The sequence below is a fragment of the Panthera tigris genome, chromosome E1 (assembly GCF_018350195.1).
Source record: "Panthera tigris isolate Pti1 chromosome E1, P.tigris_Pti1_mat1.1, whole genome shotgun sequence".
NCBI classification, from domain to species: domain Eukaryota; kingdom Metazoa; phylum Chordata; class Mammalia; order Carnivora; family Felidae; genus Panthera; species Panthera tigris.
Genome location: NC_056673.1, coordinates 56,197,021 through 56,260,141, shown reverse-complemented (window position 1 = coordinate 56,260,141; position 63,121 = coordinate 56,197,021). Strand labels below are relative to the sequence as shown.

Here is a 63,121-nt window from a genome sequence, read left to right as displayed (position 1 = left end):
GGATCACCTTCCCCGTGTCTGTTTGGGGATCCCACCGACGTGTGCATATCCTTAGGAACGCCACGCTCTCTTGAGCTCTGATCTCGTCTCCTCACCCGGACAAGACCACTGCGGTCCGCTTGGTTTCCCCTCCCCCTGCCACAGGCGGGGAACAGGCAGATGCTGAGACAGTCCTGGGGTCACCAGCCTGTGTGCTGCCTGTTGTCAAGCATCTGTTTCTTCTGCTTGGCCCAATTTCCTGATTGTCTGTGGCAGGAATTCTTCATTTCTGCATCCACAGTGCCTGGCACACAGGCGCTCCATAAACGTTTGCCGAGTGGGCGGATCACTGCCAGCATCTCCAAAGACAGTCCATTATAGTCTCTTTTGATCGGGAGAGTCTGGAGGGCCCCCAGAGGTCAAGCGGTCCATCGCCTTCATTTTACCAGACGGTTCTTTCTCTGAGGGTGGTCATCAGTCCTTTACATCCTGGCACCAGCCCACTTGGGTTCGACTCAGCACATGCCTGGTAAATGGGGAGACTGAGGTCCGGAGAAGGAAAGGTCATGTGACCAGGCAGTGGCTGAGCGGGCGCGACTGGGCTCCCTCGGCCAGGATCTTTCTGTCGTCCTCACTGGCAGGTCGGGCACTGTCCCCCTTCATCGCTGGCACCTACCACGAGGTGTGTATGTTGCAGGCTCCCGGTACGTGCTTGTTAAATAGATGGCCAAGGAACACGTTAAATAATATCTTTTAATGCATCGTTCAGCCGGCTTCTGCATATGGCAATAAACGCGTGTGGGCGCGCACATGCGCTCACACAGACCCACGCCTGGCCATTCCTATCCAGGTTCAGAGGTCATAGTCGGTCAGTAAATCTTTTTTGTTTTCATTTTCTCAGCCACCCTCTAATCTTAAGCCCCACTAGGGGGCATATGTACCGCACAGAGAGGGTCTGCAGTCCTTAGGTACAAGGACTTGTTTCCAGCTTAAGTCCCCGGGGGATCCCACTCCACGACGCCTCCTCCCTGAAGCCCCACACCCTCCCCCTGTAAAAACAAACAAGGCCTTCCTTCTCAGCCTCCTCCCTCTCCAGCTGGGCCGCTGCCACCTTCCTCTCCCACCCCCAGGGCTCTGCCCCCGCCCCACCCCCAGGGGTTGAAGGCAACAACAGAGCTTGAGTGATGACCTCAAATGTCTGTCATCCCTGTGAGCGGCCACGGCTTCCTCCCTGCAGGGGGTGACAGATCCCCCAGGATCTAGCCTTTGGGTGGGGGGTGGGGTGGGGTGGGGCAGAGCCTGGTTCAGCCTCGAATGATGCATCAGGAGTAGCCCTGGTAATCCCATCCCCCCCCTCCCCGTCCACCTGCAATGGCATCCCTGGGGTGGGGCCACAGCTACCATTCCCGGTGCCCTGGTTGTCCTCAAGCCCAGACTCAGTCCTCCGCGCTCCAACACCTTCACGGGCTTTGGCATCACATTGCCCGGGCAGGTGTCCTGGCTTCACTACTAGCTGTGAGTGACCTTGAGCAAGCTCTGTGAACTTCACTTTCCTTACTGGGTGAATGATAAAACGGTTCCTGCCTCATCAATGAGACAATGCATGTAAATAAAGCACCTGGTACACTGCCTAGCACATAATAAGTGTTTGAGACACATTAACGTTATTGATAATATTATTAGGATCATTATCATATTACCGTAAACCTTGGCCATTTTCCTTCTTTTCGGGCTCGCAAAGAAGCATTACTTCCCACTGTCGCAAGGCCTTGGGCTTCTGCCTAACAGTGAGGTCCTATAGAGGGTCCCTGGGAACCGCCAGGACCCTGCTCTCGTGCCTGGTGCCTGCCTCAGATCGGGAGCCACGCCCACCTAGTCTTGGGCCAGGGCCCCTTGGGCGCCCTGGCCCAGGACCACCCTGCCCGCATCCACACAACCACACGTTTGGGATGGGCGAGGTACTCCCCATGGTCACGTCCGCACCCTAAGGTGACACAGGACAGCGGCGGCTGCTATGTCTGCTTCCCTTGCTCCCCCCCCCGCCCCCCCCCCCCACCTCATTAGCTCTCTGGTCATGTTCCAGTCTCCGGGAGAGACTGGCAACTACCCTGAGTCTCAGCCACAGAAGCAGCAGACAGCAGCACCTTCCTGCTCCCAGCTGCTGCCCTCGGCCACCCTGCAGCTCAGAGCAGTCTTTTCCCTGTCACTCAGGCTCCAACCAGCAGAGAGATTAGCATACAGACAGAGGACAGAGAGGCATCAGGGCAATCACCTCCTGTCTTCTCTGGGAACAGAGATGCATTCGGAAAGTGGAACCAGTTGGAGGGGAGGTGTCCAGGCCAGGACTCCCACTGGAGGCTGGGACGGGGTTCTAGGCCCCCAGAGACAACAGTGATGCTCCCTCATACAGCCTGACTGAGTGCTGGGAGCTGGGTCTTACCAGGTGCCCCTGTGCTGTGCTCTTTTTCAAATATATGTATATTTTTTTCAAATATATGTATATTTTAATGTTTATGTGTTTTTGAGAGAGAGAGAGAGACAGAGCATGGGTGGGGGAGGGGCAGAGAGAGAGGGAGACAGAGAATCCGAAGCAGGCTCCAGGCTCCGAGCCGTCCGCACAGAGCCCGATGCGGGGCTCGAACCCACGGACCGGACCGTGAGATCATGACCTGAGCCAAAGTCGGCCGCTCAACCGACTCAGCCACTCAGGCACCCCTCCTCTGACTTTTTCAGAATTACCCATCACCCCACTGCTGTGATTGCAGAGAGACGGGCAGGAAGGGCCACGGAGTGAGGAAGGCGGCGAAGGACTAGCTATTCGGAACCTACTGTGGTTGCGACCTTGCCTGTTCAGTAGGCGACAGGTCACAAACGCTGTCACCCCGGCTCAGATACATTGAACGCCGACTGTGTGTGCTAAGCACTCTCTCCGCGTTATCTAATTTAACCCTTACAACAGTAGCTTCCCTGTTACCTTCCTATGAGAAACCCCAGGCGGGGCTGTTCAGGAACCCACCCAAGGCCACAGAGGCGGGAAGTGATGGGGGGAGGCGAGATTCAAACCCGGCTCTCTGACTCCAGCCTCCCCGCTCTTAGATCCTGCATTGTTATTTCATGGTGGCCAGCGCCCTGGACCAGGGGTGCCTCGGCTCTGTCTCTCTGGTCGCCCTTAATCCCCTCCTTCCTATTATGGTCAGTCTACCGAGCACCCCCCCCCCCCCAAGTGCTTCCCTGTCCCCATTCCCAAGCAGCAGCTCTTTGCAAGAAAACGGGATGGGGAGAAGGACTCGGCCTTTTGGGGACATCTCGGGTCCACCCCTGCAGCGGGAGGGAGATAGTGGGCTGAGAAAGGAGCGCCTCAGGCCCGGGCAGCCTTCTGTAGAGACGCTCTCGGCTGAGGGTGGCAACTTCCTGCAGCAGGAACGCAAATGTGCTGGTTGTGCACAGCGCCCAGGGGTGGGAGAGGCCCCGGGAATAAGAGGCGAGCGTGGGCTGGGTGTGTGGGGAAGGTGTAAACACAATCTGCTCCCACCAGAGCCAGCCTGCTCCGTACGGGAGAGCACCCCCCCCCCGCCCCGAACCAGCCCACACAGCGCCCCAGCTGCCAGGGTCCCCCGGCAGCCGCCGAGGCCAGGCGAGAACACATTCCCCACCCCCGGCACCCCTTCCCCTGGCTTTCCCTCCCCTCTCCTGGGACAGAAGCCTGCAGGGGCCTCCATCCCCTGAGCAGGTTCCTAGAAGAGTGCTGCGAAGGGGTGTCGCTCCGTGGATGTGTGTCTGGGCCGCGAGCCAGCCCCTGTCCAGCCAGGGTGACCTTGGCCTGACAATTCCTCAGACTAGTGGAAGGAGACAGGGCAACTTGAAAGTGGCAGGGAGCAGAGGCGAGGCTGCAGTGACAGGAACGTGGCGAGCGAGCAGAGCACAGGACGAGCTCAAAGGTAGGATCGGGGAGCGCAGGCTGGGTCCCCGGAGCAGTGCCCCCCCCCCCCGCCCCCGCCACCGTGGCCCTCAGCCTGACAGTCCTGTCACCGGGGAAGGTGAGGCCTCGCGGGAGAAAGACAGGCTGACGGGAGCTGAGACAGGTGGTCACGAACTCCTGGGCCCGTGTCAGGTGGGCGGTGGGGCTCTGTCTCCTTCCAGCACAGAGCTCCTTTCCCTGGTGTGACCCTTCCCCTGACTCCGCCCTGCCCTACTTCTAGAGGCTTCCACTGCCAGGTTCCCCGCCTTACCAGCGGCCCCTCCCCCCTGGTTTCAGCGTGGGTCCCCTCTGTCTGCATCATCTCCCCTCTCCTTCCCTCAGAGGTGGAGTCAGGGCCGCAGAGGGACGGCTGTCTAGAGAATTCCCCAGCTGCTGCCTCCAGAAGGCAGGGCCCGGGGCCGGCCAGGCTGAGACTTCCCTGGTGGGCAGTGGGGGCTGGATGGGAGGGGGAGGGGGCACGTGTGGGCGGGCGCAGGGGTGGGGGGGTGGCTTTGGAAGATGAATGGCTTCCAGACAGTCGGGAGCAGTTGCCTGCGGGGTCTGCGCCTGGATCTCAGGGAGCAGAAGCGGAAATTTGCTTTTATCTCTGCTCTGGATCGGGCAGGACTGCGAAGAGAGAAATGAGAAGAGCATCTAGGGGCAAAGGAGGCCGCCGGCACTGAGCAGTCAGCAGACTGAACACAAACAAGGGTCACGCTCTCCCCCCTTCCCACTTGCCACTGGCCCTTTGGAACACGCGCACGCGTGCACACACGCGCATAGAAACCCACACTCGGGGGACAAGCTGAGGGATGCCTGCTCGCAGCTGCAGGCAGACATGTCACAGATCCAACTGGCATTTCTTCCTGATAATCTCAGCCGAGCAGCGAGTGACAGGGGGTGAGCTCTAGGGACCGGGGAGAGGCAAGTGCCACAGGGAAGTGAGCGCCCCCGCGGCAAACTGAGATCACACGGCCTGGGACCACAAGCTTTGGGGGGAATGCCCGAGAACCCCTTCTCTCCCAGAGTGGCTGCCTGGGCCCTGGGGGGTAAGAGCGTGGGCTTAAAGCCTCCATCTGAGGCTGTGGGAGGGGGGTGTCCCCCAGTTGGGTGTCCCCCCCCCACCTGGCTAGATGACCCTGGACAAATTCATTCACCTGTGTTTCCTCGTTGCCAAAATGTGGATAATAACATGCCCGGTCTCCTCAGGTCATTGCAAGGATTAAATTCGTGAACGTGGGGCACCTGGGTGGCTCAGTCGTTAAGCGGCCGACTTCAGCTCGGGTCATGATCTTGTGGTTCACGGGTTCAAGCCCCGTGTCGGGCTCCGTGCTGACAGCCCGGAGCCTGGAGCCTGCTTTGGATTCTGTGTCTCCTTCTCTCTTTGCCCCTCCCCCGCTCATACTCTGTCTCTCTCTCTCTCCCTCTCAAAAATAAACGTTAAAAAAATTTTTTTTTTAATTCGTGAGTGAGAAACCCTTCCATAGTGAACATGAGCCATCAGCAACCCCTCGGTTCCGGGGCTCCTCATTCCCGACCTGTGCCTCCCCAAGCCTGGGCTGCTGGGGTTGCCCCAGAGTTGACCCAGCAGACCCCACCAAGTCCCTCTCCGGACCTCAGAGGAAGGGAGCCCATCCCAGAGCAATAAACGTCTCTGCCCCTCCTGCCTGCCCCAGCCAGGCCTTGCCTCGGGAGCCCCACGACCAGGGCCTGGGGCGAAGAGAGGATAGGCAGGTCCAGGGGCAGAAAGGGAGGGGTCTACATTCTCCATTGCTGCTTTTTCTCATTCTCCTTCTTGCTGCTGCTGCTGCTTCCAAAGCACCCTTTGTGGGGAAGGGGGCAAACCAGGACTTGAACTGAAACAGAAGACCAGGCCAGATGAGCACTTCCTCCCATGCCAAGGCAAGAGCTTGTGTCAATGCAGAATGGATATTCCAGAACACCACCTCTCCCTTACAAGTCCTCTGGCACTACCCTCAGGCCCCCAGCATGACCACCACCTCATCCCCAAGCCTAGAAAATGCTGTCAGGATCACACGTCATCCCCCGAAAACTAACCCTTGCCCCGTGGCCTGGACCACAACGGGCTCAAGGTAGGAGTGGATGGGAGCCCAGCCCCCTTATTCTCAACCTCCGTCGATGACCACAGAGCTGAAGGTGGCCTGCTCTGCTCCCACACGGCCAGGCCTTGCAGAATCTTCCTTCCTTGTCCCCAGCCCAGCCTTCTACCCTCCAGGGCTCACAGCCCTGCCCTACCTGCCTCTGCCAGCTGATCGCAGTCCCCGGGGCCGAGCTCTGCCTGAAGAGATGAGGACTTACTTCAGAGGCTCTTTCTCCCTAAACAGAAAAGCACAGTAGTCAGAAGATTGAAGGGGATGGCCTTCCCGTGTTTCTGGACTTCCTCTTCCTCCCAGCCCATGCCTAGCGATTCACCCCACTACCAAGGGGGTAGGAGTGGCCAGGAAAGCAGCTGGAATTGGAGAGCAGAAATTTCAACCCATGTGCCGCCCAGGCCAGACCTTCAGAGCAGCCACTATAAGCAGGAGGGGTTAGATGTTGGGCCGATTTTTCCAATGAACTGAGTCCTGAGGAGTTAACAGGCAACTACTCCCTTCCGGCCAGACCAGACTGGGCCAGGCCGGGCCAGATGGTCCAGATTCGGCTCTGTTTCTCCTGACAGGGGGTCCAGGCCCATTTGCCGCAAGGGACATAGACCTGCCTGAATTCAGGGACCTGTCAATCCCCATCAGCCCCAAATCAGATGGATGACCTTGAGCGAGCAATTTACACGCCACGTCCCTCAGTTTCCTCCACATTAACGGAGAGGTAGAAACACCTGTCTTGGGGCGCCTGGGTGGCTCAGTAGGTTAAGTATCCAACTCTTGATTTTGGCTCAGGTCATGATCTCACGATTCGTGGTTCAAGTCCCGCTTCGGGCTCTGCGCTGACAGCGCGGACCTGACCTGCTTGGGATTCTCTCTCTCTCCCTCTCTTTCTGCCCCTCCCCAGCTTGTGTGTGCGCTCTCTCTCTCTCTCTCAAAATAAATTAATAAATTAATGAAAGGAAGGAAGAAAAGAAAGAAAGAAAGAAAGAAAGAAAGAAAGAAAGAAAGAAAGAAAGGAAAGAAAGAAAGAAAAAGAAAGGACTTGTCTTGCCAACCCTCTGGGACTGTTGAAATTTCCAAGCGAGTTAATACACGAGAGACCTCTGGGGAAGGAAAAAAAGCACCAACCAAGTGTCACGTAACAAGAGAACAGCCAGCATTTATTAAGCAGCCGTGCCAAGTGCTTTACGATTATCTTAATTTCAACCTCACAAACCCCTTCACACACCATTCTCTTACTAATCCCAGTTTATACGCCAATAAAAAGATCACGTAACTTTCCCGGAGTCCCTCAGTCAGCAAGAGTGGAGTCAGGACTTGAACTCTGTGCACCTGCAGACCCAAACTCAACAGGGAGGACCAGTCACGTGAGAGCCTCCTCTGTGTGAGGCCCGGTGTCCGTCATTTTGCAGCCGTCCTCCCGTTTCACCGGTACGAGTACTTGGGCACTATTGTGACCATCTCAGCTAGCCTAGATGTCAAGGAAGGGCATCACAGGAATGCCTGCTTCCGGTACGTGCCCAGAGCTTTCCCAGTGGGCCTGCTGACATTCAGAGCCTGGGGGAGTCCCAGCACCAAGGAGGAATTAGGGGCCACACACGGAGAGAGACTCATATTCTCATGGCTCGCCAGTCCCTGCACGTCTAAGGGGTGCTGCAGGCAGGTCCCCGGAAAGAGACACGGGGGCGCGTCAGCAGGCAGGCATGCTGACCGGCACAGCCACCTGAGTCCTGTGGGGAGACTCCTTCCTGCCAAGGGCCCTGGAGCCCAAGCACATCATGCTCTTTGTTTCACTAGGGGTGAGAGGCGGCTGGTCGACCTTTTGCAAGAAAGAATGTCACTTCACACAGGACTCCCACACTAGCCGGAGGTCCCCAGGCACGAAAGAACATGCGAAACAGTATGTTCTTAATAAAGATTTGTTGCTTTTTCAGTGTTGTTGGTTTGTTTTTTTGTTTTCTTATTTTTTGATGGGCGTAGGAGCCCCTGTCATCAAAGGACACTGGTCACCCAGGGAAGGAAAAACCCAGAAGTTCCCAAAACTTCACCCCTTGTAAAGGCCACATGGTTTCAGCCGAGGGAAGAGTTAACTTCCTGGCCACTGGAGACAGCGTCCTGCCCGCAGGGGCTGCCCAGCCAATGGCGCTCAGTGCCGATGACGTCATGCTCTTCCTGCGCCTTCTATTGGGGACTGGACAGCGAATCCCGCTAGAGGTTCAGGCAGAGGAGTCGCTGAGGCTGAGCGGGGGCAGCAGGAGAGGGGGAAGGGAAAGCGAGCGAAGCAACGCAGGGCTGCCTCTGCCCCATCCCTGTCTCCAGTCCCCCTGCGCCTGCCGCTAGGAGGGACCCTGGGGACCAGCCCACACTCGGACAAACAGGCAGAGCAGCTGTGGTCCAGAGGAGAGGCTGGGGGCTCCCAAGGCCAACTGGAGAAAACAGACGTTGAGTCTGCCCACCAGGCACACAGGGAACAGGGTGGCTGGGGCGAGGGGCCAGCATACAGCGTGCGCGGGCACACACTCGTGGTCCTCCCCAGGCTCGGACGGGGGCAGGGAGAGCGGTAGCTTCTTTAGACGCACCTCCCTCCTCCACCCCACGTTCTCTGCTGCCTTACCTGCCTGAGGACTGGAGGTCTGCGTCCACGTTGCTGCCCACGACCGCCCCATCGAGTCCGCTGGGCTCTCTGTGGGTGGGAGAAACAGGCGGGAAGGGCTGTGGGCAGTGCCCAGACCCAGACCCCCTCTCCCACGGGACCCAGCCACGCTGGGCTGTGGCACTGGGGGCTTCGGCCAGAGTCTCTGAAGGGCCGCAAACTCCCCCGCTGCTCTGAGGGGAAGCCCCTCAGGGATTCCCGGCAAATCCCCCCCCCCCCCCAGCCTCCCTGGAGGTCCAGGCAGCCTCTGCCCGCCTTTGGCTGGGCTCTCGCCGCACCCAGTGGATTCTCCCCACCACCACCCGAGCCCATGGCCCAGTCGGTCTCTCACGGTTGGACCCGGTTGGCGAACCGGCGGCGCCAGAGCATGGCCAAGGTGCTGAGCAGGAAGAGGGTGGTGCACATGGCTCAGCCGCCCCATCCCCTCCCAGACGGGGTCTGCAGAAGAAGGCCGAAACGGCCCCGCCAGCTCCCACAAGCACTGCTGGGTCTGTCCCGAGGTTCCTGCTGGTGATGGATTAGGAGGCTCAAGCTGATTAGTGGGGTCAGCGGACCCGACCTTGTGCAGACTGATTAACCTCGCTGGGCCCAGGCTGTCCCCGACCGTGGCAGGGTAAATTCACCTGTCTGTTCGGGATGTGGATGGGATGTAGATGTGACTAGGGCCTGGGTCTGGCCCTCAAGGGGCTTCTCGTCTAGACACACGCACCAGCAGGCGAGGTGAATGACCACAGTAGAGTGACTTAGGTGAACGAAGGCAACTGCAGGGGGTTGTAAGCGGCAGGGAAGAGGAGCTGGGGGCATCTGAATTTGCAGGTGCTCAAGGAAGGTTGGGCCCCCAGTCGGAAGACTGCCAGCGCTGGAGACCTGAAAGCACAAAGCATATTCCAGCAACCGGAAGTTGACGGGCAGTGGAACCATGATGTCTCGCGGAGGCTTCGGGAGGGGAGGAAGGGAGGAGAATGTTAGATGATGAAGCCAGGAAGACAAGGGAGGCCAGAGAGTGAAGAAGGGCCGGCTACGTGACTCGGTTGTCCCCTCTGGGCAATCCTCTCCAGATGTCACTGATGACATACCCTCTTCCGTAAAGACCGAGTTCACGTGGGCACTCCTGAGATAGGTAGTCGCATCCGGTTAAAAATTATATACCATAGTTCTGTGCAAACACACTCCTGCCCCGTAAACACAGATAAAACTTGTAAAGGATGAGATAAAACCAAACAGAAAGACGATTTCTCCTCCTTCCTTTCCACGTCCCAGTGGAAACTCCTGGGCAGCCACTTGGAAGGGCATGGCACTGCTCTGGGTGTCCGATCAGAGGGGTTCAGTGAGGTGGCCCAGGGCGGTGTGCTCAGTATTGGCCCAGGCAGCATGTGGAGCAGACATGCTCTGAACATCCCCCCTCCTCCATCCCTCACCAAGTCCTCCAGAAGAAGGCACTAGATCTTCCTTCCCTCAACTGAGATGGAGGCAGTGTCAGGGGGTCTCCTGCCCAGGATGCCAGGGAGGGACCTCAACCCTGAGCTCCAGGGAGGGCCCAAGCTGGGGCTGCACGTGGGCTCTCTACTTCCAAACGTGATTTTTTTTTTTTTTTTTTTTAGTTTTTAATGTTTATTTTTGAGAGAAAGAGAAACAGACAGACAGACAGTGAGAGAGCTGGGAAGGGGCAGAGAGAGAGAGAGGGAGACACAGAATCCGAAGCAGGCTCCAGGCTCTGAGCTGTCTGCACAGAGCCCGATGCGGGGCTGGAACTCACGAACAGCGAGATCATGACCTGAGCCAAAGTCAGCCACCCAGGTGCCCCCAAGATTTTTTTTAACACATTTTTTAAATGCTTATTTATTTTTAAGAGACAGAGAGAGAGAGACAGAGTGCAAGTGAGGGAGGGGCGAGAAACAGGGAGACACAGAATCTGAAGCAGGCTCCAGGCTCCGAGCCGTCAGCACAGAGCCCGACGCGGGGCTCGAACCCATGGAATGAGAGATCACGACCTGAGCTGAAGTCGGCCGCTCAACCGACTGAGCCACCCCGGTGCCCCATGATTTTTAAGATACATTACCCAAAGCCACGGTCTTCTGATACTTGCCCTGGGACACAAAGTCTTGAGAAGGGCAGAGTCTCCAGGCGCTAGGGGAACCAGGCATCAGGCTTGGTCTGGGAGTCAGAGGGGGGACCTGGCTGTCCCAGGTCCAACAGTTGCCTGCAGGGTGGGGACCCTTTGGCTATCTGAGGCCCAGCCCCCACCTCTGGTCCAGTGGCGCTCACACCTCTCTGAGCAGGGCCGGCAGGACAAGAATTTGTCCACTCCACTCCCAGAACCCCTTCCTAATCGGAGCCTTGGTAGCTGAGATGTCTCCAGCGGCCTGGGCCTCCCCAAGATTTCTTGACACCTTTCTCCCAGGACCTCTTTGCCCGGCCGGCTGCCTCTTCTTCGGACTTTCCTCCATCAGGGCCTGAATTCTGGGCAGCACGTGTGGTTTTTTTTTGTGTGTGTGTGTGTGTGTGTGTGTGTGTGTGTGTGTGTGTGTTTTGCCTGCCCGTGTCATTAATAAGCCACCCAGGGACTTTTTTCCGACGCCTTGGACGCCTTGTGCACGTACCGAGGGGGAGGGGGTGCTGGCCGGAAGGAAAGGGGGCCGCAGGCCTCTGGCGCTGAAGTTGGACAGCCGGCCCCCATCCCCGCGGCGGTGGATTCCAATAAGGGATTGGAGCAGGGAGGCGACCCCAGTCCTAAACCCTCCAGGCCTGGGGGGTCCGCAGCTCTGGGGGTGGCGCCGATGCCCCCAGCGGCTGGCTCGGGGGAGGCCGGGAGTGAGCGTGGGCTCAGCTGGGATCCCGGCGCCGCCGGAGGGGCTGCGTCCGCCCCCTCGGGCGGGAGGGCGGGCGGCCACGCCGCAAATGCCTGGGAGTGTTTGACTTTGAGTCAGTTCCTCGCCGCGTGAAGGGTGCACACACGCACACGGCCCGACACCGCCCGCAGCGTGAGCGGGGACACCGTGCCCACCCCCGCCCCCCCCCCCCCGCCCACCCCCGTCGACCCGCCCCCCGCACCAGCCTGGGGCGCACTCCTGTGCGGCCCGCGCAGCCCGGCGCCGCGTGACCGCCCCCTCCCCCCGAGGCCCCCCTGCGCTCCCACCACACCTACGCCCCAGCCCCGCCCGGCGGTCAAGGTCCGCGGTGGCCCGGCGGGCGCCAGCCGCGTCGCCCCCACCCCGCCCAGCCTTCACCTTGCCGGAATTGGCTCACCGACGCGGGGTTGGGGGTTTGGAGCGGCTTTATTTTTTTTAACATTTTTCCAGCAGACCACATCCCCGCCCCCCGCTCGCGGTCCCCCGCCCCCCGCACATATACCCTGCACACACACACACACACACACACACACACACACACCCGGCGCGCACAGACAGACACGCTCCCTCCCTCCGGCGCGCTCTACCCCTCGCTCGCCAGCCCGCCCGCCGCGCACGCAGCCGGCCCCGGCTCCCCGCGCCCGGCGCCCCGCGCCCCGCCGCCGCCGAGCGAAGCCGGGCTGGGCTTGGAGCTGCTCATGGAGAAAGTGCCGGGCGAGATGGAGATTGAGCGCAGGGAGCGGAGCGAGGAGCTGTCCGAGGCGGAGAGGAAGGCGGTGCAGGCTACGTGGGCCCGGCTCTATGCCAACTGCGAGGACGTGGGGGTGGCCATCCTGGTGAGGTAGGTGTCACTCCGGCCCCGGCCGAGCCCGAGTCCGGGGGAGGGCGGGCGGCAGCGGCTCCAGGCAGGGGCGGGTTCGGCCCCGGGTCCGAGCTCCTGAGCTCCTCCGGCGCCACCTCTCCGGCTGAAATTGGGGCCGGGCCTGCCCGGGTGCAGGCAGTGTGGGGCTTCCCCGGGGTGGGCGAAGCCCTGGCCGAGCCCGTCCTGGCTCTGGGCGAGGGGCTAGGAACTAAGAGGCAGACACAGAAGGAGGACGCCTCTGTCCCCCTCCTCTCCCGGGGCCTCAGAACTCCTGGCCGTGCCTTCCTCACCAGCGACCCCAGCCACCCAACCCAGCTGTCACAGGCACACGTTTCACCCACCCTGCGTCGGGGGCTCCCCATTTTAGAGGCAGGAACACTGAGGCTCAGCCTAGAAGGCGGGCAAAGAGGAGCAGACCCCTCTCTCCAGCGCAGCCCCTTTCCGTGTTCAAAACCTCCTGGAAGGACAGAGCCAAGGGCCAGAGTATAGAGGTCAGAAGGAGTAGGTCACAGGGGGGTCCAGTTTTCCCAGCCGGCCCCTTCCTGCCCCTAGGGGCTGGGAGGGCAGCGAGCTCCCAGGTGAGGCACAGGTGAGTGGAGAAGCAAGCAGTCCCTAGGGTACCGTCCCTGCTGAGCTCGGTGGAGGGAAAGGAAGAAGCTTCAGGAGTCAAGGCTCCACCCTGAAACCACCCCTTGGGGAGGAAAGGCCATGTGTCTTGGGCTCAGAGGTTATCCAGGTACCACATGCCCCTGAAGTCTCACTTATTTACACATCTACAGGCCCCGTAAACACATACCGTTCCTCTATAGTTAATGTCCCCAGCCCCCACAAGCTAGTGACTGACTCTAGCTGCAGATTGATGCTCTCTTCCCACACGCGCTGGTCCCCGGGGCGGGGGGGGGGGGGGGCAGACCCGCAACTCACCCTCAACCCCCCTGTCAGCAGCAGAGGGAAGCTGCCTGATCTCCAGCAGAGTAGGGCAGTCTTACTATTTGGAGATAGGGTGAACCCTTGCTTGTGAAAAGAAGAGTGGAAATGCATGCCTGTCTCCCAGTCCTGGCCCGGCTTTGGCTCCTGTGCCTCCCCGACTCTCTCTCCCTTCTGCCTCCCCCAGGCCTGGGACCTGCCCAGCTCCATATTGATATGCCCTGATTCCAACTTGGAACCAGATTTTGGAGAAAAAAGAGCAAGAAGCACTCTTGAGTGGCCTCTTCTTTGGGGGAGGATTCTAGAGGAAGGGATATGGGTATGTGGGCAGCTCCGAGGCCCAGAAACACAGGGGGGGATGGCGGGGAGACCAAGAGGGGGTTTCAGATCCCGAAGCCATCAGACATTCTCAGGCGCCGACCTGCACGTGGGAGCACCCACACAAGCACACTGTGGGTCGTGGAGTCACAGATGTGCCAGACTGCATCCCTGGAGGGTGGCTCTTAGCCATGTATGCTGGCACACGCCAGCCCACCAGGCCTCAGGATGCACCCGGTGAGCACATGGGTCACCCGGAAGAAAGGAGGTGGAGTCCACGGGACCCTGGAGATTTTCTGTCCAGATACCTTGCCCTTTGCCAGGGAGGACGTGGAGGGGACGTGTCCAAGATCCAGCTCCTGGGGTACCGCCCAACTTCCCCAGGAATGGGGGGGGGGGATGCAGAAGAGGGAACTGACCACTAAGGCCAGGGCTGTTTCTGGAGAGGCTGATGTCTTGGCAAGATTTCCTTTCTCTCTGTGCCCCTGCAGTTCCCCATTCCCGACTCTTAGGGAGGCTGGGTTTGGGCTGGGGGAGGGGGGCATTTACCAATGGACTCAGTGCTCAGTGAGAGGCCCACAATTAATCTGAGAAGGCCCGAGATAGCAGTTAGGTCTCGTCTGCTGGTCAGCCCAGGCCACGCTTCACCTGACCCCACCTCTGTGCTGACTGGAGCCCAGCTCCTCCCTGCCAGCCTCCCTCCTCCAAGCCTCACCAGCCTTCCTCTCCTGGGTCTCTTCCTGCTCTCTGCCCCATGACCTGCCAGTTGGGGGAGGGCTGGGTTAAAGGGGCTATAAGGGATAAGCTTCTCAGGTGTCCCAAAGGCCCCTCCCCAGTTTGTCACGCCCCCCTCCCCAACTTTACTCACGTCCACAGGGACAGGCCCCAGTGAGAGCCTGAGAAACTGGTCTGACCCATTCATCTCAGGTCCTCCCTCCCCACTGGGCTAAGGCCAGCCGCACCCCCACGCCCTCTCCCCTCCCCCTGCCCCAGGAGTGCGCAGCCACGAAGCCCGTGGAGTGGCAGTGGCCGTGGCGAAGCAGTCTTGGAGTCTGAGCCAGACCCCGCACCTGCAGTGCGACCGCCCAAGCTCTAGAAAGTCTCCCCTCCCAGCTCTAGAAAGTCTCCCCTCCCGGTTGTAACTCTGCCGCCTTCCCCCTCGCACTCAGACAAGCCTATTTCAGGCTCTACTGGAAACCCAGATGCCTCTGGGAGCTGAGAAACTCCCCAAGGCTGACTGGGAGGGTCGAGAGTACACGTGGAAGGGTGGAGGGGCCGGGGAGAGAAGCCCGGATGAAGGAGCAGAGCACACGACCCCTAGACTCCCCTGGTCCAGCGCGGGCCGCTCCCTGGGACTGTCACTTCTCAGGGGCCACAACCTGGCCCTGGGTGTTGAGGCAGGAGACCCATTGGGTTCCAGGCCACCATCTCCCTGGCACAGCCGCCTCCCCGAAGGCAGGATGGGGAAGCCGTCGAGGCAGGGACCGTCTGGGCTCCTTCCTGGCCCTGCTACCCACTTTGCTGGGCAATCTTGGGCACAGATTCCTAAAACAGAATGCGGCGATAAAGGCGGTGGCAACCTCAGGAGCGTTTTGCAGGATTAATGAGACAATCTAGTAAGTGCTCAGTGAGTATCCCCTGCTATTTCCTCCTCAGTGAAATGGATACAATGCCTGCTTGGTCGAGGCAATTAAATGAAATAACAGGCTGGGACGTTTTGCATATTGTTACACGCGCCGCCGGGCGAACAGCGATCATTATTTTTATTGCGATGTGAAACGCCCGAAGTCTAAGATACTCATTTAAGTCCAGATTGGGCTGTTTACATTTGTCCTTCATTACAGGGCCTCTCCAGAAAAATCCAGTGTATTTTCAGCCTCATTGCCTCATTTGGCCCCCACCAGAATATCTGTGAAGTATCGAGCCAGAGGATCTCCTCTCCCGCGTTTGCGGACAGGAGGTTGTGAAGTAGTTTGCCCAAGGTCACCCTGGGTCTCCACATGGACTGTGTCCCCGTCACTCCCCCCCGCCAGCAGCCGCTTTGTCGCCTGGAGGGATGGCCTGGGCCAGATGCCTTTCTTCCTGCATCTGTTCTGGGCTCTTTGGCCAAAGGGCTGATTTGGCAAATTATCGGCTTTCTCTGATCGCAAAGGGGGGAGATACCCCAGGGGTGTGAAACAACCTGACAAAACAGGCCCAAGACATTCCATCCCGTTGTGGGAAGTTCCGATGGAGCCTGTGTGTGACCTCCCACCACAGTCAGCTCTCCAGTATCATCCTGCAGGCCACAGGGCCCTGGGCCCTGAGGTGATGGGTCAGAGGGTGTGTGAGAGTTGGGTTGTGGGACCCAATCCAACAGGCAGAAAGGAAAAGAGTCCATAAAAGGTGTCAGGGAACCCCTAATGGCCTTGAGGGGAAAGCAGTAGCCCCCGGGCACAGCCTGGGCACTCTGGGAAGGCAAGTCTGACCAGAGGAAGAGTAAGGAAGACATTCCACCGTGTGGACAGAAAGGCTGGCACGCTCAAGGAATGTTTTACCAGCAGTACGTGGGCTGGAGGAAGATGGCTTGAGTTGGGACGGTTTAATCGCAAATTAAAGGACTGGAATCCCGGATTAAGGACATTGACTCTGGCTGGTAGACAATGGGGAGCCGGTGAATGTTTTTGAGCAGGAGAGCGACCTAATGAAAGTGATGTTTGACCTAATGAAGTGTGTTAGACAATTTCAGATAAGCTGGGGAGGGGAGGAGAGAGCTAGAAAGACCTGGGGTCTGCCCCCAAGACGCGCGCAGGCGGGAGGACTGGGTCTCATTGCTTCTCTCCGTTGACCGGGTGACCTGAGCTAAGTCACTTGGGCTGTGCTTTGTTCACAGAGAAAGCCCTACCTTTATCGTGATAAAGGCTGGCATTTGCTGTGCTGAGGGCTCCCCACGCGGTCTCTCCGTGCAGCCTCATAACAAGCTAGGAACAACGATGCCCATCGCACGGATGAGGAAACTGAGACCCAGAAAAGTGAAGTCACTTGCCCCGGGGTCGCACTGGCCCGAGATCCCAGAACTAGAGCTCCTAGTGTCTCTGCTGTGACTGGAGCAGGCGTCGAAGGGCGCGTAGGGTCTAGAAAGGAGGCCAGAGCGAGGAAGGCAGAGGCCTGAGAGACAGAGCCGACGGTCTGTGCAAGTCTGGCCGACAGAAATGGCCAGGACCTGGGTGGGGGGCTGCATGTAAGCCTGCTCGGCCAGACGGAGGGCCTGTGTCCGAGAGACAGCACCCGTGGTGGCGAAACGATGACTGGTCCTGCCTCTCCTACCCCGCACCCCCTGTATCCTGGCCACCTCGGGGTGGGGCCGGGCTGCCCCACCTTCAGCGATCACCCACCTCCTGCCAGGTTCTTCGTGAACTTCCCGTCCGCCAAGCAGTACTTCAGCCAGTTCAAGCACATGACCGAGCCCCTGGAAATGGAGCGGAGCCCCCAGCTGCGGAAACACGCCTGCCGGGTCATGGGGGCCCTCAACACCGTCGTGGAGAACCTACATGACCCCGAGAAGGTATCCTCTGTGCTCGCCCTTGTGGGCAAAGCCCACGCCCTCAAGCACAAGGTGGAGCCCGTGTACTTCAAGGTACGTGGCTGGGTGGGTGCGGCCACTCTAACCACCCACCTTGCTTTGCTCTGGGAACGCTCGGGGAGGGGGCAGCAGAGGTGACCACTGGGCAGCCCAGCTTCTTCCCCTGGGGTGGCTGTGACAGCGAGGGGCAGCAGGATCGGAGGGCAGCCGGGGCTGGGTCTCGAAGGTGTCTGGTCCCCAAAGCTGCCAGGCTGCTGTGTCGGGAGTAATGCCCTCGGCCAGACACTGGGTAGAAGGGGTGCTGCGGGCCCTGGGAAGCTTCGGGGAGCAAGACGCCCAGGCATCTACTTCCCGCTCCTCCCTCTGCCCCCAGATCCTCTCCGGGGTAATTCTGGAAGTGATCGCCGAGGAATTTGCCAATGACTTCCCACCAGAGACGCAGAGAGCCTGGGCCAAGCTGCGTGGCCTCATCTACAGCCATGTGACCGCTGCCTACAAGGAAGTGGGCTGGGTACAGCAGGTCCCCAACGCCACCACGTGAGGAGGGGTGAGGGTGGGCCGGGCAGCCTCCCTGCTGTGTTCTCCCCCGCCCCCTGACCTCCCATCTCTCCTGGGGCACTGGAGCTGACTGCTGGGGCGGGAACCCTTCCGGGAGGCTGGGTCTGGGGTCTGGCACCCTTAAGAACAGGCACGATGGGAAAGGCACGGGCCGGCTTGAGCCCAGGGCGCCTGCTCGAGGCTACTCAGAGCAGTGAGCCTCAGACAAGTCCTCCTCCAGGAGAGCCATCCTGCTGCCTAGAACCAGAGAGCACCCAGAGGGCCCAACACCAATGCGGCCCAAGGCAGAGAGGGAGGGTCTAGCAGCAGCTAGAGGTTCCTAGCAGGAAGGCTGGCTCATCGAGCCCAGAGGCAGCCCAGGCCAGCTCCTGCAACTTCCTCCCTAGGTACCAACCACGTGGGGGCTGTTTTTCATCTAAGGCTGACCAGTGCTCCCCGCTGCCTCTGCCTCAACAGGGCTGGAGCCAGAGAATCACAAGGACGTGTGCACACACGTGCACGTGCCCAGGCCCACGAGGGGCCTGCGTGGGTATCACCACCACGCACACCATGGGGTGGGAGCGGGGGGGGGGGGGGTGTGTGTTTATTTCTAGGCTGGCCCTGGAGGCCGGGTTCCCAGTTCTGGGGATGGGCTCGAGGAGGGTGGCCAGCCTCAGTGACTCCAGCCGAGTCAGAGCACGAGGGGAGGGCTGGCCCCTAGACATGGTGGCTGGGAACACTCCGGCCTGCCTGGGCCCCCAAGGGGCAAGGCGGCTCTGGGAGCTCCACGGAGGGGCGGAGGAGGCAGAGCTCGAGTAGGGAAGAGGGAGAGGAGCGTGGGCGGGAATGGGAAGCAGGGGTCAGCCAGCAGCTCAGGACACGCGTTGTAGAGAAACATTCCCAGCAGTTTCCCATAGAAAAGGCGCGTCTCCTCCCCAGGCTCCAAGCTGGCCCACGGAACCTCCTAGACCTCCTGCTCGCAGGCCTCCGGGCCCAGCTCTGGGGGAGGTCCCTGGAGGGCAACCTTGGGAGGCCAGGCCTCCTGACTTTCCTGCCGCTGACCACACTGGCCCCAGCGTGCTCCTGCTCCCTTCCCCCCACATCGGCACCACCCGGGGAGGGAGGGGAGCTCGGGGAGCTCGGGGAGCTCGGGAACTTCTGGCTACAGCCAGGCAGCAACTCCAGATGTGCACAGCTGGGCCCTGGGGATCTGCCCCAGATCCCCAGGGTGGACGGGAAGCAGGCAAGAGACCTTTACCTGCCAGAGGGGGTGCTGGCAGAGCCTAGAGAGCTGCCGGAAGCAGACAGAGGGGCCAGGGAGGGTCAGTTGGGGGGAAGGGGGTTGCCCTCCCACGCCTCTCCCCGGCCTGGCTTCTTCGCTGCTGCCGGAGATGAGTTTGTTTACAGCCAGGAGACAAGACTTCCTGCTTCTAGAGAAAAGGGCTTTTTTTACAGGGGCCTAGAGGGACCGGAGGGGGAGAAGGAGAGAGAGCTGGCCAGTGCACGCCCCAGTGAATCAGAAACACATGGACAGCGTTTCCCGACACGAAGCCCTGTCCCCTCCCCTGTCTTGCCCCAGCTGGACCCCTGGGACTTCCATCTCGCCAAACCCCAAACACGAAGAAACCAGCAGAATCTCAGTCTGCCCATTTCTGCTCCTCGCAGAGTGAGCCGCGAAGGGCTACAGGGGCCCCGCCCCCATCTAGACTTAGGCATCTCGAATTTAGGTCACTCCCCACCCCCACCCCCGCCAGACATGAAGGCGATTGTCCCCTCGTCCCTTTGCACACTCTCCCCCCCCCACCCCCCCCCGACCCGGGTCTCCTGAGGGCGGGGGTGTGGGCCCCCAGAAGGCCTGTCTCCCTGGGCCCGGGGCCTACACACCCAACCTACTGCTAAGGTTCAAATGGGTTGAGACAGTGGGAGGCAGTTACACAGCAGGGTCTTAGCAGGGTTTCCATCCAGTCACTCTCATCAGGGAAGCGGTGGTGGGCCAGCACAGGGGCTTTTCGGGCAGAGAATGCCTTTGTGTGGCAGGAAGGGTACCCAGCTGGGTCAACCAGAGTGAAGGCACAGGTCTCAGAATTCATAGAAAAAGAGCTGATGTTGGAAGGGTTCTTTGCAGCGTGTGAAACACGTTCACACAGTTGATGTTACTTCAGATGTGATTCGCATGGTGGAGAGAAAGATCTGGGGGCCGGGGGCGGGGGGCGGGGGGACCTGACTTGTCTGAGGCCACACAGCAGGTTCCTAGCAGAACTGGGGTCTAGTGGGTTGCCTCCAAGCTGCAGTGTGATGGGTCTCTTGGAAGATACTGTCCTGCCTTGCCATCCCCTGATCCCTCCCCGCTGCCCCCCTCCCGGCGTCCCTTGGTCCCACTCCATGCCCCTCCCCCCATAACCTCTCACTTCATCTGCTATCTCATTCACAGCCCTCCGGCCACGCTGCCCTCTTCGGGGCCATAGGACCCCCCCTCTCTCCTCCCCCCTCCCAGGCAGCACCCTGAGCCGAAGGCCGAGTTCTGAAGACCCTCCTTGGGTGCCAAGGAAGCTGGAGGAATCCCTGACTCGTCTTCCCAGAAAGAGGCAGCCTCTGCTGTGGCCACGGTCCCCACCGGAGCCGCCAGGAGGTGGCGCTGGCTGCCTGGATGCTGACCCCAGCTCAGTGGCCTGTGGGGATGGGGTACCCTTCCTCCTCGAAGAGTTGGGCCCACCCTTCTTAGCTTTTCTACTCTCTGTCAGAGACCCAGCTGAGCAGCTGGCAGGAGTCCGGGGCAGGTCCGAGTCTCTCCGGGAATAAACCAGCCCCGTTTCTGTCTGCCCGGCCAGCATGCAGGTCCCGTGTCACCTATCTAGAGCATCACACACACACATCTACAATATATACAGATATATTCTATATACGATCTATATATAAAATATATATATATATATATATACATACATATCTATACTGTGTATCTGCGGGGCCCAGGGGCCCAGAGGCACTTGGGAAGCTTGGGTTCTGCCCATCTGCGTGTGGGGCAGGGAGGGGTCCTTGTCATGCTTCTGGGCAGAGGACAGAGTGTTGTGGCAGAGATGGGGGGTCCCGTGTCGGAGAGAATCTAGGCCTGTGGGCACGGTTGGGGTGACCCGAGGGCCTGGGTGGGAGGGTTGGGGTGACCCAGCTTTGCCAGCCAAGTCCAGCCCATTCTCTGACCAGCTCCCCACATTCCTGCTTCCCACTTCTAGGTTAAAAAGATTTGGCTTCCCCCTGCCCCCCCACCCCCAAAGGATGTGGCTCCCTGACTTGCTCCAGCCCATATGGGCAAGGGCCAGCAGAGGGGCCAGCGTGTGGGACAGGATGCCTGCCCTGGGGGAGGGGCCGTGGTAAAGAAGCCTCGAATGCCAGCCCCATCTGCCTTTGCTGCTCAGGATCCCAGCAGAAGCAGGGGCTCTATGCTACTGTCAGAGATGACAGGCCAGATGTCCCCATCCCGGGGCTCTGCGGGCCTCGGGCCTTCCCTCCCCACCTCCCCCCACCCTGGCTGCTGACTGGCAGTTGGTCCTGCCCACCCATCTGGGTCAGAGATGCGGGGGACCCCCCCCCATGTGTGTCCCTTGGTCGTGTACCATCCTCAAGGGTGTCTGGCTGCTGTGGCTGCTGTGCCTGTGTCCCCTCCCGTCCCTCCTCCTGCAGCCATGCGTCAACTGTCTGCCCTTTTGTAGTTTCTGATGTTTGTAACCAGTCCCAGCCGTGTCATTAAACAGACTCGCTCTTCCCGCGTCTGTGCTGCTCATTCTGTCTTTTCCTGCCAGCTGTCCCTGGCCTCTGCCTCCCCTCCTCAGTTCAGGGCTCAGGGCTTTTCTTGGGAGCCACCCAAGGGCCCGCTCTCCTGTACCTCAGCCTAGGCTGGCCGGGGCCCCTCTGAGTTGGGGCTCACCACGGGAGTGGACGCCCCGACCCGTTTCATCAGGAGCACAGAGCTGGAGACTGGAAGCTGGGCTTTGGGGCTTGTGTCGGGGGGCGGGAGTGGTGAGGGAGCCAGCAAGGGTGTTTGTGCTTGTTTTAAATTTTTTGTAACGTTTGTCTATTTTTGAGAGACAGAGTGTGAGCGGGGGAGGGGCAGAGAGACAGGGAGACAGAATCCGAAGCAGGCTCCAGGCTCCGAGCTGTCAGCACGGAGCCCGACGCGGGGCTCAAACCCACGAGCCGCGATGTCATGACCTGAGCCAAAGTCGGATGCTCAACTGACGGGGCCGCCCAGGTGCCCCTGTGCTTGTTTTCAAAAGTCAAGGGGCTTTTAATCTTTGGTTCTGGAACTCTCCTCCCTAAGGAGGATAGAATGAGTGAGGGAGGAATCGGGGAGAGACTTTCAGGAAGAAGGGCCCCTGCTGGTCTCATGGGCCAGTGAGAGAGCCAAGGATCGGGCCCCCACTTGTCAGACCCGAGCACCCAGCCTCCCACGAGGGGAGAGCAAAGTGTTCTCCAGTTCCCTGCGGAAGGCCAACCCTCCGGAGTTTGAGAAAGGAAGTCTGTTAGTACCAACCTGACACCCCTAGCCCTTTCCCTGCGCTCTCCGCACCCACCCCTCCCCAAGCTTTGTATCCTGCATCCCACAGCCTCAGGCTGACCCGCCCAGCCCCCACACACAATGGAAGCAACAGCCAGAGCATCAGCTCCCCAAGGAGGGGCGGGGAGGTCACCACCCCTGGGTGGGCTGCAGGAGAAGCAGGAAGCAGCCTCCGCCCCTTGGGAGGACTCCTGGCTGCCTGGGAAGATTCAGCTGACAGGAAAAGTCTTATCTCCCAGACCATGAACTCCTTGAATGCAGGCTATGCCTTCAATCTCTTGGGCCTGGGACAGCAGAAGTGCTCAGTAGAAATCCAGAGACTAAATGAATTCCACTCATAGAAAGCAAGACCCGTACACGGGGACAAGAGTGAGCTGTGTGCATGAGACGTAAGTGCCGGGTGGAGAGGACGTCAATGGGGCAAGGCCTTTCCAGGGAGGCTGTGTCCCCGGGATGGAGCGCTGGACTCCCGGGGCCAGCCTGTTTCCTAATGCTGTGTGACTTTGGGCAAGCCGTTTCGCCTTTCTGGGCTGCGTGGTCACCTCTAACTTAAGATAGGAGTGAGGGGAGCCTGGGTGGCTCCGTCGGTTGAGCGTCTGACTCTTGATTTCGGCTCGGGTCATGATCTCATGGTTCGTGAGTTCGAGCCCCACGTTGGGCTCCGCGCTGACAGTGCAGAGCCGGCTTGGGATCCCCTCTCTCTCCCTCTCTGCCCTTCCCCTGCCCATGTTCTCTCCCTCTCTCTCAAAATGAATAAATAAAAAATAAAATAAGTGAACAAGGTAGGTACCAGGAGGAAGAGGACAGAAGCCAGCCACGGCACTGGGGACGTAAGAGCTGCTCGAGGCAGGGTGACCTGACTGTCAGGCCATCGGAAGCAGCAAATGGAAGGAGGCGAGAGGGCGGACTGGCCAAGATGGGTCTTGAGAGAGGAGGGGCGGAGATGGAAAGAGGAAGGCAGTGAATGAAGGAGGAAACTCTCAGGAAGCAGGACAAAGGACAGCGAGGTGGCCTGAAGGACCCTAAGGAGCTCAGGCTGAGCCAGAGCCAGGGTTGGGGGCTGCAGGGCTGCGAGAGGAAAAGGGGCATCTGCGGGCGGGGCGGGGGAGAGCCTCTGGGAGGAAAGACACCCCTTCCTTCACTTCACTTAGTGAAGGGGCCTCCGAACCCAGCAAAACTGGAATCATTCTGGAATGTGGCCCTTGAGAAAGTTTATCTCGGCTCCCCACCACCTAGAGAGGGGGCGCAGGCAGTGAGCGACCCCCCCCAGACCTGGGCTAGAGATGCTGCTGGACAGGGGTGGGAAGTGGGGAGTGGGGTGGGGGAGGGACAAGTCCAACTTACCGCCAACTGGGCAGAGCCCAGGTGTCCCCGGTGGGCCGTCCCCAGAGTAGGGGAGCAATGTCTGGGCTTTCGTGCTCTACACTCAGGGATAGCCTTGTCGCTGAAGAGCTAAGCAACTGGGCCAGCTCCCCCTGGCGCTCTCGGGCTGTGAGTGATGGGGTGTCAGGAACGGGGGTGCCCAGACTCCGGCTCCTTCCCCGCCAACCAGTCCTGGCCGCGCGGCCCCACAGCGCCCCCTGCTGGCCGACTGGTGAGACCTTCACCAGAGGCCGAGCACTGTGGGCCGGCGACCTTCCCTTTCCTACTTCCCTTTCTCTGTGGGCCCGCCTTCCTCCCTCGCTTTAACGGACATCATCTGAGGCAAAAAGGAAAAATGTGAGCCCTCCCACCTATATATGAAAATATCCTCCCGTAGTTTGAACCAAGCGGTAAAAGTTAAATGCTCTATTAAAAAAAAGCAGACTAGGGGCGCCTGAGAATGTGTGAACCCCGAAATAATTTCAGACCAGCGAGGACAATAGTCTTGGGGGTAGGAGGGAGTGCCTATAGACGGGCCTCATCTGTTCTCCTCCAACAGCCTCGGAGATACTCCTCATGACCCTATTTTAAGGCCCAAGGACTGGGTTCAGTTAACAGCTTGCTCACAGTCACAGAGCAGGAACTCCAGACTGACCCCAAAGTCCGAGCCCCTCAACAGCTCAGCAGAGAGAAGCAGAGTGAAGCACACAGAACAGAGCAAGAAGCCGTCCCCCCTCGCCTGGACTCCTGGCCTGAGCCCGTGGCCTGGCCTGCTCACCACTCTGCTGCTTTCATAGTCTGTCTCCACCTAGCAGCTGGGCAATGCTTTCTCGAATCTTTTTGGCCCCAGCTCAGACCTACCAAAGGCCTCCAGGTCCTGGACAGCCCTCTGGGGTCTAGAAGGCCCTATAGAAGCAACAGCTAATAATGGGGGAGGTTATGGAAGTCGATAAAGGAGCTGGGGTCTGAGACTTTGGGGAGAAGCGAAAAGGCCCCACAGAGCTTCAGGGAGAGAAGTGACAGTGAGCGTTCACAGACCTGAGGTTCTGAGTTTCTCTTTCCCGAACTGAGATCTGGGCCGATGGTAGGAGTCCCCATGTTCCCAGCTCGGGAGGAGTGGTGGGACCCAGACTCTGGTAAAGACTTTGGGAGCCCGAGGGACCAAAGCTTTTCAGAACAGCTTTCGTGCTTCTCAGGACAGAGTGTGGGTGGCACCATTTCGGACGGGCGCCAGGAGATACGCACCGGTCCACATTTGCCCTGCCTTACTGTGCAACCGTGGGCAAATCTGTCCTGTGCTAAGCCCCAGTGATGGCAGCCCCAGACGAAGGGCCAGGTGACCACTGCAGTCCACGGGCTCTTGAACTCTTCCCTTTTCTGCTGAGCCCAGAGTCTCCCCTGAGAGTTACTTCAGGGGGCCCCAGGGAACTGAAAGCCGTAGAGGTGACTAGTAGCCCCCCTGAGAACAGAGAGGGTCTGGGCACCGGGCCACAGTGAGGGTTCCGGGAAGGCAAGGACCAGGCCCCAGGAGGAAGAAGAATGCAGAACAAGGATTTCTTTTCTTTTTTTCTTCCTCCTTCTCTAACTATTTTTCTTTTTCAATTACATAAATATACATTTATATATTCTCATTGTAAAAGAGTCTAGAAATACCTATGAATTTTTGAAATTTTATTAAAAAAATTTTAAAATGTCTTTATTTATTTCTGAGAGAGACAGAGAGACAGAGTGTGAGCGGGATGGGGGGGGGGGATGGCCAGAGAGAGGGAGACACAGAATCCGAAGCAGGCTCTAGGCTCTGAGCTGTCAGCACAGAGCCTGATGTGGGGTTCGAACCCATGAACCGTGAGATCATGACTTGAGCCGAAGTCGGAAACTCATTGGACTGAGCCACCCAGGCGCCCCCAAATTTTATTTTAGAGAGAAAGCATGCCCTTGTGTGCATGAAAGTGGGGGAGAAGGAGAGGGGGAGAAAGACAGAGAGAGAGAGAGAGAGAGAGAGAGAGAGAGAATCTTAAGCAGATTCCATGCTCAGCACAGAGCCCAATGCAGGGAACCCCGATGGGGGGTTCCATCCCACGACCATGGGATCATGACCCGAGCTGAAATCAAGTCTGTGAATTTAAAGTAAAATAGAACAGTCTCTCTCCAGGGACTCTATAGAGTATAAGCTGCCCGAGAACAGCCCCCACTTGCCAGCTGCAAAGCCTTGAGCAGGCGACTTGAATTTATGGTGTCTCAGTTACTCATCTGTATAATGGGCTGTTGGAGGATGGAATGAATTCACCCATATACAGAAAGCATTTGCACCGTGCCTGGTGCTCATGGGGCATCTTGAATAATTTATGTAAATGGGGCCACAAGGAACGATGGGGGACACATATATGGCATGTCTCCTCTGCTCACGTGCACAGCACATCGTCCCATTGGTTAGCACTTACAAAACACAAGTTCAAAGACAAAAGTAGCGACAGACTACAGGGCATTAAATCTAGCACAGAGCCCTTCTGAGCACAGGGCCCTGTGCTGCTGTCCGGGTCACATGCCCATGAGGCTGGCCCTGCCTCTCTGGACAACAGCCATTGCCAATGAACTTGGAAATGGATCCTCCCTTAGCCAGGCGTTGAGCTGTCCACAGGCCCAGCTAACACTTCAATTATAGTCTCTCAAGATACCCTGGATTCCTGGGCCACAGAAACTGTGAGAGAATAGTGTGTGTTGTTTTAAGCGGGTAACTCGTTAGTGTAGCCATAACTAAGGAATACCCCTGGCATTCTTCTGAAAAGTGGATCTTTCCTTCCTCCAAAGTAGGGCTATTTGGTTACTTTAAAACACAATTCCTGCTGAAAAGGCAGGAGAGATGCTTGAGATTTTCCCTTTATTGACCTTTTTTTAGAAAAAAAAAATTTTTTTTTAACGTTTATTTATTTTTGAGACAGAGAGAGACAGAGCATGAATGGGGGGAGGGTCAGAGAGAGAGAGACACACAGAATCTGAAGCAGGCTCCAGGCTCTGAGCTGTCAGCACTGAGCCCGACGCAGGGCTTGAACTCACGGACCGCGAGATCATGACCTGAGCAGAAGTCAGACGCTCAACCGACTGAGCCACCCAGGCGCCTCTGACCTTTTTTTTTTAAAGTAAGCTCTACATCCAACATGGGGCTCGAACTCATAACCCCATGGTCAAGAGTCACATGCTCTTCCCCGACTGAGCCAGCCAGATGCCCCCTGCCCCCCATCAGCTTTCAGAGTAAGGTATTGGTTTAATAAATGCCTCTCCGGGGGGTCCTAAGAGCTTCTCTGGATTTCTCCTGTTCACATTTCTCAAGAACACTGACTTTTTGTGATTCTAGTGTATTTCCATCACCTGTACTCATTTTTCGTTTTGATACTCAGATTGTGTCAGTTTGGCCAGTGGGAGTCCCTTCCAGCGGGTTAGTATGTCCTTTTGACATGATGCCATTAATCTCTGAAAGCTTCCTTGCTTTCTGTCACAAACAAGATGCCTTGAGCTCCCCATGCCCTTTCCCTGCCCCAGACCCGGAGCCAGCCATTTTTCCAGGGAGCCCTGGTTCCTTCAGTGGTGCCTTCCATTTAGGTACTGAGATCCGGATGCTACGAGTGTCTGTAGTTTTTTTTTTTTTTTTTTTTAATATGTATATTTTTAACGTTTATTTATTTTTGAGACAGAGAGAGGCAGAGCATGAACGGGGGAGGGGCAGAGAGAGAGGGAGACACAGAATCGGAAGCAGGCTCCAGGCTCTGGGCCATCATCAGCCCAGAGCCCGACGCGGGGCTCGAACTCACGGACCGTGAGATCGTGACCTGAGCTGAAGTCGGACGCTTAACCGACTGAGCCACCCAGGCGCCCCGAGTCTCTGTAGTTTTAATTGGCATTTCCCCCCAGTTACTAGTGGGCTTGGGCATCGGGTATATTCACTGGCTGTTTTTACATATTCTTCTTTGAATTATCTGTTCATATCTTTTATCCAATTTTCCTCTTGTTTTGTTTAAGATTTTATCTTACTTTTTATAATTTTATTTTATTTTTTTTTTATGTTTATTTTTGAGAGAGAGAGAGACAGAGCATGAGCAGGAGAGGGGCAGAGAGAGGGGGAGACACAGAATCCCAAGCAGGCTCCAGGCTCTGAGCTGTCGGCACAGAGCCTGATGCGGGTCTCGAACTCACAAACCGTGAGATCATGACCTGAGCCGAAGTCGGACACTTAACCCACTGAGCCACCCAGGCGCCCCTTAAGGTTTTATTTTTAACAGGTGCCTGGGTGGCTCAGTCGGTTGGGCATCCGACTCTTGATTTTGGCTCAGATCATGATCCCAGGGCCATGGGATCAAGCCCTGCCTCGCTCTCCCCAATGGGAGCCTCCTTGGGATTCTCTCTCTCTCTCTCCCTCTGCCCTTTCCCCTCCCCCTTCCCGCTTGTGTGCATGCTCTCTCTCTCTCTTTCTCTCATTCTCTCTGAAAAAAAAAAAAATTTATTTTTAAGTAATCTCTACTCCTAACGTGGGGCTCAAACTCACAACCCCAAGGTCAAGAGTCACATGCTCCCCAGACAGACAGCCAGGCTGGCCAGGTGCCTCTCTTATCTTGTAATTTTAAAATTGATTTGTGGGCCCTCTTGTTTAGCTTCTAGATATTGATCCTTGATCAGTTACATTCACTGGAAGTACTTTCTCCCATTTGCTTGGCTTTCAACCTTGTCGAGGGCATCTTTTATGGCACAAAAGTCTATAGCTTCTGTGTTATCAGATCTGTCGATCTTTTTGCTTATGGCTTCTAGGTGGAGTCTCTAGGGTAGTGTGTCTTCCTAGGGAGGCCTCAGCACCTTAAGGTTAGCTAAACTGCCTAATGTAACACATCAAACAGCTAGTGAGTGGTGAGTTGGGTAGACTGGAGTATTTGCCACCAAAGCCAGCATCCCCCCACCCCGCCCCCACCACCCTCCCAGGGTGACTGCAGCCTCCAAGGTTGAGGGAAGAAAAGATACGGCAGTGATCTGGGGTCTGCAGGGTGAGCCCAGCCAGGATGTGGGAGGTAATGTGGATTCTGCAATAACATTCCAAGTCCATTCCCAAAGGCCAGTCAGAATGACCAAGCTTTGGCTGAGATTAGGATGCCCCAGAGGAGGGCTGATAAAGGGTTGAAGACAGCATGTGCAGGGAGCAGGCTGCTGGGAGGGAGGTAGAGATTTCAAGGTCACCGTGGGGGAGGAGACGGCACCAGGAAGAGGCAGAGCTGGAAAGCATCTCTGGGGCCCAGGAGTCTAACCACATCAGCCTCTGGACACTGGACGCCCCAGCGTTTCACGTGGGTGGCAGGCAGCTCTTAGGGTACCTGGGGTCTTGTAGGTCAGGAACACCCAGAGAGAGAGAGGGTCACTGGTGCCCCTTTCTGGGCAGGATGTTCTGAAAGGAGAGCAGGACGGCAGAGAGGAGTTATAGAGGCTTTGGCATCTTAGCCTGTGGACTTAACGCCTGTAGAATTTAGGTGCGGCTGCCAGGTTTTCTGATGAGAAAGCAGGTAGAAGGGAGCATGGATGAATCATGGCTTCCCTGGGTTTCCTGGACCAGGTGGGGTTCCTTGGCGCAGCACCCCCGGTCACCACTAGGTGGCAACTCTGCACCATCAATACCAGCTGCCAGGGCATGACACCCCACCTGAGCTGACTCTTTCTTGACTTTGCCCCCTAGAGGGGGTGGGGGTGGGGGTGGGGGTACATCCCCCAGCATAAATGGAGAGGACCACTGGGGTCCTGGGCTAGCCAAATTCTGGACAGAGGGGATGTTTTCTCATCCCTCTTCTCCACTCAGGTCCCCTGGCCCCCTTTCCCTATACCTTTGACCTGGACCATTGCAGTAGCCTCTTCACGAGCCTTGCTACCTTTGCCAAACCTGCGTATCCTAAACACAGCCAGAACGACCCTTCTGACATATGGGTACGGTCCACGATGGCTGGAAAGAGCATGGGCCTTGGGGACAGTACCCAGCTCTATACTCCACCAGCTGTGTGGCCTTGGGCACAGCCCTAAACCTCTCTGAACCTTGACAAGAAAATCAGCATCTCTTCATTCAATAGAACCTCATTATGTATTCTAGGTTTCCTTTAATCTCAGCTAACAAAGAGAGCCCCTAATATTTTACGCCCCTGGACAAATACAAAGACATCCTTCCAAGGTATGTTATCAGAACCTTTTTGGCTTTGCTAACTCATGACTTCAGGGTCACTTTGCCCTTTTCTTCTGAGGGTCACACTGTCTCATCTTCGTGATCTGAATGTCGTTAAGTGATAGGGTTTTGGAGAGATGGGGGTTCAGAGCCAACGGCCAAGAAAGAATTTTTGAGACGTCTTCGGTGCAAAAAGGTGATTTCATTAAGGCACGGGGGTAGGACCCTGGGGCAGGATGAGCTGCCTTATAAGTGCGAGGGGTGACCATTTATATACTATGGAGTTGGGGGGAGATAAAGTCAATAAGGCACTGACAGTAGGGGGTTCCCGTAGAAATGTTATACTTTGTATTTGCCTCAAGTATTTACCAGTGGGCTGCAGGTTAAAAGGAAATTGAATTTTACCTGCCATTTCCTTCTGGCCTTTGTTCCCCGCATCACTATGGAGGGGAGGGCGATGTGGGGGCTCCAGGAAACTGAGTCTATAGGTTTCTGGAGAGCAGGCTATTGATGAGATTGCCTTTTTCTGGTAATTTACTAAGACATTTGTAAACTAGTACAGCCTCGTGTCCTGCAGGAGTGTGATCTCTATCAGGTAACCATTTTCTTTCCTTTCCTTTGTTCCTGGGCAGCCCGAGTGCCTGAGGAATATCACACATATCCCACCTGGGGCGGGGGGGGGGGGGGGGGTATCCCTAGCTGGTGCATGGCCTTCAGCTCACCTTATGGTCCCTCATCATCTACAAGGCTTGTCTTGCCTACCCTACGGGATTTCTGTCAAGATTAAAAATGCTATCATAGCTACGAAAGTAATTTACAAAGAGTAAACTATTAGACGCCAATTTTCCAGTTTAAAAACTCCCTGCTGTTTGCCGAATGGAATAAAAACACCTATCCTGACCCATCAGAGCCTTCAGCGGACACTGCCTGCCTCCCCACACCCATTGCCCATCATTCTTCCCACGTGTCCTGGGATGCAGCCAAAACAGGGGCCAGAAATTCCCCTCCTATAACCGGGGTTTCCTCACTCCTGTGTCCTTTTTCGTGTTCTTTCCACCAGGAACTCCTTTCCTGATCCCTACCTATCAAGACCCTCCCGATGCCTTGAGGCTCATTTTAGAAAAAGCTTAGACTGTATTTTCTGTAAGCGATGAAAAGTAATACGCGCACGTGGTATAAAATGAAAAGCCGGTCTCTGTCCCCCTCCCTTCCACTACCCTCCCACGCAAGGTCACTCCACAAACGCACCTACCAGCAAACACATGCATGTTCTCTTTAAACGTAGGTAAATGAAGTTATGCCAGGGGCGGCTGGCTGGCTCAGTCCATAGAACACGTGACTCTTAATTTCAGGGTCGTGAGTTAGAGCCCCACGATCATAATGGTACCTCTCCTGGAGTTGTCACAATGATGTGAGAACAAAGGCAAAAAGAAATGTAGATGAAATTAAATTTCCCTATAACCTGCAGCCCATTGACAAATACTTGAGGCAGGCAAAGGATAACTCTTCTCCAGGAACTCCCAATTGTCTTAATGTTAATACCTTGCTGCAGGGGGGGAAAATCCCTTAGCCTGACAATAGCCAGGCCTCCAGGATCCTCTAAATCTTCCCCAATCTTTGCCTCTCCCAACTCCAAAGTATCTAATCAATTGATCCCCACAACCCCAGTACAGCTCTCTCAACCCCAGGAGTCCTGTTCTCGTGCCTTAATAAAATCACCTTTTTGCACCAAAAATGTCTCAATAATTCCTCCTTTTTTCAAAAAAAATGTTTAATGTCTTTTTTAACATTTATTTATTTTTGAGAGAGACAGAGTGTGACCAGGGGAAGGGCAGAGAGAGAGAGAGAGGAAGACACAGAATCTGAAACAGGCTCCAGGCTCTGAGCCGTCAGCACAGAGCCCGACGCCGGGCGCAAACTCACGAACAGTGGGATCATGACCTGAGCGGAAGTTGGACGCCCAACCGACTGAGCCACCCAGGCGGCCCCGCCCCAAGAATTCTTTCTGGACGGTTTGCTCATGAACCCCGCTTCAAACCACGTCAACAAGAGGGGAGATAACACAGTACAGCCCTTAGATCAGGGTGATAAGGGAGCTCTGAGGGCAGAGTACAGGCTAACAGCACCGACCCCCCACCTAGGACATGTGTGATATTCCCTGGACTCCCCAGGCTACCCCAAAACAGGAAAGGACCAAACAAACCAAAAAACCCACAAACGGTTAAATTGATGAGAGCCTCCACCAGTCTGCCAGAAAAAGGCAATCCCATCAATAGCCTAAAGTCCAGGAACTCCCGACTGTCTTAACATTACTGCTTTGTTAGAGGGGAAAAACAACCTTAGTTTGACAGTAGCTAGGCCTCCATGTGAAAGCCTCTGGAAACTCCCTCTTGACTTTGTCTCCCCCGATTCCATAAAAACGGTCACCCCCTACACTTACCGTGCAGCCCTTCCTGCCCACGGGTCCTGTCCCTGTGCTTTAATAAAACCACCTTTTTGTACCAAAGAGGTCTTCAAGAGTTCTTTCTTGGACATCAGCTTCGAACTCCACCATCACCCCAAAACTGCGTCAAAGGGAAAGGACCCCAAATGGCCAGCTGCCTTTACCCTTCCTGTTGGGTTTTTTAAAAAGGTTTTTGTTGTTGTTGTCGTTTTTTTTTTTTTTAATTTTTTTTTTCAACGTTTTTTTTTTTATTTATTTTTGGGACAGAGAGAGACAGAGCATGAACGGGGGAGGGGCAGAGAGAGAGGGAGACACAGAATCGGAAACAGGCTCCGGGCTCCGAGCCATCAGCCCAGAGCCCGACGCGGGGCTCGAACTCACAGACCGCGAGATCGTGACCTGGCTGAAGTCGGACGCTTAACCGACTGCGCCACCCAGGCGCCCCTGTTGTTGTCTTTTTGAGAGAGAGAGGGAGCACAAGCGGGGGAAGGAGAGAGGGGGGCATGCTCACAGCAGCAAGCTTGATGCAAGGCTCGAACTCATGAACTGCGAGACCATGACCTGAGTCTGGACACAGCAGACTGAGCCACCCAGGCGCCCCTAACCTTCCTGTTATAGTCCCTGTGTGTTTCCACATCCCTACTGAGCGCCAGCCCTTTGCACACAGGCCCTGATCTCTTTCCTCTTTGCGCTGCCTACAGCCCCCAGGGATGTGGTGGGTAAATGGTCCTTGCATCTGCTACTGGGGAGCGACCCTCCAGCTTTGGCCCACTCCCCGCCCCCAAGTCCTAGGGGATGGGGAGGAGGAGGGATGCCTTCCTCTGCATAATCCCCAGCAGCCAGGAGCCCTCCTCCTCTTTCCACTTCTTAACTTCCCACCCCCACCCACAGGAACTCTGTAAAGGGCCAGGGTCTTGGCTGTCCCCTGAGACCAACAGGACTGCTCGATTCTGGTCCCCACAGGTCCAGGCCCCTCCCCCTCCCCCAAGTAGAGTCTCCCTTCAAACTGTGCTCGCCCTGGCAGGCCAGGCCTCCCCAAGGTGCAAGGGCGAGATAAGAGCCACCAGGGCTGAGAAAGGGGCACCAGGACCTTGGAGTTTTTCCTCGCTCCCCTCGCCACAGTTTTGTCTAGGCCGAAGTGTGGAGGCTAGGTCAATCAAGTCCTCCTTATGCCGAGGAGGAAGAAGGGTCCATCTGGGTAGCCAGACCCAGGCCAAAGGGCCGAGAGGGCAGAAGGACGGAGTGGCCCACTGCTGGGGTGGGGGGGGGCTAGTGGGCACACCACACCCAGCACCCACCCAGCCCACACCCAGCCTGCAGATGGAATTGGCTGAGTCCTGTCAATGCCTTCAGGAGGGGGTAGGTTCATGAGTTTTGGCCCTGGCCACAGGGTGATGCAGGTGGGACCCCCCTCCCCCCCCCCCAACTATGGGTGCCTGGGGGAAAGGGAGAGAGCAATGCCAGGTCCGCACCCCAGGGGAGCGGCAGAGCTGTGGAGAAGCCGGGCCCAGGGAGATCAGGAATCAAAGGCCAGCTTCTCTGGGCTGAGAGGGAGGAGAAATTGGCTCAAAATTGATGAGACATGGGGTCCCATTGTGATAATAGTAACAATAATAGCTAATACTAACAATAGCAGCTGCAATGCCAGGTGCCTTCAAAGGGGCTTCTAAGAGGCAGGGCCTATTATCACCCCCATTTACAGGGTAGGAAGCAGAGGCTCCCGGAGGTTGTAGGTTATCCAAGGCCACACAGAGAGGAAGCGGCAGGGCCGGGATCTGAACTTAGGTTCTCTGGCTCTCAGCCTCCACCGCCCGTAATAACCACCTAGTTAACACTGCTATATCCCCACTGCCAACCACGTGAGAAGGCCAGGCAGGCTTTACTACTTTGCAAATTAAGAACAGGCTCAGAGGGGCTAGGGCCTGGGTTGAGGCCACCCTGTCCCCGAGGCTGGCCTCACCGAATCTCCAGATCCTGACCGCTTTCCTCTTCGGCTGCAGGCACCCGTGTGAACCAAGGTTTTGCCCCATCAGGAAGGTCGTGTGTCGTCGGGCCAGAGACAACGTGAGTTTTCACTGGGTCGGCCCTACAGAAGATTCCCGGGACTCCTCCAGAGACACCCTCCCCCCTCCTCCGCCCCACCCCCTCCCCCGCAGGCACCCAGCGCGTGCTTCGCTCAGCGGCAAACACTCCTACCCGCGGCTTCGTGTGGGGGTCGGACGGGGGCGGAGGAAGTGGAGCAAGACTCGGCCTAGGAGCGCGCGTCCGCCCCGGGAGGATGCAGAGGAGGGCAGAGATCAGAGGCTTGCTGGAGGCGGGAGCTGCAGTAGGACGAGGAGCGATCGAGATGCTCCAAATGCGTTTTAGGGAAAGTGAGCGGCTAAAGGTTCGAGGGGCAGGTCCACTTGGCCTTAGAGTGAGAGCGCTGGCAGGAGCGGGATGGGGGGGTGGTCGTCACTGGAGTGACTATTCCTTGGGGGGGAGGGGTGACGTGATGGCAGCTCAGACCTAGATCATGCGCTTTGTCCCGGGAGGAGAGGACGACGCCTGGAAGAGACCGGCTCCCGTAGAAAACAGGGCTCTCCCCAGGCGTGGACGCCCGCCCCCAAACCAGGGATCGGAGCGCAGAGCTAGGGGCGTGAGCCCCTCCCCACCGCCCCCCGGCGCCCCGGGGCGGGCTGCCTAGTCCCGCGCCGCCCGGAGCCCCGCCCCCAGGCCGCCAGGCCCCGCCCCAGGTCGCCGGGGCCGCCCGGTCCCGCCCCGGACCGCCAGGCCACGCCCCCTCCGCCCGCGCGCAGGTAGGGAAGAGGCGGAGCGCCGGGGCCCCGCCCCCGGGAGCCACCGCCCAGCCGCTGGCCGGCGCCGCTCGGAGCTGCGTCCCGGGGACGTGGGGCCGCAGGGAGGTGAGCGCGGGGTGAAGGGCGGAGCTCGGCACGCGGCGGCCGGGCCGCAGGCGTCAGAGGGGTCCGCGGGGTCCGGCGCGAGCCCGGCCTGGGGCTGCTGTGCGGGGCCCGCGAGGGCGCCCGACCTGCGGAGCGCTCGGGCCCCACGTGGGCCGCGCCCGAGGCTAGAGGCCGGGGCTGGGCTCGGACGGGGCTGCTGGACCCGGGCTGCCGGTCCCTGGGGTTCGGCCGGGGCGAGACGCCTAAGAGGTCCCTTGGCCACGGGTCACCAGATGTAGGGGGCACGACGATTGAGCAGACGTGTAAAGCCCCCGGGAGGAAGAGAGGGGACTGTCTGGGTACGGGACCGCGCAGTCTCGCCTTCGTTTCAGAAGCTCCTGGAACTCAGACCCTTCCCTCCCCTTTCTCTTCCTGGACGAGCAGCGGGCCGCCGCCTGGCCGCTTTCAGCCTCGCCAGGGTGGAAACAGGTGCGGGAGAGTGGACTCACAGCAAGTTTAGGTCGGAGCTCAGAAATTGGACCCAGCAGTCCCCTCTGTTGCTGCAAGGGCCTTGGGTTAGGTGCGGGTTAGAAAGGATTATGTCTGCTAGACATACTCTCCCATCCCAGGGCAGAGGGGAAGCTGAGGTCTCAGCCCCTGCCTAACTGGGTGAAAGGCTAAAGGGGGCGAGGGGGAGACTTGCCAGATGACCCCACACGTGAACTGGCTTCTGGTTCCCAAATAATTTAGGACCCCGCGTTCGTGACATTTGCTGGTAAAAGGATGAGCCCAGCCTCTGTGTTCCTGCCACTTCGTAGGGAGGGCAGAGGGGCAAGCAGGGGACTGATTTTTGGTGCCAGGAGATACTTGATCATGTCTGGAGACATTTTGGTTGTCACAACTCAGGAGAAGGAGGGGAGTGTTCCCACTGGCATCTGGTGGGTACAGGCCAGGGATGCTGCTAAAAACGTCTTACGGTGCACAGGGCAGCTTCCCACCACAGAGAATTAACCAGCTCAAAATGTCACTGCTGCGCTGAGGTTGAAAGACCCCGGAGCCGCACCTGGCCCGTCAAGTTACTTCTGGACTGCCCCTGCTTGCCTCAGTTTCCCCAGGGGTCAGGAGAAGAACAGAGTAAACTTAAGTTGTGAGGGCAGTTATTCCCCCCAGCAATAGGACTTCCTTTGGTGCCATCAGCCTGCCTCTTCCCTGCTCAAAGGGGGGGGCCCTACAGGAAGCAGGTCTGGGTGCTGTGGGGGAGGAGCTGAGTCCCAGGGGCTGGGCACAGGGCCCTCTCAAGGCTCAGTCCTGGAGTGCTTCACCCCTAAGGCAGCCTCCCATGCAGGGTGAGCCAGGACAGCCCTCCAGCTCAAATATCCGCCTGGTTGGCGGGGAGGGAATGGGCACAACTCTGTTCTCATAGATTTTCCCAAAGCTGGATTGCTGAGACAGGCATGGACGCCTAATGCCATGTGACCTGCTGGAATTTTCCCTTCTAATCTGACACCTAACTCTTCTGGTTATTTACACCAGGAAAATAACATCCAAGGACTGACAGGCTTCTAGTTCCTTGTGGCTCTCCAATCTGCTTCCCTCCGGCAATAAAAAGGTCCTCTGTGGCTTGTGGGAACCCTGGGTTAGACAAGAGGCCCCAGGGTGGGCCCCCCCTGCTGGCAGAGCGAGGCAGCCCCTGCTCCTGATGTTAGCCAAGGGGGCAGGCCAGGGGGACCCCAGTAGGGACGAGTCCTTTGAATGGGGCTCAGAAATGTTGGCTCAGTTCTCGGGGGCTGGGGCGGGGGGGGGGTGGGCTGTCCTCGAAGGATGGGATGGAATGAAGACACAGTCCCTGCCCAGAAGCCCGGGCCACTCCACTGCCCTCCCTTCCCATTTCCTGACAGTGTCCATTGTCCACGTTCTGTTCACTTCTGGACCCTGGCCTCCTGGACCCACCCAGAACTCTGGCAGGGCAAGAGGGCAGGTGGCAGTTTCTGGGGGGTTTTTTTGGTGGTTTTGTTTTTCGTTGTTGTCGGCTGTTTTGCTTTTAAACTTCAAAAGGGCTGGAATGGCACTGCCATCTTTTTGTTGATCGAAAACCCCGAAACAGGGACCTCTGTCTTTAGTGTCTCTCGTGGCACAAAGCAGCATTCAAGACTTGTGCAAAGCTGCTCAGGAATTAAGCAGTAGAGCCTGATATTGAACCTGGGCTGCGGTTCCCAGGCCCAGCCCCAAAACCTTGTGCCACCTGCTGGTAAATGGCCAGCTGACTCCTATCTGCTTCGCTCATTTGTGAGCTGTAGGTCTCCGTGGTATCCCACACACGCACAGACCCACACTGCCCAGGAGGGCACTTCTGTTCTTCTCAGAGGACGAATTAATCGCGGCACAAATACCTTGTAGAGGCCGCCGGGGTCTGAGCCTGGCTCTTCGTCGGTGGTGGTGTTTTTACCGGTGGCTGGAGCCCTTCAGAGGGTTCCCGTCAACCTACGACAGACTGTGCCCGATGAGACGGCAGATAAGAGCAGGAAGACGCCGAGGGGGTGTGTCTGTGCATGCCCGTACCTGCTCCTGTCCGGGTGACTTCAGCGAGCCACCTGCCACTTCTTTTTGGTTCAGGACGAGTGGTAGCAGCATCGGGGTGGCCCCAGCCTCCCGCCTGCCTCGCGGTGCGGCATCTGGGGAGATGTGCTCTCTGGGCTGCCTCCCCCCGCCCCCCCCATCTCTGCACATCCCCTCCGGCCTGTACCACCCACTTTGGAGCAGTGTTACCCTGGCCACCCTCGGGGATTTCCGGAGTGAGCTCACCCGTTTGCTCCCGGGTTCCCATCCAGCTGAGCCAGGCTGGGGGGAGGACTGGCGGGGACGTCAGTGGCCACTGGGAGTGCAGGCCAAACTCACCCGTGGTGGCTGGGCTGGGAAGGCGACCGGGCAAAGCCAGCTCCGAGGATACAGGCCAGGGCACGTGGCCCCACCTGTCCCGTCACTGGGGGGAAAACAAGGGCTTTTCCCACACAGCCCATAAAGTTAGTGTTGCTTCCCTAATGGGAGTTGGAGGTGTGTAAATAAGAATTCATCACCTCGTCTTCAGGGAAGTAGGAGCACTGCGTCCACATTCCGTCACTGTGTGCGCTTACCCGGGGACCCAGACACAAGTCATTTGTCTGCCGTTCAGACGCTGCCAGAAGGCATGTTGTGGGGGCGGGGTGCTAGGAAAATGGTCGGAGCTAAGTGGGCAATGCCAATCAGGGATGCCGGCCAGGAGGGTGGGAGGGCGGTAGGAGGGGGATTCCCAGCGTGGGGAGCCAAGAAGCAAGGCCCAGAAGCTGGTGGGCACAGTGGCCTACGAAATAGTGGTCGGTAGGATGAGGGTCACTTAGAGCCCGTGCCTCAGTTTCTTCAGCTATACAGTGGGGTAACAGAGCCTCGGGACGAGTTGCCGGGAGGATTCCAGTGGTGTCGCACGTGAAGTCTTGGGGGGCCGGGAGCCTGAGGTAGGAGCTGCCACGATAGTGGCATCACGCCTGCTGTTAGGAGCGTGTCTGTGGCCCTTGGCACAGGCCCGTGGGGACGACAGGGGCCTTGCCTCGTGGGCTCTGGGGAGGACTCGATAAGAACATGCTGGGGAACAGTGCTAGAATTACTCTGTAGGGGGGCTGATCCGGGGTGGGGAACCTCAGCTCCGAGAGGCGGAGGGAAGAGGGAACGGGAGGGTGGGTTTCCAAGTGGGAGTGGAGTCTCAGACCAGGAACTGTTGGCCTCTCCCAACCGGGGCTTTTCCCTGTCCCCCCCCCCCAACTTTTGTGATGGGGGGGCAAGGGGGTCATGGCTGCGGTGACCCTCAGCTCTGCTCCCTCCGGCCGGGCTCTTGGGGCCAGGAACGGGGTAAGCCATTCAGAGCCTTGGTTGCCTCCTCTCCCTCCCACGTGCGGCCCCACAGCCTGTGCCAAGAGCATCCTCGGGGGGGGGGGGTCCCGCCCCTGCCGGACGGCAGGAAGCATCTTTGTCCTCTCCGGATGGCCCTCCCCAGGTCAGGCCTCCAGGGTGGCCCCCAGAAGGCCTGAGACAGGAGGTGGGGGACCTGCTGTGGGATGGGGCCAGAGCAGGACTTGGCACTAAAATCTGGCCTGAGCCCTTGATCTCACTGGTGATGATGAGATAAGGGCAGTGTGAGAGAATGTTTGAGAAAACCCTGTGATAAGCTGAGAAGCACTACCTAAGTGCCAGGTGATGTCATTTCTGCCTAGGGGCTGCTGGGAGGGACTCCTGAGTCTCAGAGGCCCACACCTACACTCGCCCGCAGCCCATGGACCACTCGGTCACCACCCCAGGCCCATTTTGTGGCCGCTTTGCCCCACCAGTGCCAGGGTGGCAAGAGGCATCACTACCCCCTAACTCTGGGGCCTTGGACAGGTGACTTGACTTCTCTGAGCCTCAGTTTCCCCACCTGTCAAATAGAGATCTGTCACCACTGGGGCTCTTGGCTCAGATGTAGGGACCCAAGTGAGCCGTGGTCAACCAGGAATAAAAGAAGCTACCGATCACTGGCCAGCGATAGCGGCCTAGGCTCTGTGCATTCATAATCTCATGTCCTCTCTGTTGGATGGGGGAGGCATCCCCCCATTTCACAGCAGAGGAAACCGAGGCTCAGTTTCCTCTGGCAAATTGCTCGGAGTCTCCCAGCAAGTAGGTGGCCAGGCCAGGGTTTGAGTCCTGTCTCTGTCCTCCCCGCAGCCCTCCTCATTCCTCGACAGGAGAATCCATGCTGCCCCAAAGTGACGCAGGGACTTCGGTGAGTAGGGTTTACAAATCCCCACATTCCCCTGTCCGAATGGCCTGGATGAGCCCGGGTCCAAGGGCCCTGAAGGTCTAGCAGCCACTGGGGCTGGGACCAGCCCCTTGGAGGGAAGCAGCAAGCTCCAGGGCAGGGTTCTGGAAAGTCAGGTTTATTAGCTCCTTAATGAGTGTTTACAAGCTGAAAACTGTTTGCCTGGCATGCTCCCTCCCAGCCGTGGGGCCGGCCTGGGCCTCCAGAAGTGAGGGGGACCCAGGACAGCCCAGGGCCTGACTTCCGGCTGAGTGGTCGTGGGCAAGGTGCTTACCTCTCCATAAACTATGGCAAGCCTTTGTCCCTCTGCTGAATGTCCACCCAAGTGAGCCCTGGCTAATGGTGACAAAGCCACCTAGATTTCAGACTCCCGGGAGGCTATGCATAAACAGACTGGGGTCAGAGATGTGAAGTGGCTTGCCTGAAGCACACAGCATTTAGGGCTGGGCACCAGTCTCCCCCAGTTGGACAGTGTTTTTTTCTTTTGAGAGAGAGCATACGAGAGAGAAAGGGGGGAAGGGGCAGAGGGAGAGACAGAGTCCCAAGTAGGCTCTGAGCTGGGGCTTGAACCTATTATGAATCGTGACATCACGACCTACGCCAAGGTCAAGAGTCACTTAACCGACGGAGCCTCCCAGGTGCCCCAGTTGGACCGTCTGGAGCCAGGCCACAAAGAGGTGGGTGGAAAGTAGGTGGACCCCACCCTTGCAAACTCAAGACAGAGCCCTGCTCTGGGTGCTGAGTGTGGTCCTGTCTGGAAACAGTCTGGTCACCCCTCGGTGTCAGGGAGCTTCCAGCAGGGGTGAAGTAGGCCCGCCCCGCTCCCCAACCGATGTTGGACCCCAACCTTCCCCCAACCACTGAGCATGGGCTGGGCCTCAGCCAGTGAAAACCCAACTGCCAGGGGCACCCGGCTGGGTTGGTTCAAGGGTTGGCTCTTGATCTCGAGGTTGTGAGTTCCAGCCCCACGTTGGATGCAGAGATTATGAAATTATAATAATTATAAACTTGAAAACACAACAAAAACCAATTCCCAGCACGGCAGGATCCTAAGAGAGACAGATCCTCTTGCCTGTTTGGAGCAAAGCTCAAGTCCGCACCAAGCTCGGGTCAACATGGCATCCAGTGGTGTGTCCTCCCTTTCTAGGAGCCTCTTCTGCCCCGGTATCTGGCCCAGAAAGAGTCAGGGCCTCTGGCCCCCCGATGCCACTTCCTTTTCTTCTTCTTTTTTTTTTTTAAGTTTATTTATTTTGGGGACACCTGAGTGGCTCAGTCTGTTAAGCGTCCAACTTTGGCTCAGGTTCTCACAGTTTGTGGGTTCGATCCCCACGTCGGGCTCTGTGCTGACAACTCAGAGCCTGGAGCCTGGTTTGAATTCTGTGTCTCCCTCTCTCTCAAAAATGAACATTACAAAAAAATTTTTTTTAGATAGACAAAGTTTATGTTTGAGAGAGAGAGCGAGAGCAAGCGGGACAGGGGCAGAGAGAGAGGGGCAGAGGACCTGACGTGGGCTCCACGTGTGCCGACCTCAGCTTCAATACAGTGAGCCCGATGCGGGGCTCAAACTGCACGACCTGAGCTCAACCGACACTCAGCCAACTGAGCCACCCAGCTGCCTAGCCCCCCTGCCTCCTCCCTTCTTCACTGTGATGCTCAGGGAGTAACAGAACTGGGACAGAACGTGTCACCTTCCCAGAGGAGGCTGGGCCGTTGGGCAGAGCACCCCAGGACGGGCCCCTGTGCTCCCTTTCTTCTATGGTCCCCAAGCTGCACTTGGCCCCTAGGCTCTGGGAGCTGCTGCTTTCCTGGGGTGTGGAAGGGCACGTGCATCCCTGCTCAGCTGCTGTCCCCTCGTGTGCTTCTACGAGCAGCTTCTGGAGTCCAGAAAGTCCCAGAGGGCACCTGGGAGGGCAGGGCCCAGCACTGTGTCCAGCTGGGGACACGTGGCGGCATTGAGTGCCGCCTGCCTGCCCCTGCATGTTGCCAGCGGCTGCTGCATCCAGCTCAGCCAGTTTCCTGGGCCCAGGGCCCCCACAGAGGACGGGGCCTTCACATCTCCACCCGCCCTGCTGGCGCGAGGTCCTGAGAAAGCTGATGCGTACTACAAAGGGGCGTCGGGGTCTGCGGCGCTCTAAGAACTTGGCCTCCCCACCCCGGACTCCCACAGGCTCACAGCCTCAGCCTGGAGCCCGGGGCCCGCTTCCTGGGTCTGTGGTTGGCCCTGCTACCTAAGCCACTCTAACTGGGTCAAGGGGAATCCAGAACCTGGGGTCTGGTGGGGACAGTGGGGACAAGCCAGCAGGTCCTCGAGCCCCTGACTGTGCCCCCTCCTCTCCATTCTTTGCCTTCTGAACTGAGTGTGAGCAAAGCCCTTAAAGGTGTCGGGGTGAAGACATGGGGGCTCTCTGGGCCGGGGTCCTCTGTGGGTGCGGCCTCTCCCTGTGCAGGGCAGGGTGAGGCTGGGCTGAGCACAGGTGCCAGTATAGTGGGGAAGTGGGTGCTGGCCGGAAGGGACGGAGAGGCCCGCGGACACTTCCTGCTGGCTTCTCTAACTCTGACCGGGGAGTGACTTGGAGTTCAAAGCCTCCAAGGGGGACGTGGTGGTCCCTTCCCTTCCCGTCCCCCCGCGTCCTTTGCCTTCCTGAGTCCTGATCCCCGGCCCTCAGAGTCGCCTCTGCACTTTCCCGGCCTTTGCTCCCGGCCCCACTTAGCAGGGCAGGGAGGTGCGCGGGGGTGAGTCACTGGCCATCAGGAAGCCCATAGGGAGACGGGTTAGACAAACGACCGCCTTTACATAAGCGCCTGGGCCTCGAGCTAGAGCCTCGAGCTAGAGCAACTTCCCGAGGTCAGCAGAAGCCAGGGTTTGCCTGGGGGTTGCACAGTGGGTGAGGGCCAGCTTCCTCTTCGCAGCTTTCTAAAAACGACCTGGTTCCCAGAAGGGCTGTGGCGGAGGGACAGGCCGGTTTCAGTTTCTGTGACAGGGAAACAGGGGAGAGAGGCCACTTCCTTGCCCCTGGCCGTCATCCTGTCACCCTGTCATCCTGTGATTCATCAGGGGACAGACAGGTTCCCCGCAGCCCCGAGCCGCCTCCCTTCCCTCTGGACCTCCCGTGGTCCACTCACCCACGGCCAAGTGGTGGTTTCTTTATTTCCTCGGTTCAGGGGACCTGCGCCGCCCCCCACCCCCCCCCCCCCGCCGGAGGAGGTCCCCTGAACTTCCTGATCTGATCTGGTGGCTCGTAGTGGTCTCCCTCTGTCCTCTACTGGAGGGCATGCTCGCCCCTTGCCCGAGCCCCTCCCTCCCTCCCTCCCCTTGGTCCCCAGTTCTGGCCACACGCAGGCTACACGCTGATGTCAGCTGCTGCGGCTCACTCCCTGTCCTGGGTCGTGAAGTCCTCAGAGGCTGGGGATTCCGGAGACCCCGTCAAGACCAGGGGAGCATTCAGACACCTGCTAGGGTGCGTCGGTGACAGGCAGGTGGGGAGGGGATTGGGGGCCCCTCCAGCACCCCGTCTGGACGTGCGCTGGTAGATCGGGGGCAGGGGACCTCTCCGGCCGAGGCCCGGCTGCGACTGTCGGGATAGGGCTTGGCTGGTAGTGTCCAGCCCCACCCTTTGTGAGGAAACCGGGTTTTCTGTGGGCATCACTGAGTGGTTTCTGAGTCTCCGTTTCTGTCATGTGCGCCTGGCTGCCGGCAGCTGGGTCACACCACGGGTCGTGGGCGTGGTGCAGGGGTGACAGTGTCAGCCCCTGGGTCCCTCTGGGTCATTTGAACTGCACTTCACTTTTTCTTGGATCTGCCCCACCCCACCCCACGACGGACGGGCTCCACCCTCAGTCCCCTCTCCCTACCCAGGCCCCTTCGAAGTCTTCCAACTACCCTGGGCAGGGGCTGAAGGTCCTTCTGGGGGAGGGCCCCAGCGAGGCCAGGATCCAGCTTGGGCAGGTGGCATTGGCCTCGCTGGGTGGGACAGGCTCTCAGACTCTCCACGCTCCCCCCACCCCGACCCGGAGGCTGGCCGCTGCACCAACCCAGGGGGTCTCGGAGCAGCGGATGTGACTGTGGGCCAGGAGGAAGCCCGGTCCCAGGATGTCACAATTTCCTCTGCAGTGAGCAAGCATTTCTGGGGTGTGGGAGACGTGTGTGGGGCGGGGTGCTCCCAAAACTCCAGCACTTTCTGTCTGGGCTCCTCCATGACCCCACCACACTACCGGCCCTACCCTCTGCCCCCTGCCGCTCTCGGGAAGGAACTGGGATTCTGGTGCTTCTGCACAAGTGTGGGGTCAGTCTCAGGAGCAGGCTCACCCCTCCATGGTGGAGAGGGGCTGTGGGAAAGTGGTGTTTTGTACTAAATGTGTGGGCCTCGTGGGCATCGATGCTGGGCCATCACCTCGTCCAAGTCCCTGGCTTAGCAGTGAAGGAAAGGGGGGAGGGTGACGTTTCTTTACAGGCCAGGACGTGGCCTTGGCCACGAAGATGGTGAAAACGGTCTTGGGTACCATGCTGCGCCCCAGGAAGGCACGCGCGCAGCCCTGCGTCTGTTCTCCAGGGCCAGGCCGCTTCTCCCCGTGACCCCCAGAAGTGCCCTGGGGCCGGTCCAGTCTCCCCAGTCCTACCGCCTAAGGTTGTGTCTGCCCTCATTTCTGTCAAGACAGTGGCACAGATGGTCTGCAACACAGCGGGTCCTAGGCTGGGGAGTCTGGGCTGTGCTGGGGAGGGGGGAACGGGGGACCCAGTGGGGGCTCATCCTGGGACAGCATCTGGTCACAGAGCCACAGCAGGGCAGTGGGCACTTCGTGGAGCTTTCCAGAGTGGGCTGGGTGCAGGATGGGGGGAGGTAGTTTTGGTCCAGGGTCCATGTGGACTGACAGTCTGCAGCCATGCATGCGTTCCCCCCCCCCCCCCCCCACCTGCCTCCCATCCCATCAGCCCTTAGCAGGGGCCTGATTATTCCAGACCTGCCTCTGCCCAGACCTGCCTCTGCCCAGGGCCCAGGCCTACGCACAGGCAGATCTCTGCAGAATGCCAGGAGAGGCAAGTGAGAAAGTGGTTGGTTCTGTCTGGTGACAGGGCAGACTTCCTGGAGGAGGTGACATTTCACCTGGCGTCGCCCAGGCAGACAAGGTGGAGCCTAGTGCGGCCAGGGGAGGTGCAGGGCCTCAGACAAGAAAGTGAGGGTTTGGGAATCTGCAGGGACACTGGTGTATCAGGTGGGGGTCGGGGCAGGTTCTGAAGGGCCCTGGGTATCTACTCCAGGCAAGTGTGACCAGCCCTGAGTTCCAGAAGGATCCTACCTGCTTGATGAGCTCACCCAAGCTTGGACTCGGCAGCCCTATTCTCCCAGCCTTCCTCCACGGCCTGCCTCCCTCCCTCCTTGGTGCCAGTTTCCCAGGACAGTGCCTGCCTGGTGCCCTCTCACTGCACCCTGGTCCCAAAGGAGACTAAATTGGAGAACTTTCCGTGCAGGGGCCCCAGGTGAGGCTGTTGTCTGGGAGCTGTGCCCAGAGCAGACGCGAAGTGGGATCTGAGGAGCCGGCTGGCCCAACGCTGAGGCCCATCTGCCCGTGATCTCTGGGCGGCCTCATCGTCCACGGCCAGTCTGCCCTGAGGTGTGGGGTCGGGTCTCCCAGCACTTTGCAGTAGAAAGAAGGATGCTTGAGTCTGTTGGTCAAACCCAAAGCAGAAACATCCCGGGCCCCCAGCTCTTCCTCAGGACCCCCTCTGGCGCCCACTCCCCCCCCACCCCAAAGTTCCTCCTATGGTTGGAAGCCTTTGTTGCCCCGTGAAGTCAGAGGGAGGGCGCAGACCTGCCCCCAGCCTCTGGTGGGCCTCACGGTAGCCCCTTGGGCCCCTCTTGGTAACCCCGGGCCTCTGAGGAACAGAGTCTAAGTGCTTTTGAGTATAATTTCCCTCTGGGCTGGACTCCACTGTCACCCTGATAGGGGGCCGTCCAGCCCCCAGTGTGCTCTAGCTTTGGGCTGGGTGGGGGGGTGGCTCCTGTTTCTTAAAGAGACCCAGCTGTTCCCTTCCTGGCTGTGTGAGCTTGGGCAAGTTACTTAACCCCTCTGAGCCTCCTCCCTTCCCAGCCACAAAAGGGGAGCGATGGCAGATGTCTGTTTTGAAAGGTGTCTTGAGGACAAAATGGGGTAATGCATGTGAAGGGCCAAGCCAGGCCTGGTTGCACAGGAATACTTGACCTGTCCTGCCTCTGGTAGCTGTCAGGGTTCTGCTCCCCGAGGGTCTGCTGCCGAGTGTGCCCTGTGCAGGAGCTCCTAGAGCGAAATATCACAGAGTTCTTTACCTTCAGATGCTTGATCTTATGTTGTGTGGATGTGACCTGGATAAATCGTTTAAAGAATGAACACAACTTGTGGGGCATCTGGGTGGCTCAGTCGGTTAAGCGTCTGACTCTTGACTTCAGCTCAGGTCGTGATCTCACAGTTCATGGGATCAAGTCCCACGTTGGGCTGTCTGCTGAGTGTGGCACCTGCTTGGTCTGTCTCCCTCTTTTTCTTTCTCTCTCTCAATAAACATTTTAAAAAATGTTCTAAAAAAAAAAAACGAATATGACTTCTGAATCATTTGAACACTGAAATACCTGCCTTACTCTAATCGAGAGGAAATGTTGAAGGGAGCCTGGGTGGTTCAGTCAGTTGAGCGTCCGACTTCGGCGTGGGTCGTGATCTCGCGGTTTGTGAGTTCGAGCCCCGGGTCGGGCTCCGTGCTGACAGCTCAGGGCCTGGAGCCAGCTCCTGATTCTGATCTCCCTCTCTCTCTCTGTCCCTCCCCCGCTCACGCTCTGTCTCTCTCAAAAGCGAATAAATGTTTATTCTCTTTTGAGAGAGAGTGTGAGTGGGGGAGGGGCATAGAGAAAGTGGGGGACACAGAATCCGAAACAGGCTCCAGGCTCGGAGCTGTCAGCACGGAGCCCGACCCGGGGCTCGAACTCACAAACCGCGAGATCACGACCCGAGCCGAAGTCGGACGCTCAACTGACTGAGCCACCCCGGCGCTCCCCCCAAAAACAATTTTTTTTGAAGAAAGGAAATGTTGATCAGAAGACAGCCAGCACCTTAAGTTAAACGTGTGTAGTGAAGTTATGTTGAAACAGGAAAAATAAAGTAGAGGCCACCCTGATTTGGGGTTCCTAGCCCAGAGAGGGGGTGGGGGCTTGCAGGTGGCTTTTTAGGCAAACCCTCTGAGGCTGGACCCCCCCTGGCTGCCCGGCCGTCTGAGCACCCAGCTCACCGCCAAGAGGGGTTCTTACTCCAGGTGGCGAGAACATAGCCTTTAACCCCTCACCCACGAGGCCGGTGGGATTACCCCGTTTTACAGATGCAGAGACTGAGGTCAGGAAGATTAAAAGGTCCTTTGGTCCCAACGCGCCTGCTTGAGTCTGCCCTTCCTTCCTTAGAGACTGCGCGCGCCTAAGGAGCTGCCCTGCTCGGCCTGGAACCGGCTGCCTTTGCGTCTGTGCACCTGCCCACACAGCTGAAACTTGACCCCAGAGCATCTGCAGAGAGTGAGGGAAGGACTAGAACATACTAGATCATGCTCTAAAGACCCCTGCGACAAGACCCAGGAAGCCGTGAGCTCAGCCCAGATCCGAAGGTAGGAACCCGGTTAGCAGGGGGTGGGGGGAGGGGCAGCAACTGTTTGCTTATTTGTTTGCTTTTCGACACGTACGAACTGATGCTGTCTGCGGCCGGGACTCCTCTGGAGGTGGAGGCGCAGCAGTGAACAAGGGAGGCAACCCGGGTAGAGTGACGGAGAGACTTGAAGGGAGGGGAGGGCCAGGGGGCTGCTTCAGGCAGTCAAGGGGGGGCTCCTCGGAGGAGGCAGCGCTCCGGCTGGAACCAGAGTGAGAGGAAGGAGCTACCCCTCCCACCCTGTGATGATCTGACGTGGGGATGGAGGGACCAGCGCAGGCAGAGGCCTGACGTTTGGGGAGCACCTGCCTGAGACTTTTTTAACAGCTTCATTGAGCTGTAATTCACATTTAATTCAGCACAGAGCCATGAGAGCCATGAGATCACGACCTCAGCGGAAATCAAGTCGACCACTTAACCAACTGCGCCACCCAGGCGTCCCTTGTGTCTGGCTTCTTTCGGTTAGCATAAACATCCTTAAAGTTCATCCCTGCTGGACCATGTCAGCGCTGCCCTCCTGTTTGTGACTAATCATTCCATCGTGTGTATGTGGGACCTTCTGTTGGTCCGTTTGTCTGTTGATGGGCATTGGGGTCGTTTCCACCTTTGGGCCCTGCTGATCATGCTGCCGTGAACATTCCCGCCCACGTTTCTGTGTGCGCATACAGCCTGGGCGTGTGTCGTGCATTCTGTCATCTGATGCCCAGGGCGCCTCTCTTGGTTGGGGGGGAGGTCTTTCCCCCATTATAAGGTGAGGGCGTGGGTGACCTGTGGTCAAGTGCGGGCCTCTGTGCAGGTCAAGCCCAGAACCACCCACCTGCAGCGTGCTTTTGACCGTGACCCCTCGGCGCCCCTAGCCGAGCTTAGCAGGTGCGAGACAGTCGGGGGCCTAGAGTGGCCGGGTCAGGGGCAAGGAGGAGACACAGCCACTCAGGGCTCAAAGGCCCCAGTGAGAAGCTTGGAGTCCGTTTTAAGGGAGAATGGGAAATCGTGGGACACTGTTGAGCAGAGAGTGATGTGGTGTGATTGGTGCTTTTAAAAGGTGACTTTTGTTGTTACGTAGAGGACGGTCATGAGGGTGGGGGCTCGAGGGGCGGCGGGTGGAGTGTTCGGGAGGCTGCCTGTGGTCCTTCGGGTGAGAGGTGGAGATGGAGGGGACGGACAGACTCGGGACAAACGTGGCTGCTGTCACCCTCTGTCACACGTCGGCCCCACATGCCCTTACCCGGAGGGCTCCCGCGTGACTCCCCGCGTCCGTGCACAGCCGGGGTCAGCCCCGCTGTATCAGCAGGTGGATATGGCGCCCCTGGCCTTACAGGAGGGGAGGAGAAACCAAACCCGCTCCAGCAGCTTCGGGAAGTGGGGAGAGAAAGTAGCCGCAGATTTTAGCCAGGAAAAGGGCAGAGTGAGGGATGAAAGGGAGAGAAGAGAACAGGCAGAGGGCCTTGATTCTGGTGGAGTCAAAGGGGAAGTGGGGGCTGGTGACCCAAGTGAGAGTAGAAAAGCCCCAGATGGGGGCGGAGTCAGTAAATTGCCACCTCCTTCTGGCAAGGCCATTTCCCAAGATCCATTGATATTCAAGATGAACTTACTCTTCAACCCAGCAACTCCACTTCTGGAAGTTTGTCTTGGGTTAGTGCTGGGACAAGGACCCGGTCTGGGTCTAGGCAGGGGTGTCGGTGAGCACCAGGCACAAGTCCAAAATGCCGAAAACACCCTCAGCAGCCATCAGTCTGGAATTGGTTTAATCCTGGTATGTTCCACTCAATGAAATCTTGGTAGTCACTCAATGAAATCTAGGGGCGCTGGTGTGGGTCAGTGGGTTAAGTGTGACCAACTCTTGATTTCGGCTCGGTCGTGATCTCACGACCGTGAGTTCAAGCCCCATGTCGGGCTCTGCACTGATCCTGCTCGGGGATTCTCTATCTCCCTGTCTCTGTGCCCCACCCCACCCCCCACTGTCCTTCAAATAGATAAACATTTTTTAAGAAAAGAAAAAGAAGGGACACCTGGGTGGCTCGGTCGGTTAGGCGTCCAACTTCAGCTCAGGTCATGATCTCACGGTTTGTGAGTTCGAGCTCCGCCCCACGTCAGGCTCTGTGGGGACAGCTCAGAGCCTGGAGCCTGCTTCAGATTCTGTGTCTCCCTCTCTCTCTGCCCCTCCCCCACTCACACTGTCTCCGTGTCTCAAGAATAAATACACGTTAAAAACAAGAAAAATAGGGTAGCTCTGTGTGCATTGATGGGACAAGACGCACACACTATGGAAGAAAAGTTGTGGCAGGAGCATGTGTAGAACCCAAGTATGTGTGTCCTTTTCCAGCTGCAAAGAGGCTGTTTGGTGGCAGGTGGGGTGACAGGCAGGCCATGAGCTCACTGTCTGCTTTATAGGTCTTCTGGGTCTGAGCACATGTCACTTTTATGGTTAGGATATAGCGTTTTTCCTCCATGAAAAGAGAGAAGTACCAGACAGGTGGCAATTTCAGTTACCTTTGAAAAAGGAACCAGGCAGCCCAGGGGACAGGAACCAGCACGGTGGCTTTCTCTCTATCTGCAATCAGGCCGCGCAGCCACTTCCTTGCTAGAAACCCAGAAAGCACCTGCTCCCCGCACAGCTGTGGACCTCTTCTTTGTGGCCAGCGCACTGGGTGGCCCCGGAGCCTTCTCCTGGTCCTCCCCCAGGCCCTGCCCCGAGATCAAAGGCAGGGCTCGGGGTCCCAAGAAGATGCCCTCTGGCCCCTGGCCTACTTTGACCAGGCTGACAAGGCGGCCAAGGTCACCTGGCAGCTCAGTCCTTTGCCCTCAGGCTCCTTTCTGGGTGTGGTCCTGCAGTGGGAGGAGGTGGAAAGGTGGGGATTTCTCAGGCCCCGGCCGGCCTGGAATGCAAACGAAGGACGAAGGGCGGAAATAGACCTTCTTGCAATAATACCCCACCCAGGTCAGATTCGGTCTCTTGGGGCGAGGTTTAGACCCCAGAGTTAGTTAGGCCTGACCTGGGCCACCTGCCCAGTCCCCGGTCCCCTCCTGTCTTGCCACCTCTCGACACACTCGTGTCCCCCTCCCTGTTTCTATTCCAGCCACGCTGCCCCCCTGCCCGCCATGGCCTCCGCTGACAAGAATGGCGAGAGCGTCTCCTCCGTGTCCAGCAGCCGCCTGCAGAGCCGGAAGCCGCCCAATCTGTCCATCACCATCCCTCCACCCGAGACCGCGGCCCCTGGCGAGCAGGCCAGCATGCTGCCCCAGGTAAAGGGACAGGTGAGGGGGCAGCCTGGAGGCTCGCCGCCCTGCCCCAGACAACAGCCGTGCCCACACAGCACTGTTCGGGCGGAGGAGGCCCCTTCTGCCTGAGCCCCAGCTGCCTGTGTAGCCCCTGACTTAGGCCTGTGCCCCCTCCTGCCTTTCCAGATGTCACAGTGAGCGGGCCCCGAGCGCAGGTGCCGGGTCTCCCGGTGATCGCTGTGGGTCTCCCGGTGGGATGTGTGGTCCTGAGAAAGCCTCCCGGTTCCACCCAGGACTGGCTGTTTCCCTTTCTGTCTGGGCCCCGCCACACCACCCCGCCCAGGGGCGAGGGCTGTCACACTTGGGGGAAGGGGCCCCCGCGCTGGGCATCAGCAGCCTGACCCCGCGGCGCCTGGCTCCCGTGGAGAATGGAAATGAGCAACGTTTCCAACAGGCTGGACCAGCGCTCCATAAAGGGCTCATTGAGAGCAGGCTTGAAACAGTGTCCTGGGGCATAAAGGGGTGCTGTGTTGGTGCCACCCACTCACCCCGGGGGGCTCTTCCTCCTACAGGGAACCAGGAGCTAGGAAATCACGCTGGGGGTCACTGAAGAGTTAAAAGATGGTGACTTTACATTTGGAAGGAAAGCAGCTCAGGGCGTGTAAATTGGGGGTGAGGCTTGTTCTCCGTGGTGCTCTCACGTAGAGAGCCAAAAAAGAGCCAGCCCGGGCTCTGGGCTCCACCAAGTCCCAGCCTGTCCTCCCACAGAGGCCCAGGAACCCAGCCTACGTGAAGAGTGTCAGCCTCCAGGAGCCACGGGGACGATGGCAGGAGGGCAGCTCAGAGAAGCGCCCAGGCTTCCGCCGCCAGGCCTCCCTGTCCCAGAGCATTCGAAAGTGAGCACCCTTCCTGCCCCCCGTCCCCGGCAGCCCTACGGACCTTCTCCGGGCCTGGCCCCTGGGTCCCCTTCCTAGAAGGAGCGGGAAGGCCTTAATGAGCGGCCCTCCCTGCAGGGCTGGAACGTGAGAATCCGTTAACACCGTGTTCCGGGGGGGAAACTGAGGCCCAAGGGCAATGTGTGCCTTGTAGAAAGTCACAGGGTGGAGCCTGCGGGCGTGGGTCAAGGAGCGGGGTGGGGGGGAGGCACCGGCCCACAGAGTGGCTCCCGGAGGCCTGCCCACCCCTTTTAGCTGGTCATTGGGTACCAACCCAGGGGCAAAAGGGGGGAGCCGATCTGTCCCCCTCCACTGCACACACACGTGCCTTGTCGCCTGTCGTCCCCTGCCCACACATGCTGTCACCTCCCACGTCCCCTCCCCTGCACCCAAGTGCATGGCACCCTGCCACCCTGCGTCCCCCCTGCACGTGCCCTGGCCCGCGTTGGTCTTCGTCCCCGCGGCGTGCCCACCCCCGCGGCGCTCTCGGCTCCCGCAGGGGCACGGCCCAGTGGTTCGGGGTCAGCGGCGACTGGGAGGTGAAGCGACAGCATTGGCAACGCAGGAGCCTGCACCACTGCAGCGTCCGCTACGGCCGCCTCAAGGCCTCGTGCCAGCGGGACCTGGAGCTCCCCAGCCAGGAGGTGCCATCCTTCCAGGGCACCGAGTCTCCAAAACCCTGCAAGATGCCCAAGGTGGGTTTGGGGGGGAGGGAGGGGCGGCGGCAGTGGCAGGGGACGGAGCCCAGGGGCCCGACCTGCTCCCTCCCTCCCTCCCTCCCTCCCTCTCTTCCAGATTGTGGATCCACTGGCCCGAGGACGGGCGTTCCGCCACCCGGACGAGGTGGACAGGCCCCATGCCCCACACCCGCCCCTGACCCCTGGGGTCCTGTCCCTCACATCCTTCACCAGCGTCCGCTCTGGCTACTCCCACCTGCCCCGCCGCAAGAGGATGTCTGTGGCCCACATGAGCTTTCAGGCTGCCGCCGCCCTCCTCAAGGTGAAGATGCCTCTGCCCGGCCCCCGCCGCCCCTCCCTCCCTCTCTGTTCCCCCCAGAGCATCCCCCAAGAGCTCACCTGGGCGCATCCCTCCGTGCCAAGGGCAGCGGATGCATGAGGTTACCCGGCAGAGAGGCCCGGGGCCTGGCCCATGGCCTTCCAGCCCCAGCGCTCCAGGGTTTGGGAAGCCGGGTTCTGCACCGACACGGGCTGGGCAAGTCGGAAGTGACATGTGCAGTCAGTTCACCCGAGTTTACTCGGCCCCTATGATGTGCTGGGCACGGGGGCTGCAGAGTGACAGGAGCCAGTGTCCCTGCCCTGGGAGAGCCCCCAGTCCCGAGGGGGCAGTTGTCACTAGTCAGTGTGATAAGTGCCGGGGTCGGTGCAGGAGAGGGGCTCGTGTCAGGGAAGCCACTTGAGCTGAGCCCAGAAAAATAAGAAGTTCCCCAAAAGAGGAATAGCTTTCTCAGCAGAGGGAAGGGCCCACGCAGAGGCCCGGAGGTAGGAGGGGGCGTGGCACGTGGGGGTCAGAGAGGGGGGGCAGGGGCACGGTGTGCCGTGCCGCGGAGCTGGGGCTGGGGGAGATGGCCCGAGTTTTGGGGAGTAAGGGTGCGGGACGAGTGGTGGCGAGCTAGCTGCCCAAGCCAGAGGGCAGGACGTCAGCAGGGAGAGGAAAACGGCCAACTGCGGAGAGAGCGCTACGTTCAGGGCTATGGAAGATGGTGCCCTGTCTCCGGCCACGCTCTGCCCAGGGAGGATGGGCTTGACAGTCCCTTTGGAGGGGGGGCCTGATGCCCGTGCCTCTGCCCTGTCACAGGGGCGCTCCGTGCTGGATGCCACGGGACAGCGGTGCCGGGTGATCAAACGCAGCTTTGCCTACCCCAGCTTCCTGGAGGAGGACGTGGTCGATGGGGCAGACACATTTGACTCCTCATTTTTTAGTAAGGCAAGCATGGGGTGTGGGCCTCGGGAATAGGGTACGGGGTGGCCTGGGAGTTAGGACTGGTGACCTGGCCTTGATCGTGCGCTGCCAGGAGCCCCTGACAGGTCCAAGGGCCCCCTGGTTGGAGGGATATGCTGCCTTGCGGAGCTCCTGGGCCCCTGTCTCTCCGTCAGGGACCTGGCGGGGCAGGTGCCAACGGGGAATCATTGCGAGGGCTCCCAGGCACAAGCCCTGCACCTCCCTCCCCAAGAGCCTGTCCCGCTTTGTTCTGTCCTTGGATTGAGCTGTTGGGAGCAGTATTTGGGACAGTGACTCCTCACACTGTCTTTCTCTGTGTCCCCCGCTCCACCCCACCCCAGGAAGAAATGAGCTCCATGCCCGACGATGTGTTTGAGTCTCCCCCGCTCTCTGCCAGCTACTTCCGGGGGATCCCACGCTCGGCCTCCCCGGTCTCCCCCGATGGGGTGCAGGTCCCTCTGTGAGTTCTGGGCAGCCTTCCTCCAAGCGGAGGGAAGCGGTGCAGTGGGGAAGGGCTCCCCCAGCCCACAGCAGGTCCCTCCCGGGCCCCCTTCTGGGATGTGCAGGGGGGGGGGGGGGAAGGGGCAGCAGGCTGAGAGCCCTCCCCCACCAGGAAGGACTCGGGCCGAGCCCCGGCGCCCGGGGCCAGGCGCAGCAGGCGCATCGCCTCCAAGGTGAAGCACTTTGCCTTTGACCGCAAGAGGCGGCACTACGGCCTGGGCGTGGTGGGCAACTGGCTGAACCGCAGCTACCGCCGCAGCATCAGCAGCACCGTGCAGCGCCAGCTGGAGAGCTTCGACAGCCACCGGTGAGCCGCGAGGCGGCCGGCTCCGGGCGTTGTGGGCGGCGTCCCCGCTCTCAGGTGCAGGCAGAGGGCAGGAGGGCCGAGGGCCACCCCGGGAGGCCTGGGAGCTTCCGGCTTCCCCAGGACCCTCGCCTGCAGCAGCCCCCTTACTCACTGAGCCGGCATTTGGCGAGCGCCCCCTGCGGGCGAGGACAGCAGGGACGAGTCCCCGGGGTTGCCCTGCGAGCATGTGCGTCACCGGGGAGGGGTCCCCGGGCGCTTTGCTGCCTCTTCCCCCTCCCTGCTTCCTCGGCCTGGATCCTCAGCCTGGCTCCCGAAAGCAGTGAGTCGACAAGCGTTCGTTGAGTGCTATCCCCCACTGGCCCCAGAACAGCTCCGACAGGAGAGACCGGGAGGGCCCGGTGGGCCAGAGGGACGGTCAGAACCTTGGACTATGAGTGAGGGGAGCGTGGGGCAGGATGTGCACAGAGACCTTGGGGGAAATGAGAGGATTGGAGGAGGGCAGTCCTCCCAGTGTGCGATGGGCAGTGACCTGACAGACATTAAACCCCGATTATAAATAAGTAATAACAAGGATAGCAAGCGTCCCAAGGAGGACGGAGAATGAGAGTGAACTGGTGAGGAGGGGTGCAGCCGGCGTGAGCAGGAGTTAGCCGGGTAAAGAGAGATGTGAAGAGCATTTCTGACAAAAGAGGCACCGTGTGCAAAGGCCCTGGGGCCGCGAGGATTGTGGTTTGTTCCAGGAACTGTAAGAGAAGAATGTGGGTGGGCACAGCAAGGCCTTGCAGCCAGCAGGAGGGGGCGATGTTGGACTTAATTCCAAGGTGGCAGGAAGCCATCTAAGGGTTTTAAGCAGGGAGAGACATGTTGGAGTGCATTTTTTTTTAACACGTATTTGTTTTTGAGAGAGAGAGAGAGAGAGAGAGAGAGAGAGAGAGAGAGAGAGAGAGCGCGAGCGCAAGTGGGGGAGGGGCAGAGGGATACAGAGGACCCGTGCTGATAGCAGAGAGCCCGATGCGGGGCTCGAACTCACGAACCGTGAGATCGTGACCTGAGCTGAAGTCGGACGCTTAACCGACTGACCCACCCAGGCGCCCCCTGTAGGGGCTGTGATGTCACTGTGACGAAGGATGAGTTGGAGGGGAATAGAAGGGGAGCTGATGGGGGGCGGGCTCGACAGGCTGAGGGATGGGATGTGGGTTCGACTCCGCTGACCCCAGGCTTGTGTCCCCAGGCCCTACTTCACCTACTGGCTGACCTTCGTCCACATCATCATCACGCTGCTGGTGATCTGCACGTATGGCATTGCACCCGTGGGCTTTGCCCAGCACGTCACCACCCAGCTGGTGAGCCAGGCTAAGTTAGGGGTGCTCCGCTCCGGGGGTCCCACCCGCCCGAGAGGCATCAAGCGTCGTCGGCCACCGAATCCCTCCCGTGGCCACAACCTGGCCCGTGCAGGAGGGTGCTCTGGGCTCACCACAGCTTCACCCCTCAGCCCTACCCTGGCATGGGGAACCCCCTGACCGCCCTCCCTCTGCCCCTGCCCCAGGTGCTCAGGAACAAAGGTGTGTATGAGAGCGTGAAGTACATCCAGCAGGAGAACTTCTGGATCGGCCCCAGCTCGGTGAGGGGCCCGGCGGGTGGGACAGCACCACAGCAGGAAGGCCCTGGGCCCCGTCACCCCCAGCTGGGCAGGGGGTCGGCTTGCCCAGGGGACCCCCCCCCCCTCGTCAGGGGGCCCTCAGGGGAGACTCAACAGAGTGGCCAGGTCGGGGCCCACGCTTACTCTCTGCCCTCCCCCAGATCGATTTGATCCACCTGGGAGCCAAGTTCTCGCCCTGCATCCGGAAGGACCAGCAGATCGACCAGCTGGTGCTTCGGGAGCGAGACCTTGAGCGGGACTCGGGCTGCTGTGTCCAGAACGACCACTCGGGCTGCATCCAGACCCAGCGGAAAGACTGCTCGGTAGGGCCGGCCCTCCGCTTGCCCTAGCCTTGGGGAGGGCCCCTGGAGGACCATCCCTTCCCTCCTTCCCGGCCCCACACACCCCTGTACACGGGCCAGCACGGGGAGGGTGCCGACCTCCCCAGAGGAGCGGAAGCCAGGTCTTGGGAACGTCAGCCGGGGGTAGAGGTCTGGGAGATGGGTCTGAGCCCTGGGGACGAGGGGAAGAGCCCCTGTCCTGGAGGCTCCCTTGCCCACTCTCACGGGGACATTCGCCTAGTCGTAACCAACCCTCCTCCGCCCTCCAGGAGACTTTGGCCACTTTTGTCAAGTGGCAGGATGACACGGGCCCCCCCATGGACAAGTCTGATCTGGGCCAGAGGCGGACATCGGGGGCAGTGTGCCATCAGGACCCCAGGTACGCTCCCAGGGTGGCCCACCGCTGGGCCACCCATGAGAAGACGGCCTTGCGTATCCTGCCCCTGGCTCCTGCAGGGATGTCGGAGGGGAGTGTGGCAGGCTGGGGGGCGGGGCACAGCTCCTCATTTTGCCCCCTCTCACCCCTGCCTCCAGAACCTGTGAGGAGCCAGCCTCTAGCGGCGCCCACATCTGGCCCGACGACATCACCAAGTGGCCAGTGAGTGTCCGGGGTGGAGCATGGTCTAGCAAGGGCAGGGAGGGGGTGCCTGCCGCTGCCCGGGCCCAACCCGGTGTCCGTCCCGGCAGATCTGCACGGAGCAGGCCAAGAGTAACCGCACGGGCTTCCTGCACATGGACTGCCAGATCAAGGGCCGCCCGTGCTGCATCGGCACCAAGGGCAGGTGAGCCAGCCCGGGCACTCTGCCCCGGGCACCCCGCCCAGAGCTTCCTCTCATCCTCTGGCACCACCCGCCACCCCGGGCCAGTGTCCTCCCTACCTGGTGACTCTGGGGTCACCCGTGGCGTGAGTAGAATGAAAGGGAGCTTGCCCCGGAGCTGTGGTCCCCTCAGAGCGGCACCCCCTTCCCGCCAGCGATGCCTGCTGTGGCCAGGCCTTGAGCAGCAGGTGAACGGGCAGGAGTCCTCAGGGCCCTGACGCATCCCCTGGCCTCCTTGTCCCCCCAGCTGTGAGATCACCACCCGGGAATACTGTGAATTCATGCACGGCTATTTCCACGAAGAGGCAACGCTCTGCTCCCAGGTGAGGCAGGGCCTGGCGGGGCCCTGAGCGTAAGGAGGAGAGCGCCGCAGCCTCCTGGAGCTGGTACCCTCCCGCAGCAGGTACCCGGCTCTGCCCCCCCCCACGTCAGGGCCAGCTGGGTCGAGGGCACTGACCTCCACGCGCTTGCCCCCAGGTGCACTGCTTGGACAAGGTGTGTGGGCTGCTGCCCTTCCTCAACCCCGAGGTCCCAGATCAGTTCTACAGGCTCTGGCTGTCTCTGTTCCTCCACGCTGGGTAAAAGGCCCCTCGCTGCCCGCCCCTCCCGCCAGGCCCCTGTGATGTCTGCCCGCCCCCGCCCCCCAGACCCCCGGAGGAGGGCTCCCGGGCCAGCGCGCAGCCGCCACGAGCCTCCAGACCCCGCTGCCCCTGCAGTGCCTGGCTGGCAGCCGCAGGCAGAGGCAGGACGGCTGATGCCTGGTGCGCCCCCCTCCCCAGCGTGGTGCACTGCTTCGTGTCTGTGGTCTTCCAAATGACCATCCTGCGGGACCTGGAGAAGCTGGCCGGCTGGCACCGCATCGCCATCATCTTTATCCTCAGCGGCATCACCGGCAACCTCGCCAGTGCCCTCTTCCTCCCCTACCGGGCGGAGGTAGGCACTCGGAGGGGCAGGGCAGGGGGCGGGGCCGGCTCTGCTGCTCCCCCACCCCCACCCCACCCCCCCCACTGGCTCTGCCACAGGGACACACGGCGCCCTCCCACGCCAGGTTCAACAGCAGATGGACAGCTAAGCTGTGGGCTTAGTGGCCGATCCCCTAATCCCCGGGTGCAGGGAACAGCACTGCCCCCGGGTCATGCTCAGGCGTCCCTTCCGACTTTCCCAGATCTTGTCCCTCCTCTTGTTCGCCTCTGCTTCGTTTCTCTTTGTGACCGCGACCCTGCCTGCCTACCTGCCTGTCACATAACTGTGGGTTGAGCTGTATGGAATCTCCAATGCCCAGCCACTCTAGACTCACGGAAACGGCGAGTTTTTTGATCGGTTCAGTCTAACGCTGTTGGCTCGCTCAGGGTCTGTCTGTCCCGCCGTTCGCTGCCTGGAGTGGGCTTGTCTGTCGCGTTGATTGCACTGACCGCCCACTGGGCCCGTAGTAGGTCCTCAGGGTTTGCAGAAAACGTGGGTGCCGCAAGCCCAGCTGTGGCCCAGCCGCTGCGGCTGCTCCCTGACCCCGTCCCCGCCCCCACCCCAGGTTCAGGGTCCCCGCGCCTGGGAGGAGCCCACCCATAGGCTGACCCGGGTCCCCGGGGGCTCCGGGCTTCCCCCTGGGGCGCCTGGAAATGACCCTTCTCCCCTCCCCCTCCCGCCCCAGGTGGGCCCGGCCGGGTCGCAGTTCGGCCTCCTCGCCTGCCTCTTCGTGGAGCTCTTTCAGAGCTGGCAGCTGCTGGAGCGGCCCTGGAAGGCCTTCCTCAACCTGTCGGCCATCGTACTCTTCCTGTTCGTCTGCGGCCTCCTGCCCTGGATCGACAACATCGCCCACATCTTCGGCTTCCTCAGCGGCCTGCTGCTGGCCTTCGCCTTCCTGCCCTACATCACCTTCGGCACCAGCGACAAGTACCGCAAGAGGGCCCTCATCCTGGTCTCGCTGCTGGTCTTCGCCGGCCTCTTCGCCTCTCTGGTCATCTGGCTCTACGTCCACCCCGTGCACTGGCCCTGGATCGAGTACCTCACCTGCTTCCCCTTCACCAGCCGCTTCTGCGAGAAGTACGAGCTGGACCAGGTGCTGCACTGACCCCCTGCCCCCCCCCGGGCGGGGCATCGCTGCTGCTCACGGGGCGCTGAGGGCCCGGGGCCCGGGGCCCGGGCCGGGCTGCAGAGCGCCCCCTCCCCCGCGCTCCGGAGACCCACTGCCAGGGGCCCGGGCCCTCCCTCCACCAGGCGAGACGGTCACAAAGGCGGGTTCCCCCGGGGCAGCGAGGCGCCCCCTTCCTCAGGCTGGGGGACACTCCGTGCACGGGCTTCTCTGCAGCTCAGGGGCTCAGGGCCATGCCCGCCCGTCGCTCCCCTGCTGGCGGGACCACTGCCTAGGAGTGGGCTTCTTTCTTTACCAAGGTCCTCAGGCTTCGCCCGTCACCCCCCTCAGCCTCTGCTGGTGCCCCCCGGCCACACACACACACACACACACCACATTGCTGTGAGCGTGCCCTTACTGGGACGTGGCCAGGGTTCCCACGCCTGCCTCAACATGCCAGCCCTCCTTCCTGTTTCTCCTCCCCTCTCTGCCCTAAGAGCCCAGGCCCCTCGTTCATCGGTAGCCTGGTGAGCCTGCCCTTAACGCTCCTGGAGCAGACTTGTGGGAAGGGCTTTGCCACGGTCTGGGGCCGAAAAGACCAACGAGGCACAGCTGGGCTGGGAAGCTGAGCGCTTGTTCCGAGCAGACAGAGGCTGTCCCCTCTGTGTCCCTCTTGGCCCTCCCTCGGAGTCAGTGTTCTGCCTCATGGGGCTGGCTTCGAGAAGGCCGGCCCTACTCCACTCTGCCTCACTCCTGTCCGAGTTGGGGCGGGGACTGGGCTACTCACTCCTGCCCGAGTTGGGGTGGGTTCCCCAGGGGTTGCCCAAGGCTCGGTCAGACCCATTTTTTACTGGTTTATATTAAGGTTCTAATTTTTAAAAGTAACGCTAACTTTATATGGATGATGTCTCAAATGTATTAAATGATACTCTTTAGAAGTAACAGCTTTTGACCCGAGGGGCTCTAGCAGAGTGAAAGCTGGAACTTTATTTTGGGGTGCGGGGCCAGCCACGAGCTCAGGGGCGGGGCCTCGGCCTAAAGGGATGGCGGAAAACTTGTGGGGGAATTGGTTGGGCCAGAAACCAGGTTTGGGGTCCCAGGGGGTCCCTTGAGAGGGCCGGGTTAAATGCCTGGAGCCCAGGGGCGGTGAGGGTCTGGCTGCCCCTGGCAGAGACGGTGCGGGGAAGGCACAGCCCTCGTCCATTCACTGGGCCCCACCCACAGCCCTGACCCCACATCAAGGAGCCACGTGGGAAGTGATGAGAGGACCCAGGGGGTCCGAGGCCAGGGGTGGGGGGCCCAGGGGCTGAGCTAGGAGGTAGCCTCTGCTCTTTCCTGATCCCAGCTACCCCTCATTCCGGGGCAGAGGATGAGAAAGGGGCTCCGTGAGGCTGGGGAGGGTAAGGGCCTTCGGAGCACCAGGCCCAACCCACGGGGACAACGATGCTGCCTGCCCAGAGGGCCCCCATTGATTCCCGAGAATGAAGGAGTCGCTGAGGTGGGTCGCAGGACACCTCCTGCTGTCCCCGGTTATCAACCACTCCCCACCTCTGGCACAATTTGGAATGTGGGGGGGGGGGGGGGAGGGGTGGTCCAGAGAGCCTCACAAGGATAGGCTGGGAAGTGTATCATCCAAGCTTGCTGGGCAGCTGGGTTGGGGAGAGAACGGGAAATTGGGGCCGGGTAGGAGCCCCCAGGTTGGGGGGGGGGGTGCGGGGAGCAGTGACTTCAGGAGCCGCTGTTCCTACGCCGGGAGGCATGGTCCCACATGGAGCGCTGCAGCTCCTTGAAGGTGAGCGAGCCCAGGGTGATGGCGCATGGGCCCACGAGGCGGAAGCCGAATGTCTGGTAGAAGGGCACCAGCGCATCCTCACACATGAGCACGGCCCGGCGCACTGCTGGCTGCCTCCCCAGGTGGTGCAGGAACCGCCACATCAGGATGGAGCCCTTGCCTTGTCCCCGGAAAGTGTGGTGCACGGCCAGGGCGCGTAGGTGGGCGGTGTGGCCCCCGGGCCGGTGCAGCGTCATCGACTCCTGGGAACGGGCAAGGGATGTGAGTCCAGGGCATCTCCGTCGATACCTGCCTCCCCAGCTAGCCCCGCTGGCCGAGCAAGCGTCTCTCGAGTGCCTCCAATCGGGGCTCCATTCCTACCCAAGGAGGGCCCCAAACTGGGAGCTGTACCCTCCAAAGAGGTGGGTCCTTTTGACCCGGGAGAGGCCCAGAGGAGGAAATCACAGCCCAGGGGCGCCTGCCCTCACCTGAGTGAGTCTCTCCTGGTCCCAAAGCGAGCCGATGATGAAAGCCACAAGGCGGCCCTCCTGGAACCAGCCCATGGACAGCTCTGGACACAGGGTCAGGAAGTGCTTGATCTCCTCCAGATACAAGGGGCAGATGCCCAGGACAGAGATGAAGGCTGCAAGGGGAGGTACGGCATGTGACTCAGCGGTCACCATGCCACATGCCACTGGCCACCGAGCATCTGCTCAGAAGCCCAGGTGTGCTTTCCCACTCCCCACCCCTCCCCCATAGGAAAGTGGGATTCGGGGCCCTTCCCATCCCCACACACACGCACACACACACACACACACACTCGGTCTGATACTCTGGGGGCCCAGCCACCAAGGACAGGGGCTCCTCCCCATGGACAGACGCGTCAGCGTCCAGACCCTGTGCGGGGCCCACTCACCTTCACGCTCAATCTCAAACACGCTGGCAGCATCCTCCGGGGTGAGGCAGCGGAACTCGTTGGCGGGAAGCGTATGACGCCGCTGGCGGCCTGGGGCCTTTGGGGTCTCCGGCTGCAGCTGCGAGGCCTCGGGCTCCAGCGGGTACGTGCTCTGTGTGGACATCCTAGATGCTGGTGCCTCCCCGGGTGCCCCAGCTTCAGAAGTGGCCTTCGTGGCCGGAAAGGGTCCTGCGGCACCTATCCGGGAGGAGCGAGGGTCAGGGGTACGGTCCTCCTCTCCGATGGGGGCGGGCCAGGGTGACGGCGCGTCTTGCCTCTTGTGGCCGGACCTGGGGTCAGGTGAGTCCCAAAGCAGACCCTGGGGGCCGTAAACATTGGTGCCCTCTCCCCCCCCTTTCCGTCTCAGACAGAAGTACCCGCGGAACAGCCCTTCCACACCTCCAGATCTGGCCTCACTGCCCGCCAGGGACACCCAGGTCTCAGGAGGCGGTGGGAAGGGTGGGCAGGGCTCTGTGGAGCCTGGGGAGGGGCGGCCACCGACCACTTCTGACACAGTTGGTCTTATCTGCCCAGAAGGAGACTTTCCGGTCCTTTGGGTGAAAAGATACCGTGGCTCCAGCTTTCTAGGCGGGTTCGGCCCTTGGCCCTGGAGCAAAAGGCCCTTAACCAAAGCGGGTTCTCAGGGAACCTTCACATTTACTCAGATGGCCTCAGACTGGACCGTGCACGCATGCGGAAGGCATCAGGAGTGCAGGGGTAGTCTGAGGGAGAAGGGAGCCGGCCTGGGGAGCAGCGAGACCCCTCCCGCCCTGCCCCTGGCTCAGCCGCTGTGCCCCTGTGGCGCTGTGTCTCTCCCAAAATACCCTGGGGATTCTTAGAGGAGGCCATCCTTCCCTTAAAAAGCCCATGGCTTCCATACGTGCCTTGCCGCACCGCCCCCCCCCCCGCCCCCTGCTACTTTTTCTCCCTACATCCAGAAGCCCCAGCCAGGGTAGCTCCTGTTCC

At 59.5% G+C, this 63,121-nt stretch overlaps 4 protein-coding genes across 9 annotated transcripts; 2 read left to right on the top strand and 2 right to left on the bottom strand.

Moving 5' to 3' along the window:
- Positions 1-6,196: 6,196 nt before the first annotated feature.
- PRCD (photoreceptor disc component) lies at positions 6,197-9,173 on the bottom strand. Its single transcript, XM_007091284.3, has 3 exons — positions 9,027-9,173; positions 8,657-8,725; positions 6,197-6,274 (listed from the first exon to the last, which is right to left on the bottom strand). Exons 1-3 carry the CDS (start codon positions 9,098-9,100, stop codon positions 6,253-6,255), a joined length of 165 nt encoding a protein of 54 aa, XP_007091346.2. The 5' UTR covers positions 9,101-9,173; the 3' UTR covers positions 6,197-6,252.
- A 2,939-nt stretch (positions 9,174-12,112) lies between these two features.
- On the top strand, positions 12,113-21,509 carry CYGB (cytoglobin). 3 transcript variants are annotated; one of them, XM_042967480.1, is made up of 4 exons: positions 12,113-12,385; positions 17,036-17,267; positions 17,587-17,724; positions 20,182-21,509. In XM_042967480.1, the coding sequence occupies exons 1-4, from the start codon at positions 12,243-12,245 to the stop codon at positions 20,254-20,256; spliced, it is 588 nt and encodes a 195-aa protein (XP_042823414.1). In that variant the 5' UTR covers positions 12,113-12,242; the 3' UTR covers positions 20,257-21,509. The 3 variants fall into 3 exon arrangements, with proteins under 3 accessions (XP_042823414.1, XP_042823416.1, XP_042823415.1); XM_042967482.1 differs by having other exon boundaries at positions 12,119-12,385; positions 17,587-17,760; positions 20,182-20,244; XM_042967481.1 differs by having other exon boundaries at positions 12,124-12,385; positions 17,587-17,750.
- Positions 21,510-35,096: 13,587 nt separating this feature from the next.
- RHBDF2 (rhomboid 5 homolog 2) lies at positions 35,097-60,371 on the top strand. Of its 4 annotated transcripts, XM_042965978.1 has the most exons (20): positions 35,097-35,191; positions 39,899-39,956; positions 47,408-47,604; positions 50,720-50,885; positions 51,630-51,757; positions 52,296-52,491; positions 52,592-52,795; positions 53,612-53,740; positions 54,097-54,215; positions 54,369-54,563; positions 55,795-55,906; positions 56,110-56,184; positions 56,364-56,525; positions 56,813-56,922; positions 57,078-57,141; positions 57,231-57,325; positions 57,609-57,684; positions 57,839-57,939; positions 58,141-58,294; positions 59,010-60,371. In XM_042965978.1, the coding sequence occupies exons 4-20, from the start codon at positions 50,742-50,744 to the stop codon at positions 59,427-59,429; spliced, it is 2,484 nt and encodes an 827-aa protein (XP_042821912.1). In that variant the 5' UTR covers positions 35,097-35,191; positions 39,899-39,956; positions 47,408-47,604; positions 50,720-50,741; the 3' UTR covers positions 59,430-60,371. The 4 variants fall into 4 exon arrangements, with proteins under 4 accessions (XP_042821912.1, XP_042821913.1, XP_042821914.1 ...); XM_042965979.1 differs by lacking the exon at positions 39,899-39,956 and having other exon boundaries at positions 35,102-35,191; XM_042965980.1 differs by lacking the exon at positions 35,097-35,191 and having other exon boundaries at positions 39,137-39,956.
- A 764-nt stretch (positions 60,372-61,135) lies between these two features.
- AANAT (aralkylamine N-acetyltransferase) lies at positions 61,136-62,659 on the bottom strand. Its single transcript, XM_042966394.1, has one exon. The coding sequence runs from the start codon at positions 61,455-61,457 to the stop codon at positions 61,158-61,160; it is 300 nt and encodes a 99-aa protein (XP_042822328.1). The 5' UTR covers positions 61,458-62,659; the 3' UTR covers positions 61,136-61,157.
- Positions 62,660-63,121: the final 462 nt, after the last annotated feature.

Excerpts from the sequence above, each read along its gene's own strand:
- PRCD (XM_007091284.3), bottom strand. The coding sequence starts at position 9,100 with ATGTGCACCACCCTCTTCCTGCTCAGCACCTTGGCCATGCTCTGGCGC. Across the intron at positions 8,726-9,026 it reads TTCGCCAACCGGGTCCAACC|AGAGCCCAGCGGACTCGATG; the intron begins GTGAGAGACCGA and ends TCCCACCCACAG. Across the intron at positions 6,275-8,656 it reads GACCTCCAGTCCTCAGGCAG|GGAGAAAGAGCCTCTGAAGT; the intron begins GTAAGGCAGCAG and ends TTTTCTGTTTAG.
- CYGB (XM_042967480.1), top strand. The coding sequence starts at position 12,243 with ATGGAGAAAGTGCCGGGCGAGATGGAGATTGAGCGCAGGGAGCGGAGC. Across the intron at positions 12,386-17,035 it reads GGGGTGGCCATCCTGGTGAG|GTTCTTCGTGAACTTCCCGT; the intron begins GTAGGTGTCACT and ends ACCTCCTGCCAG. Across the intron at positions 17,268-17,586 it reads TGGAGCCCGTGTACTTCAAG|ATCCTCTCCGGGGTAATTCT; the intron begins GTACGTGGCTGG and ends CTCTGCCCCCAG.
- RHBDF2 (XM_042965978.1), top strand. The coding sequence starts at position 50,742 with ATGGCCTCCGCTGACAAGAATGGCGAGAGCGTCTCCTCCGTGTCCAGC. Across the intron at positions 51,758-52,295 it reads CTGTCCCAGAGCATTCGAAA|GGGCACGGCCCAGTGGTTCG; the intron begins GTGAGCACCCTT and ends CGGCTCCCGCAG. Across the intron at positions 54,564-55,794 it reads GAGAGCTTCGACAGCCACCG|GCCCTACTTCACCTACTGGC; the intron begins GTGAGCCGCGAG and ends TTGTGTCCCCAG.
- AANAT (XM_042966394.1), bottom strand. The coding sequence starts at position 61,457 with ATGACGCTGCACCGGCCCGGGGGCCACACCGCCCACCTACGCGCCCTG.